This window comes from Bos javanicus, chromosome 2 (assembly GCF_032452875.1).
Source record: "Bos javanicus breed banteng chromosome 2, ARS-OSU_banteng_1.0, whole genome shotgun sequence".
Classification (NCBI taxonomy): domain Eukaryota; kingdom Metazoa; phylum Chordata; class Mammalia; order Artiodactyla; family Bovidae; genus Bos; species Bos javanicus.
Genome location: NC_083869.1, coordinates 92216086 through 92288174, shown reverse-complemented (window position 1 = coordinate 92288174; position 72089 = coordinate 92216086). Strand labels below are relative to the sequence as shown.

The window sequence follows — 72089 nt, the reverse complement described above, 5'->3', positions numbered from 1 at the left end:
TTGCCATCCTTTTCAGGTTAGAGCTTTTTGGTTCCTTTTTGATTCAGAGCTTTTTGAGAGCTCTTTCCCAGGGAATTGACCAAAACTCATTGGTTTCCATTGCCTCCTCTACTTCCACACAAGGTCACTTGGCTGCCTAGGGTTACAGCTCCCTTCCACGTGCTGTTACCTGAGTGTCAGTTATTACAAAGCCAGACCGTGCCTTGCTGGGCTTTAGTCCCGAAGCCAGCTGTCATGTCAATCTGTTATGGTTGTCCCGCCCTAAGAAGCTCTGGGAGGCCCCAGGAAAGTATTTTGGATGGAAAGTAAAAGTTTATTTTTCCTGCTTTGTAGTTCCCAAGGGTGAGAATGAACCCAGAATGTAGTCTGAACTCCCTTTTTGGCCCTAAACACCTTACATTCTCAAATGCAAACTGCTGCATGTAATTGAATCCTATTGTAGTCACAGTTTTCCCACTATAAAATATTGTCTTAATTTTAACTAGCATGCTTACTCCTCAAAATCTAACTGAGAACTTCCCATGATACCCAAATGTCTTAGTTAAACAAACGTGTAAGCTTGCAGTAATAGTTGTTTCAAACATTTTCCTTTTCCACAGGTTATCGACCAGGGTATTTTCACATTTTGTTACTTTCCCAGATACTGGTCTAACTGGTTTCTGAAACATGTTTTCCTCACCTTACAATCTTTTACAGGCCTGGCCCTGGCAGGCTTACTGTTCGATTACAAACTTCCCCTAAATTTCCTCAAGGCTGTTTCAGAGCCCACTCCAAAACTCTGCCTTCTCATCACTTCTGCTTCAGCCACTTGGAGGAAAGACAGAAAACAAATGTTGAATTAATTAACTTTTGGAGGAGCCCACTATATAAAAGCTGAGCAAAGTTCCGTCATTTTAGGGCTGACCTAATGTGAACTACTTAACATTTCAAAGCTTCAGTTTCCCCTTCTGATGAATAGCATCCATCATATAGGTGGTTTTGAGTAATAAGACAGAAAATTAATATAAAGCATTTGATGTAGTGTCTAGCACACATAGGGAGAAGGCAATGGCACCCCACTCCAGTACTCTTGCCTGGAAAATCCCATGGACAGGGCAGCCTGGTAGGCTGTAGTCCATGGGGTCACGAAGAGTTGGACATGACTGAGCGACTTCACTTTCACTTTTCACTTTCATGCATTGGAGAAGGAAATGGCAACCCACTCCAGTGTTCTTGCCTGGAGAATCCCAGGGACAGGGGAGCCTGGTGGGCTGCTGTCTATGGGGTCGCACAGAGTCGGACACGACTGAAGCAACTTAGCAGCAGCAGCAGCTAGCACACATAAGCAAACAACTAATAAAGAAGGCTGAGCGCTGAAGAATTGATGCTTTTGAACTGTGGTGTTGGAGAAGACTTTTGAGAGTCCCTTGGACTGCAAGGAGATCCAACCAGTCCATTCTGAAGGAGATCAGTCCTAGGTGTTCATTGGAGGGACTGATGCTGAAGCTGAAACTCCAGTACTTTGGCCACCTGATGCGAAGAGCTGACTCATTTGAAAAGACCCTGCTTCTGGGAAAGATTGAGAGCAGGAGGAGAAGGGGACAACAGAGGATGAGATGGTTGGATGGCACCACCAACTCAATGGACATTGGTTTGGGTAGAATCCAGGGGTTGGTGATGGACAGGGAGGCCCGGCATGCTGCGGTTCATGGGGTCACAAAGAGTTGGACATGACTGAGCGACTGAACCGAGCTGAATATTGGCTCTTAATATTGTTGTTCAGGTTATCAGACAACAGAGAATATGATGATATATGAAACCTATCCTCTACTCTTAAAGAGCTCACAGGATACTTGAGATGACAAGACATGATCATGTGACAAGACTTGATCACATGACAAGACAAAAGCATTGATGCTGCTAAGTCGCTTCAGTCGTGTCCGACTCTGTGCGACCCCATAGATGGAAGCCCACCAGGCTCCCCCATCCCTGGGAGTCTCCAGGCAAGAACACTGGAGTGAGTTGCCATTTCCTTCTCCAATACATGAAAGTGAAAAGTGAAAATGAAGTCACTCAGTCCTGTCCAACTCTAGTGACCCCATGGACTGCAGCCTACCAGGCTCCTCTATCCATGGGATTTTCTAGGCAAAAGTACTGGAGTGGGGTGCCATTGCCTTCTCTGACAAAAGCATTAGCAAAATCCTAATAACAAATGTGATGCTATTATTTGTCAGGTGAGTGAGGGACAGAGCACTACTGTGAGCTAGAATATAACCTGGAAAGACTTCAGGTTGATAGAGGAGTAACAAGCTAGGTGTTGATGGATGAGGTGCACTCAGATAATGAGTGGGGAGAGTATCAGAATAGGACAAACAGTAATAAGCAACCTTCTGAAACAGGACATGTTTAGAAGATTATGAATAACAGGTTAGTAGAGCATTCGTGCCAATGTGGGTTGGAATCAGACTCAAACAAGCATTGTTAAATGTCCATTGTAGACATCTGAAGTTTCAAGCCAAAAACCATGGAAGCTTAATGTGGCGGTGGTAGGTGTGGTGGGTTTGGGAGGGAGAGATGAGAGCAGAATGAGTATAATGTTAAGGTCATCTAAATTTAAGGTGACGTGCAGAGATTTGGGTGGCTGTCCAGCACCCCATGGAAAGGGAAGCCAGATCTGAAAGACAGACACCCAAGGGGAAGAATTGTGTCCTAATTGAACAGCCAAGGGCAACATGGAGTAGAGGGGTTATGAAGGACAAGGGAATCACAGAGTCCTTGGAGGTTTTCATTCCAGGAGGCAGGCAGGAGAACGGCGCATAGTATCATTAGCAAAAGATGAAGGTCACACATTCAGTCATTTTTTTCAATAATATTAATTCTGCACTCTCTGTGTCAGATCCTGTGCCAGGTCACTGGGATTCAGAGATGAACAGGGCAGTCGTTTGCCTTCCAGGAAATAACAGTCTAGTCAGAAAGGGAAACTAACTTGGGGAAGAAATATAAATGTTTACTCATAAGGTGACAGAGCTGAGAAAACATATATGTCACCTAGAGCACTCCTTACCTGAAGCAAACTGTAGAGAAGAACACTGAAGTCCAAACAGGTTAAAATTTACCATTCTAGCTACTGTCAGAGCCACGCCAGAATGTGAGCCCAGAATTCTGTTTTTTTGAAGGGAAAGTGGTTGGTGAACAAAAGTGGAAAAGTGGGGTTATAATCCAACAATTGACTTTCTTGCTCATTTGATTCCAAAGGACAGCTGGACCTTGATTTGGTCTTGAGCTTGACCTGTGGAAGTGTTAGATCTTGAATGAGGAAATCTCAAAGGATATGTTGAGAGGAAGGAGAGGAGCATGTGAGATCCTCTTTTCTAGCTCCACACTCCCAGTATAGAGAAGGCAAATGTTTGCAGGTCTGAGGCGATAGCTCATTGTGGCTTTGATTTGCAGTGCCATGGTGATTATTGATGTTCAGAAATGTTTTATGTACCTGTTGACTTTTGATATGTCTTCTCTGGTGAAATGTTTATTCAGGTTCCTTGCCCATTTTTTTAGGCAGGTTTCTTTGTTTCTCTATTGTGTTGCATGACTTCTTTATATTTTTTGAATATCAGCCCCTTACCAGACACATGATTTGCACATATTTTCCCCCATTCTGTTTGCTGCCTGTTCATTTTGCTGACAGTTTCCTTTGCCAGACAGATGGATGATTTTTAGCTTGATGTGGTTCCTTTTATTTGCCTTTGCTTTTGGTATCAAATCCAAAAAAATCATCACCAAGGTCTATGTTAAGGAGCTTACTCTGTTTTTTTTCTAAGAGTTTGGTAGCTTTGGGTTTTATGTTCAGGCCTTTAGGCCATTTTGAGTCAGTTTTTGTGTGTGGTATAGGATGGTGGCCCATTCTTTTGCATGTGGCTGTCCAGTTCTCCCAGCACCATTTACTGAAGAGCCTCCATTGTACATTCTTGGCTCTGCTGTCATAAATTAACTGCCCATATGTTCATGGGTTTATTTTGGGGCTCTACATTCTCTCCCTTTGATCTACATGTCTGTTTTTGCGTCAATACCACATGTTTTGGTTACCATAGCTTTTTAATATAGTTTTAAATCAGAAAGTGTGATGTTGTCCACTTTATTCTTCTCAAGACTGCTTTGACTATTCAGGGTCTTTTGTAGTTCATACAAATTTCAGATTGTTTGTTCTCCTTCTGTGAAAACCGCCTTTGGAATTTGGCCTTTGCTTTGGACAGTATAGACATTTTAATAATATTAACCCCTCTAATCCATAAGCATGGGATATCTTTCAATTTATTTGTAGCATCAGTTGTTTTCACCAATATCTCATAGTTTTCAGTGTACAGGTCTTTTACCTCATTGGTTAAATTTATTCCTAGGTATTTTAATCTTTTGCTGTTTTTTTGATACAACTGCAAATGGGATTGTTTTCTTAATTTCTTTCTGATAGGTCAATATTCATGTATATAAATGTAATTGATTGTTGTATATTGATTTTGTAGCCTGCAACTTTACTGAACTTGTTCATTGGTTCTAATAGGCTTTGTCAATGGAGTCTCTAGGATTTTCTAAATATAGCATCATGTCATCTGAAAATAAAGACAGTTTTACTTCTCTATTTCTGATTTGGATGCTTTTTATCTCTTTTTCTTGCCTACTTGCTGTAGCTAGAATTTTCATTACTATGTTGGATAAAAGTGGCAAAAGTAGGTATCCTTGTCTTGTTCCTGGTCTTAGGGCAAGAGCTTTCAGTTTTTCAGCATTGAGTATAATGTTTCCTGTGGGCTTGTCATATGCGTCCTTTAATATATTGAGTTATGTTCCTTCTATACCCACTTTTTTGAGAGTTTTTATCATGATGGATGTTGAACTTTGTCAAATGCTTTTTCTGTCTCTATTGAGATGACCATATGATTTGTATCTTTTATTTTGTTAATGTAGTGTCTCATATTGATTTTATGAATGTTGAATCATCTTTCCATTCATGGAATAAATTCCACTTGATCATGTTGTATGATCCTTTTAATGTATTGTTGAATTCGGTTTGCTAATATTTTGTTGAAGGTTTTTGCATCTATATTCATTAGGGACATGGTCCTGTAATTTTCTTTTCTTATAATGTCCTTATTCAATTTTGGTATCAGGATAATGCTGGCCTCATACAATGAGTTTGAAAGTGTCCCCTCCTCTACTATGCTTGGCAGAATTCACCAGTGAGGCCCTCTAGTCCTGGGCTTTTATTTGTTGTGGGGTTTTTGATAACTGACTCAATCTCCTTACCAGTAATCAGTTGGCTCAGATTTTTACATCTTAATAATTTATTCTTGGTAGGTTATATATTTCTATGAATTTATCCATTTCTTCTAAATTATCCAATTTGTTGGTACATGATTGTTCATAGCAGTCTCAAGATTCTTGGTATTTCTGTGGTATCAATTTAATATCTCCTCTTTCATTTCCAATTTTACATTTTTGAGTCCTCTCTTTTTTGGTAAGTCTAGGTGAAAGTTTGTCTATTTTTTAATCTTTTTTTAAAAAAAAACAGTCTTGGTTTTGCTGATCTTTTCTATTATCTTTTAGCCTCTGTTTTTATTCATTTCCACTCTTATCTTTGTTACTTCCTTCCTTCTACTACCTTTGGTCTTCGTATGTTCTTTTTCTAATTCCTTGAGGTAAAAAATTAAGTGTTTATTTTATATCTTTCTTGTTTCTTAATGTACATATTTATCACTGAACTTCCTTCTTAGAACTATTTTTCCTGTACCCCAAACACTTTGTTGTATTTCCATTTTTATTTGTCTTGAGATTTTTAAAATTTTCTCTTCTGATTTTTCTCTGACCCATTGATCTTTCATTGGTAGCATGCTGTTTAATCTCCACATATTTGTGAATTTTCAGTTTTCTTCTGGTAATTGATTTCTAGTTTTATACCATTCTGACAGGAAAAGATGCTTGGTATGATTTTTAATCTTAAATGTATTATGATTTGCTTTGTGGTCTAACATATCTGTCTAGAGAATGTTCCATGTACACTTGAGAATGGTGTATTCTGTTGCTTTTGGATGGAATGTCCTATAAATGTCCAAGTCCACCTGGTCTAATGTGTCACTTAAGTCCAATGTTTCCTTATAGATTTTCTGTCTGAATTATCTGTCCATTAGTAATCCCCTACTTTTATCATATGGCTGTTTATGTCTCCCTTAGGTCTGCCAATATTTGCTTTATATATTTAGGTTTTACTGTGTCAGATACATAAATAGCTACTAATGTTATATCTTCTTGTTGCTAGCCCAGAACCCTTTGTCATACTGTTCCACCGCAAAGTCCTCACCATCAAGACCACATCCTTGACATTCACTCCTGCATTGCCTTGTGACATCATTCACAAGGTTTCAAACAAGGGAATGTGATCCATGGCAATCTGTGAACTGTGAGGGGGAAGGTAAGCTATTGCTACCTCAATTCTCACGTGCTGGTGACTTTTTTGCTCCCCAAAGAGTCTAAACTTCCAACGACCATACATTCAACGTCTGCGAGAATGAGGACATCATCTACTATCCACATGAAAGCCTCCTGTCTCTTCTCTCTCCCTCACTGGCTATACAAAAACAGTTCTTGAAGTCGTGGCACTTTGATTCTTCAATGTTGCCCAAATTGCTTATTTCACTTACACCGCTGCCACTGTTGCCTCAGTCCAAGTCTCCACTGCAGCTGTCTCCGAATTTGCCGCCTCCCTCACTACAATCCCATCTTTTCCATTCTCCCATCACATGTCACTCCTCTCCTTAAAAACCACCAATGCTTCTTCACTGACTACAGAATAAAGTCCAGTCTCCTCAGTATGACCAGCAGTTCTTTTCCTTCCAGAAGTCCCTGGCCCCTCCTACCACACCAAGTGCTCTATGATCCCTTGGGGTGTTTTATCTGAACACCCCAAGAATTTCATCCCCTTATACATTTGCACATACCATATAGCGGTAGTGGTTTAGTGACTAAGTCGTATTCAACTCTTTGCATCTCCATGGACTGTAGCCCACCAGGCTCCTCTGTCCATAGGATTTCCCCGGCAAGAATACTGGAGTGGGTTGCCATTTCCTTCTGCAGGGGATCTTCCTGACCCAGGGATCAAACCTGTGTCTCCTGCATTGGCAGGTGGAGTCTATATTGCCGAATCACCAGGGAAGTCCCGCACATATTCTGCTGCTTTTTCTCCCTCTCAGTGTTAGGGAAATTGAATTCTATGTTTCAATTCCTAACTCAAAAATCACCTCCCTTAAATACACACTTCTTTTATTTTTTTTTAATTTATAACACTGTAACAAAACACCATAACGAAAAAAAAAGAGGATATAAATCTGATCTTAGCCTCCCTGGTGGCTCAGTGGTAAACAGTCTGCCTGCCTATGCAGAAAACACAGGTTTGATCCCTGGGTCAGAAAGATCCCCTGGAGAAGGGAAAGGCAACCCACTCCAGCATTCTTGCCTGGGAAATCCCATGGCCAAAGGCAACTGGTGTCCACAGTGTCACAAGGAGTCAGACACGACCTGACTGAACAACAATAAACGTCACATACAGAGATACACACTATATAGCAAAGTGAAATATAGTCTAAAATTTAGCAAATGATCTGGAAGTAACACAAAGACAGGAGTCATGTTAGGCCACAAGATGTTGTCAAACAATCCTGCATGTCTGATAGCCCCTCAGTCGTTCACTTTAGCCTCTGGGAGGTCTTTGGGGGTCTTTATGTGTCTTCCTTCTTTCCTAGACTGTGATTCCTTGAGGAAAAGAAATTTATCTTATTTCCCTATTTTCAGTTTCTCAATGTCTAGCACTTGTTAAGTACTCATTAAATGGTTATTGGAAAATGAGTAAATGAACATTTCAGTGGCTATCATACTCATCTTTATATTCCCTCCCAGGACTGAATAATTTGTACATAATGCATAAAATGGAGAGAATTCAAAAAGAGATTTCCAAGCACATGGAATATGGCCATCCTCTTCAGGGAAAATAGATTAATTTGGGGAAATGTATTGAATATCAAGAAAGAAAACTTGGAAAAAGAGCCAGTGAAGAAGAAAAACAGAGAGTCAAAAAGGAAGGAGCAGTAGGGCACAGGGAAGACAGGGCCAGTGATGGGTCAATAGCTATGAACTTTTAGGCTCAGCTAGCTCTTGTTGAGCCTGATACATTTTGCATTCACTCTGCCCACTATATGTGCTAAGTCACTTCAGCCCACCAGTCTTCTCTGTCCATGGGATTCTCCAGGCAACAATACTGGAGTGGGTTGCCGTTTCCTACTCCAGGGGCCCACTATAAGTTTGGTACTAAATAGACATAGTCATGTCAGAAGTTGGACAGTGGGAAACTTTCAAGTCCCAAGTCAGAAGCCCAGCAGGGTAAATGACTTCCTTGTCCTCAGATTTAGTTTGTGCTCCATGTGAACACACCATACTATTTGCTGTGTTTTTGTTTATATCAATTTTAACCACTTCTGGCTACCTTTCCCTCAAACTCTAGAGCTGTTGGACACACCACTTTTTATCTACATTTACCCACTCTGGTTGTTAACTCTGGAGAATAGGCATTCCTTCCAGATGTTAGTTGATCTCACATCTGTTTAGGTGTTCTAGACTTCCTCATGCCCTGGGATGTAGGTAACACATGGGGCTTCCTATGTAGTCCTGGCAAATCTCATCTAACTCTTCAAATGTGTATATGCCAACCTAGGCAGTTATCTGGCTCATCTCCTTCATTCTCATCTTCTTCCCCATTCCCACCCTTGGCCTCTTTTGGCCCTGACAGACTTCAGAGATTAAAATGCTCTTTGTCTCTTGGAGTAAGTTTTTAAAGGTACTAGAAAAGAAGACTATGTAGCTTTTTTATTTTCCAATATAGCTTTACTTAAAATCACTATAAATTGTTAAAAGACTGACAGCTTGTAACAAAAGACAGTGATTACAATGAAATACTCTTTATAAAAATCTCTGCCATGTTTTGTGGAAAATTTCATCCCAATTTTTCTGATTTTGAAATTGCTCGCTTATAATTGCTATTTAAGTCCAAGAAGCATTGAAACTGCCATCTATAACATTTTTAAAGGTTGTTTGTTTGTTTTACTTTGAAATCACTTAAAAGAAGTTTGTACCACATATATTCATATTCTGCAAACCTAAGAATTAAGTGGCCGCTGATTCAAACATATTACCCACGTAGAACTGCCATAAGTAAAACTGCTTGTTTTAGTTTGCAAAGTCATTCCTTTCAACTCATTCTAATTGGGTCAATCCCTTTCTTTTCATCTAACTTTCAAGATGGAAAAAAGTTACAATATAAAATACTAAAAAATGGGGAAATTGGCACTTTATGATTGAAGAAAACAGACTACCTTTTCCCTTAGAAAGCTGTCGAAGTGTAGAAGATGGAAGTAGAGAATCTCTTGTGACTTGGGTGATTTTTGAAAGCTTGGGAGCTTTCAGAGTTTCCCAGAAATTAGAGAAGTAAGCAACAGAGTGCCTGACGATGCAGTTTTAAGAAGTACAGACCTTACCAAAAAATAGAAATGTATCTAGCTGATGAAATTTATGAAATTTTACATACAACAATGGTCATCTCACCCACCTGGGAAAATGAAGAGCTGAAGTACATGTTTTCAACAGTGAACTGATAGGCTCTGATAATCTACAAAATGTTCACCATGTAAGGTCTTTAAAAAAACACTGAAATTCAAGTGCTGGGAATGGAGCTAAAGATTCTAAAATGCTAGAAGGGTAAAAATTATAGTACTAGAAGCGACTTTAGAAACTATTTTGTAAATGAGGAAAATGAGACCTTGAGTGTGTTTGACTGGCAGTGAAATGACTACTCAGTCACTGTGAAGATAAATGCACAGACAAAAGGCAACATGCTTTGAGAAATAAGAAAAATTACATGCAGAGGTTAAATGCGATTGGGTATAATTGAGATGGGATGCAGCAGTTCATCTGCAAAAACCGCCAAGCTTCAATCCACACTCCCGGCTTCCTCCCCCATGAGTACAAAGAAGTTGGCAACAATGAAAGTGGTAATATAAAGAAACTTAAAAATTCAAAGCTAGTGATAACTGTGAGAAAATGAAGAGGTGTGAGGTGTGAAAGCCAAAAAGCTCACAATAATTATGAGAATAGAAAATTGACTAATTTTAGACAAATTATTGGTGAAAATTGTATAATCACATTGTAAACTTTCTTTCAAGCATGTAATTAAAAAGTGTGTCCCAACGTATTTTTAAGTGTCAGTTTTGAATTCAGGTTTGTCTTTTTTAAAGATTCTTATGTTAATTTGTTCTACAGCAACACTAAGTACCACTTCTTTAGAAAAGCAAATTGTACCATGGGAAAAGTGCTTAGCAAGAGCTTATAGTTTGTTCTTTGTGGGGGTGGCAAAGTTTCTTGGGTGTAGGCACCAGAACTCAGTCTCATTTTCTCTCTAAGCATGGTGTCCTAAGTTTGTTATGCCTGTAAGTAAATAGGGGTCCCAGATGTCTCCCACAGCCAGCTGTGGCTCAAGGTGCTTTTCAAGTGAGTTGGGTGGGGTATTTGAAATTGTAATATTCAGTGCCTCCGGGCACCAGAGATTGCTGTTGATAATAAAGATAATGAAAGGAGGGGAAAACCCAGATGACTTCAAATAAGCCTAAACTTCAAAAGTTTCAAGACTTAGAAGCTGGTAATTTGAGGTAAAGATCTTTTGTGGGTTGAACTTGACTTAATTCCCTGCCCCTACCTTCACCAATAATGCATTAAAGAAAGGAAATTGAAATTGTCTCTTGGAAATTGGATAAAGGAAAAAATTAGGTCCATTTGGCCTAAAGAAGAGAAGGTAGAGACAAGGTTTACTAACCATCTTCAAGGATATAATCCTCATGAGAGGATTAGTGGACTTGTCCTAGAGGTGTTCAGTAATAGTTACTGAATGAGCCATTTTCGTTAATGGCAGGAAGAAGTTAGTTTAAATTTCAACAAATAAGAAAGACAGTCTAGTGAGAACTAATGAAAAATAACTATATAGGAAACATCCACCTCTGAATATTTTAGGAATAGATAAAGCAGGAAGATAGATTACACTTTTTCCCAAGATCATATCATATTTGAGTTCATCAAAGTTCATCTTAACATAATAAATGGCCTTGTAATATCTCTAGGATTATTTCAAGGGAAATTAATGTATTTGTCTATGTGCTCCCAAATTCCTACAATAAGTTTTACACATGGAAGAGAGAAAAGCTTTCTGTGGCTACAAACTTTCCTTCCTGAGCCTACAAACAGCAGAGAAGTTGAAATGAGAAGCCTGGGAGGAAAGGAGAGATGAGAGTGCTCAGAATCAAAGAGGGCCATCTCAAACCCAAGGAAGCACTTGACTGCCAAGTCAAAGAAGATATCAGTGACTCCACTTCCACCAGAGCCCAAACTGCTCCATAGGACTTCTGGGAACACCAATTACAAGGTGAATATATCAGCTGCCAACTCTGACTGTCCTACACCATATTATCTGATCCCAAGTTTCTGGAACCACTGTCACCCCTTAGGAGATCATCCTTCCTTGCAAAATCCCAAGTCAAGATAGGAAACAAACTTCTCAGAGTTGATTTCTTATTAAATTGGCCAAGATATATTTTCTAAGCTTTTCCTTTTCCTCTGAAGCTACCAGACTTTCTAACCTAGGGAAGAATAATGATATCTGATAAAAACTCTCAGCTATCAGTTCTCTAGAAGATCACCAGAAAAACTTATTAATCAAGCAAACTCAGACTACTAAATGCATTGAAGTAACAGAGGACACCACTTTGAGAGTCTCAAAATAGAAAATTGAGATAAATTATCCATAGTGTTTTAGGGCCTAGACAAGATGACTTTAAGGTAGGTCTTCCAAGGCAAGAAATTGGCTGGGGCTGGGCAAAGTTTATGACAAAATAAGTTGATTTAGTAGGCACAGTAGGCAAGGTTGTTAAAGTAGGTCTTGATGAGCAAGCTGTTAGAAGTAAGTTATAGAGCTGACATTACAGGTTGGGTTCTCCATAAAGCAGATCCTGGGGCAGTTTAGTATTTCAGATGGTCATTAGGGTGTGTCCTTGAGATCAACAGCTGTGCAATAGAGGTGGGGGAAGGGGCAAGCCAGAATGGCCAGGAGGGAAGTCAACCTGTGATACAGTCTCCATAATCTCAGAAAATCCCCCATAGTGAGTTCTACATATTTAAAATGACTCATCAGAAATGTCCTTTATTGGGCCATGTCACTGGATATAGGTTACCCCTGGAAGGAAGTTATGGTCAAGGCAGCTTTGATGAAGTAATTAGTGCTCAACTGCAGCTGAGGTGATCTTGGAAAGGAAAGACAGAAAAAGACATTCAGCCAATAGCATACCTAGCAGCTAGGGTAGAAGTCTTAAAGAGGGATCTAGACAGAGTGGTCCACAGTTTCATCATATTCCCTAATCACACTCCCTGAATAAGTATCTATTATTATTGCTTGGTCTGAATACTGTCTAGCATAGGAGTAGGAAAATATGTCTGATCTCATTATTGTGTAACATCAGATCAGATCAGATCAGTCGCTCAGTCGTTTCCGACTCTTTGCGACCCCGTGAATCACAGCACGCCAGGCCTCCCTGTCCATTACCAACTCCCGGAGTTCACTCAGACTCACGTCCATCGAGTCAGTGATGCCATCCAGCCATCTCATCCTCTGTCGTCCCCTTCTCCTCCTGCTCCCAATCCCCCCCAGCATCAGAGTCTTTTCCAATGAGTCAACTCTTCGCGTGAGGTGGCCAAAGTACTGGAGTTTCAGTTTCAGCATCATTCCCTCCAAAGAAATCCCAGGGCTGATCTCCTTCAGAATAGACTGGTTGGATCTCTTTGCAGTCCAAGGGACTCAAGAGTCTTCTCCAACACTACAGTTCAAAAGCATCAATTCTTCGGCGCTCAGCTTTCTTCACAGTCCAACTCTCACATCCATACATGACCACAGGAAAAACCATAGCCTTGACTAGATGAACCTTTGTTGGCAAAGTAATGTCTCTGCTTTTGAATATGCTATCTAGGTTGGTCATAGCTCTCCTTCCAAGGAGTAAGCATCTTTTAATTTCATGGCTGCAATCACCATCTGTAGTGATTTTGGAGCCCAGAAAAATAAAGTCTAGGAACAAGGAATTAGGACAGTTTCAGTTTTCAAAACAAGTTCAACTTCTGTCCTCCCCACATGAAATTTGTCTGGATCTCAGAGAAAGAGGTGCTTTTCCTCTATATATCAGTTGGATCCTCTATCCATCCATCCTCAACCCCTTTTCTCCACTCATGTATTACATGTGTTATCATTGTACCCTATGCGTGTCCCATTGCCCCTCACCTCTGATAACTTTTCTGCCAAAAGTTAATTAATTAATTTTGATTTATTTGGGCTTGTAGATCTGTATATAATCATCTGTCTTCCTTTCATCATCAAATGGCTTCACTTTAAAAAGAAATAAAAGATAGTTCTTACTGGCTTCATTTCTCTTACCAACCCTTCCAATTCTACTTTACTCTACTCTACTTTATGAAAACTACCCATTGGGAAGTCATTAGTAAGTCTCCCTTGATATTTACAAGATTTGCTCAGATTGACCACCTTCTTAAAACTCACTCTTGGCTTTTCGCTTCTGCAACTTTTCCTTCTGCCTCTGACATAATCATTTCTTTGTCTTGTTTTTTGTTTTTCTTTCTCTTCATTATCTGTCTCAAAAACAAAGATAGTTCCCATTTCTCTCTCTTTTCTGCTTTAGCCATACTTTCCTAGTTGTTGATCTCTACTCATATGAACAGCACCTCCATGTGAATAATATATTGTTTTCTTCAATATCCAGTTGCCAACTAGAAATCTAGAATTGATTCATTTGTCAGCACCCCAAACTCACCGTTTCTATTAGCAGACTTAATGTATACTCCTTCAAGCGTACAATTCTCATATTTCCTATCTATATCCTCCCATATATCCCTATTCTGTACAGAATACTGGAGGAGAAAGTGGCAACCCACTCCAGTATTCTTGCCTAGGAAATCCCATGGACAGAGTCGGAGCCTGGTGGGCTACAGTCCATGGGGTTGCAAAGAGTAGGACACGACTTAGTGACTGAGCACATACAAAATATAGTCCTGCGTGGATCAGCATTCAGTGAGGGAAACAGAACACCACGCCAATTATTCCAACAGAGAAAATTTAATACAGGAAATAATTTAAATAGACTTTGGAGGATTGAAAAGGCAGAGTAAGAGGGGATTCTGAGGTAACTCAAGATAGTAAGTCCAGAAAGCAGCTACCATTTGTAGGGCTGTTGGAACAGAGGGGAAAAGTTTGGGTTATTAGAACCTAGAATCTTGGGTCTGAGGAGAGGTATCTGACTGTCTGGCACTGATGGCTCAGGAAATCAGAGGAAGATCCTCAGGATGACAAGATTCAAACCCCAGTGGAGATGGTGCTACATGGGCTGGTGCTCACATCACTAAGGCAGCTCTATTAGAGGCTGATTCTAGAAGTATGGGAAGAAACTGGAAATCAGAACCCACTGCAGTTTCCAGGGTACAGAACCATCGTAATGACCCTGATGGGAACAGCGATCAAAACACGGAGGAGCATGTGCCTTCTCCCTGCTCCAGATCTCACAGGGAGCAGAGGGAAAGCAGAATTGTGATTTGCAGAGTCCCAGTCCCAGCATCCCAAGAGGACAAGTTTATAGCTCAGAGGTGACAGCTTAATTAATATCAGCTCTGGTGCCATAGTCTTCTAAGCCAGGGATCAGCAAACCACAGCCCACAGGCTGAAAGTCTTAGTAAATAAAGCTTTACTGGAATACAGCCTTGATTGTTCATTTATTAATATGTATTGTGTGTAGATGCTTTCATGCTAACTGTGGAGAGTTGAAAATGGCATGAAGTCTGTATGGCCCAAGCAGCCAAAAATATGATTTTGTCCTTTATAGAAAAAGCTTGCCAACCTCTGCTCTAAACTTCCAAAGCTGAACAACTGCATTTTTTTTTAAATTAACTGCACTTCTTTCACCCTCAATAGATCTATCAAGCTACATGTCTATGATATTATTTCTCCTTCTTGACTGTTTCCTCAGACATTATCTCTCTTCTTGGTTATCATCTTTCATCTGCCTTCAGTCTATTTACATACAGCTATAAGATTATTTCCTTGGGCTCTGCAGATGGTGACTGCAGCCATGAAATTAAAAGGTACTTGCTCCTTGGAAGACAAGTTATGACAAACCTAGACTGCATGTTGAAAAGCAGAGACATTACTTTGCTGACAAAGGTCTGTATAGCCAAGGCTATGGTTTTTCCTGTGGTCATATATGGATGTAAGAATTTGACCATAAAGAAGGCTGAGTGCTGAAGAATTGATGCTTTTGAAATGTGGTATTGGAGATGACTCTTGAGAGTTGCTTGGGCTGCAAGGAGATCAAACCAGTCAATCCTAAAGGAAATCAACCCTGAATATTCATTGAAGGGACTGATGCTGAAGTTGAAACTCCAATACTTTGGCCACCTGATGCAAAGAGCCGACTCATTGGAAAAGACCCTGATGCTGGGAAAGACTGAAGGCAGGAGGAAAAGGGGATGACAGAGGATGAGACGGTTTGATGGTATCACCAACTCAATGGACATGAGTTTTAGCAAACTCCTGGAGTTGATGATCGCCAGGGAAGCCTGGCGTGCTGCAGTTCATGAGGTCGCAAAGAGTAAGACACAACTGAACAAGTGAACAACAACAACTAGATTATTCTTCGTAAAATTTGCCTCTGGAAATGTTTCTTCCCTGGTCAAATACCTCCATTGCTTCCCCTTTTTGCTAAAAATAAAAAATCTAAAGTCATTCTCATGTTTGGCTCAAACTACATTTCCTGGCTTGTTTTCTACCACTTTCATGCACCCTCAGATCAATGAATTGTCTCTAACAAACTCTACTCTTAATATCTTTGTGATTTGCACTTACATCTCTGGTTTAACATAATTAAAAATAAAAAACACCTCTACTCCACACCTGAGTTAAAATCCAATTGAGAAAACCAACTCTCAACTGAGTACGGGAAAAAGATCAAAATGTTAGATTTATTACAATGAAAGCTAAGGTACAGTATGTGGTGTATGCAAGAAAAATGGATTACTGATACTCTTTACTATCTCTCATTCACATACCAATTAGACCTTTAGGAAAGCCCACTCAAGGAGAAAACTTTGATCTTCAAAATAAAACAATATCCAGGACCTCTGCCTCCCACTGATGTAGGACAGAGAGGACACGATAGAAATTAGCACCCAGGGCTTGGAACTTTGTGATAGATCAGCTCCACTAAATGGATCAGTGTGTACCAATGGATGTCTCCTACCATCAGAAAGGATGGAGTAGGAAAGAAGACAGGTAAATGATGAGGGTGTTAATTAAGGACTCCCATATAAAATTTAAAGCAAGAATAGGGGAAGGGTTAGTTCCTCCAAATAGTCCCCATTTTTTCTCTCTTCCTCTGGGATTCATCATGAATTATGTCAACGAAAACAGTGATCATTCTCTGAAAGGGAGGAGACCAGCTGTTGATCAAGGCAGTCTTATTTCCACCTTCATGGGTTGCTTCCTTAGTATCACCTATTGATCCTTTGGTAACCTTCTGGGGAAGCATAAAAATGCTCCAGACAGTATACTAATGAGATTAACTCCAAATCGACACTGTATCCAAGGCTGAGACTTTGCTTCTTCTTCTATTTCCCATCCCAAATGATGCCCAACTACACTGCCCACTGTAGCTTACCAGAGGTTAGGCAACACAATTAAAATGCTACACCAACATATTTCATGCAGAAATTTCCAACAAAATAAAGATGACAGAACTTTGCATAGAAACTCCCTCCCACTGTGAAATTCCCAGAAGAAATTGAAGTCCAAATATTAAATTCTCTTGCAAGTTAAGGTTCAAATAATTTAACATGCAAAGAATTAACATCCTTAATTCTTCTTCTCCATATTGCAAAATGGCTCTGTGAGAAGGCCTTACAAATAGCTGTGAAAAGAAGAGAAACGAAAAGCAAAAAAGGAAAGATATACCCATTTGAATACAGAGTTCCAAAGAATAGCAAGGAGAGATAAGAAAGTCTTCCTCAGTGATGAGTGCAACGAAATCAAGGAAAACAATAGAATGGGAAAGACTAGAGATCTCTTCAAGAAAATTAGAGATACCAAGGGAACATTTCATGCAAAGATGAACACAATAAAGGACAGAAATGGTATGGACTTAACAGAAGCAAAAGATATTAAGAAGATGTGGCAAGAATATACAGAACTGTACAAAAAAGATCTTCATGACCCAGATAATCACGATGATGTGATCACTCACCTAGAGCCAGACATCCTGGAATGTGAAGTCAAGTGGGCCTTAGGGAGCATCACTACGAACAAAGCTAGTGGAGGTGATGGAATTCCAGTTGAGCTATTTCAAATCCTGGAAGATGATGCTGTGAAAGTGCTGCCCTCAATATGCCAGCAAATTTGGAAAACTTAGCAGTGGCCACAGGACTGGAAAAGGTCAGTTTTCATTCCAATCGCAAAGAAAGGCAATGCCAAAGAATGCTCAAACTACCGCACAATTGCACTCATTTCACAGTCTAGCAAAGTAATGCTCAAAATTCTCGAAGCAAGCCATGCTTCAACAATACGAGAACAGTGAACTTCCAGATGTTCAAGCTGGTTTTAGAAAAGGCAGAGGAACCAGAGATCAAATTGCCAACATCTGCTGGATCATGGAAAATGCAAGAGAGTTCCAACAAAACATCTATTTCTGCTTTATTGACTATGCCAAAGCCTTTGACTACATGGATCACAATAAACTGTGGAAAATTCTGAAAGAGATGGGAATACCAGACCACCTGACCTGCCTCTTGAGAAACCTGTATGCAGGTCAGGAAGAAACAGTTAGAACTGGACATGGAACAGACTGGCTCCAAATAGGAAAAGGAGTACATCAAGGTTGTATATTTTCACCGTGCTTATTTAGCTTACATGCAGAGTATATCATGAGAAACGCTGGGCTGGAGGAAGCACAAGCTGGAATCAAGATTGCCGGGAGAAATATCAATAACCTCAGATATGCAGATGACACCACCCTTATGGCACAAAGCAAAGAAGAACTAAAGAGCCTCTTGATGAAAGTGAAAGAGGAGAGTGAAAAAGTTGGCTTAAAGCTCAACATTCAGAAAACTAAGATCATGGCATCTAGTCCCATCACTTCATGGGAAATAGATGGGGAAACAGTGAAAACAGTGACAGACTATTTTGGGGGCTCCTAAATCACTGCAGATGGTGATTGCAGCCATGAAATTAAAAGACACTTACTCCTTGGAAGGCAAGTTATGACCACCCTAAACACCATATTCAAAAGCAGAGACATTGCTTTGCTAACAAAGGTCCGTCTAGTCAAGGCTATGTTTTTTCCAATAGTCATGTACGGATGTGAGAGTTGAACTATAAAGAAAACTGAGCACTGAAGAACTGATGCTTTTGAACCATGGTGTTGGAGAAGACTCTTGAGAGTCCCTTGGACTTCAAGGAGATCCAACCAGTCCATCCTAAAGGATATCAGTCTTAAATGTTCATTGGAAGGACTGATGTTGAAACTGAAATGCCAATACTTTGGCCACCTGATGCGAAGAACTGACTCATTTGAATAGACCCTGATGCTGGGAAAGATTGAAGGCAGGAGGAGAAGGGGACAACAGAGGATGAGATGGTTGGATGGCATCACCAACTCAGTGGACATGAGTTTGAGTCAACTCTGGGAGTTGGTGATGGACAGGGAGGCCTGGCGTGATGCAGTCCATGGGGTCGCAAAGAGTTGGACACGATTGAGCAACTGAACTGAACCGAAAGGATTTAAGCTCAGATATCTGGTGGAGTCTATGTTCTTTTGACTACTACTGCCTGGGATTTTTATCACTGATATGGGCATCAATTTTGTTTTTCCCTCACATTTAAAGAAGTCTTACTTTGATTGTTACAGCAGCACTGCACATGAAATTTAAAACAGGACAAAACTCAGACCCTAGAAATTTCATCTCAGGCAAAACTGTGCCCTGAACACAATACTTAGTCTAGACTCATGTTCATTTGTCCAAAGATTATGGCAATGAATCTGTGGTAATGAAGGGCAGTCAGAGTGGAGAAGTTCTCAATTTTAGTCGTGCCAGGATGCCGATCAGCTGATGTCAGTTATCTATAGTTCATGACTATGAACTTAAGCCCACCTGGACAAATTCTCTTAAGAGATTAATACTACATCTGAGAAAAAATCCAAAAGCATACTCTCTTTTTTCTTGGAGAGAAGTGCTGAAGATGCAATAGCCGTCTTTAAAAGGGTAGAAATTTATAGTGGTTAGAGTATCAGTCACATGGTCTTATTTCCATTTCCCTTTTGAGTTTTGGGGTAGTAGAAGATAGGAGCTGAGTCCCAGAAGCCAGGGATCTGGCTTTCATTTCCACTGACCATTTCATTCAAAACCAGTTTTGGGCCAGACTTCTCATGTGTGGTTAGAAGGAAGAGAGATCTTGGATGAAGAAGAGGGTTACACCAGTGTTTCCTAGGTCAAGAGCAGAGAGGGGTGTTGAGAGAACACTGGCTCTGGAGGGCAGGTGGGGGTTTGGAGGTGGGGACAAGTCCTGGTGAAGAAGGAGAGGAAAGAAAAGGAAAGTGAAATTGACAAAAGGGCCCCAGTAGAGTCTCTCCACATGCTCCCCACCCTTCCTCTTTCTTTGTCTTCTTCAGTCTTCCTCCATGGGTGGAGAAGTTGGGAGATAAGAGGGGTGAGTTAATGTTTAGGGAGAGGATATAGGGTTTGTGAAATTGAGTTGTGTAAGATAAAGCAAGTGGGAAAACAGATAAGCAAAGGAAATAAAAGGTACAGTTTCTAGTCTCTTTATGATACTAGGAATGTTAACCATGAAAAATTATTTTACTTCTTTAGACCATCAACAAAGTTGGACTGTGGATCCTTGTAGATTCTGTGGTTGCAGAGCCTGTGGAGTTTCTGTGGTTATTCTGTTGAGCTTTATAAATATCTTTTCTTGTGATCAGATTTGATATCTCAGGCCTCACCTTCACACATGTAAAATTGAATATTCTAGACATTTTAAAATCTGGACAGTGGGATTTCTATAGTATTTTGCTTAAAATTCAGAAATTAACATAAAATTCCTTTAGGATAACAGAGTGGTATTAGACAGGGACGAGAAGGATGGAGAGGCATTTTGGTTATTTTAAATCACTCCTTTGGTCCTCACATACCAAGAGGGTTTAATCTCAAAGTACTGTTTGGGAAATGTTAGGCTGAATTCAAGCTTCAACTGGAAGGCAGTCAGTGGTTCCCATATTTCTCATGTTCATTCACTTGGGTTTCTTTACGTTAAAAGAAGAATGCTTCCCAGAAATCGCCATTTTTCTTGACTATTGCTAGGAAATAAATTCAAACCCCATGGCATTTAATATATATCATAGGATGGAGGAAAATAGAAGATCCCTACCTTGATTTCCATTAGAGTGGAAACTCTGACCCAAAATAATTTAATTAATTCTAGCCCACTTCCCACATTAATAAAGTGAACAGATATTAAAAATTAACATCAGCTTCTTTTAGGATGCTGGCAGGCACTTCCAAAGGATACAAGATAAAAACTTATTTCATAGTGGTGAGGACCAAATGACTCCTGGCTAAGTGAGGCAATTGAGTCTTTTCTTAATCTGAGCTTAAACTATACTGATTCCCAAGCATAGTTTGTTTTGGGGGGATTTGCTTACTTTAGTCGGAGAAGGCAATGGCACCCCACTCCAGTACTCTTGCCTGGAAAATCCCATGGACAGAGGAGCCTGGTAGGCTGCAGTCCATGGAGTCGCTAAGAGTCGGACACAACTGAGCAATTTCACTTTCACTTTTCACTTTCATGCATTGGAGAAGGAAATGGTAACCCACTCCAGTGTTCTTGCCTGGAGAATCCCAGGGACAGGGGAGCATGGTGGGCTACTGTCTATGGGGTCGCACAGAGTTGGACACAACTGAAGCGACTTAGCAGCAGCAGCAGCTTACTTTAGTGGACCAATTAGTAAACAAACCACTGGGTTTACAGCTCCTTTTGGTGGATGTAATGGAAAGGAAATTGGACTTGACAAAACTGTATTCACTATTGCCCACTGGACTGAAACCGATTCTAGCCCATCCTCCTTCCATCTCAGCACCTGCCCTGCAAAGAGTAATGAACTTCAGCCATCCAGTTAGCTGAAGCCTAAAACTAATCACAACACTAGGACCAAGAATTAGGAATATTGTCCACTGGATAGGGAAAGAATCTAAAGAGGCAATAACTGGAGCTTTGTCAAAGAAGGGTTTGAAATTTCAGAAAGAGAGAATTAAAGAAAGGGGTAGGGCATCCAAAGTATACAGACTCAAGTTGAGAGTGAAAGGAAAAGTTCATAAGGGATTCCCCACCCCCAACACCTTGATGGTTAGGGGACTATGGAAGACAGAATAATGGGCTAGGAAAGATATCCCAGTCTTAAGCCCTGAAATCTGTGGATAACCTTCCAAGGCAAAGGGGACTTTGCAGACATTTGCAGATGCCATTTGGTAAGGATCTTGAGATGAGAAATCATCCAGGTGGACCCTCAATGCAATCACAGGATCCTTATAAGAGAAAGGCAGAGGGAGACTCAACAATGGGACTACAGAAGCAGAGATTGGAGTGATGACAAACCAAAGACCACTGGAAGCACTGCAAAAGCAAGAAAATGGATTCTTCCCTGGAGCCTCCAGAAGGACCAGCCTTGGTCCATCCATTGACTGTAGGCCAACAAAGCTGATTTTGGACTTCTGACCTCCAAAATTCTGAGAGAATAAATTTATGTTGTTGTAAGCCACCAAGTTCATGATAATTTGTTACAGCAGCCTCAGGAAACCAATACAAGGACAATGTGAATTAGGAAGAAAGAGCTATTTTTCATGTGTTGTGAATGGGAAAGTGCAAAGGGGAAAAGGAAGTGATGGGCAGGCTGCTTGGAGAAGGCTCTAGGAGAAGAAAGGAGGGGGCTACTGCTTCCAGAGCTGCCCCCAGGCGTGCAAGAGGCACTGATGAGGAGGACAGGGTTTTTTTAATGACATTTTTTCTGTCCTTTGTGAATGAAACCCATCCCCATTTGGGCATGTTCTCAAAAGACTGGAAAGATATATTTTCAGTTAACGTTTATTTCTGATGCAATGTTATGTTTTTCAATGCAATTCTGAGTAAGCTCGGAGATATCTGGGTTTTATCCTGGGGGTTTTAGAGAATGTCTTTGATGTTTTGGACCTAAAATGGGGGGGGGAGGTATTCAACTATGTCTTCCTAGCTTAGCTCAAGAGAGCATTTCATTATGACTTCCAAAGTAAGGGAATAATAATGCAAGATAGTGTCATGTCCATTAGACAAGCTGCAGTCATTTTGGACCATGACCCATAATTAAAGCCAAAAGGACAGAGTAGAGAGAGACTGTATTGAGGAGAAGTCACAAATAGGGTTCAGTGTTTCTGGCAAAGAACCATACATAGATGCCATTATAATCTTCATGTACATGAAAACTAAAAACTCCCCCATACAAAATGAGATTTGTTTTTTTTTTTCCCAAAATGGCTAAATTTAATTTTTGTATGTTAAAGTTTACAGAGTCCTTTTGAAAGGACTTGCTAGAAAGGGAATGGGGGGCGGATAGTGTTATTACATACAGGAAAGAAAAGAGACTAGCTGGCCCAGGAGTGCTTGGCATGGAGAAGTACAAAGGTATCTAGATGTGTCATGGCAGAAGGAGAAGCTGTTGAAATGTTAGTCAATGGCTAAGTAATGTCTGATTCTTCAGTCCCCTGAAGGAGTCCCCAAGGAGGCAAGGCTTCCCTGTCCTTCACTATCTCCCAGAGTTTGCTCAAACTCATGCCCATGGAGTCACTGATGCCCTCCAACCATCTCATCCTCTGTCACTCCCTTCTCCTCTTGCAGGGCTGTGAATTCAGTTTCTGTTAGTTTACAATTGTATTTAGTTTTGTTTCATTAAAAAAAATATTCAGCCAGGCAGCTCCCTTTTCCACAAGCCTTTTTGAGACTTTAAAATTATTGTAGAGAAAAGATTCTTTTCTATATTATAAAAAACAATTATCCAACACAGTAATATTGGTATCTGTCATTTTTCCACTTTTGTTGAACCCAGCCTCAGTGGACACCCTTTCTTAAGGACAGAGGTCAGTAACAGACATCCATGGTTTGGTGAAGGCTTTTATCCGGCAGAGATCAGGAAATTGAAATTGAAAACTTTCATAAAAAGCTCTATGCTAAGGAGACTTGGAAAGAAAGGAAGATTTTTAGTCATGGTTAGAGCAGTCCCTGAAATGAGAAAAGAATGGATAGACTTGGAAGACAAAAAAGTAAGAATCCACAAGTGTTGGTTTTAGGGATAATTTTTAGGTTTGTTGATAGACACTCTTATTGCCTTTAGATGGATTATATGGCAAAGTGGAAAATAGCTTAGACTCATATTGAATCACAAACACTAATCAGCAAGAGAAAAATAAAAGGTGGCATAGAGTGAACGACATCCAAGGGTAGCTTCCCTTTAAATTCACCAGCGTCTTCTCACTGAAAATATAGACTGTGGGAGGGAATTAAATGTTGATATTGATGCAGTCACCCTCCTAGAAAATTTCAAATTTCCCTGTTTCTCATTTTCACAGAACAAAGGTTGACAAGCAGGTAGGATGAGCATAGCCTGTCTTCCATGGCACGAAGAGAAATCTTATGTACCTAATACAAGAGAAAAATTATAAAACAGAGTGGGAAATGGGAAGATGATTTAGAGCACCCAAAGAACAAGTGGTCCCCTCACATAAAGAATGTGAATGTTACAAGGTGGAGAAGTGTATTCACCAGAATTCAAGATGACACTTCTAAGCAAGGAGGTCAGATCCTAGGAGGACTCTGTGTCCCAGGGCGCTGGACACAGTGGAAGGGAGTAGAAGGGGCAACAGATGGCAACTTAGTGGTTAAGTTGCAGAGGGCAACAAAGAGATTTTTCCAAAGGTATACACAGAGTCAAGGAACAAATGGGAGAGGATGAAGCACCAGTTACAAGCAACAGTGGGAAAATAGGCTTTCCCTAGTCCTGGAGGATCAAAGGCTATCTAAGCTGGAGTTACCCCAGAAGCCAAAGCTGAGACAAGGATGCTAGGGCAGGAAGTTTATGTGAGAAGTGAAGGAGATGCCAGTAGGGATGTAAGCAGGTAGACAGGGAAGGAATGGCGGCCAATAAAGCGTATCGAATTGAACCAGTAGTCATTGTAGGCAATCAGAACTTAACACAAAGGGCAAGCTCTGGGAGCCAGTAAAAAGCACAAGCCATAGGTTAGACATCCCAGGCCAAGGGAGCCACTGTGGCCCCCAGTTGAGGATGGAGAAACCACCCAGACTGGGGTGTTAGAGCCCAAACAGAGTTAAGGGGGCATCCATGGGGTGGGGGCATCCATGGGTTAGGGGCATCCATGGGGTGGGAGCACCCAGCATAGGGAGTGAGAACCCAGACAGAAAGAGGAGGCTATCATGTGGTGGGGGGAGGAGGTACAACCAAGATGGGAGATTGGTTTCATTCTGGGGGACTGATCAAACAAGTGACATATTAAAGATAATAAGAGTCATATTTCTCAATGTCATAAGAGGAACAAATAATAGAAAGAAATGAATCTAGAATGAACTTTGTTGTGTTGCATTAGAATCAAAGGCATAGGTGTGAACTCATGAATTTCAAAACAGCAGATGTGGGTATAGAAATAAACACAATTGTAAATGTGTATATGTATGCATATAATGTATATATATATATATATATATATATATATATATACACACATATTTATATCCATACCTAGGTATACATGTTATATACGCATGTATATTTGCATCCAGGCTTCCTAGGTGGTGCTAGTTGTAAAGAATGCGCCTGCCCATGCAGGAGACGTAAGAGACATGGGTTCGATCCCTGGGTCAGGATGATCCCCTGGAGGAGGGCATGGCAACCTACTCCAGTATTCTTACCTGGAGAATCCCATGGTCAGAGGAGCCTGGTGGGCTACAGTCCATAGGGTTGCAAAGAGTCAGACATGACTGAAGCGACTTAGCATGTCCAATTTGTATCTACACACATACACACACACATATATATACACACACATATTTACATCTACATTTGTGTATATGTGGGTATGTGTGTCCCATTTCTGTCCAGTAAGGATCCTGAAGCAAGGAAATCCCAATAGGAATGAACACTCACTAATGCTTAAATCTTGGCTTCTAAAAACCATTGTCCACTTAAAGAGATCAGGGATCCGTGGGGAAACAACTGATTCCAGCACTGGGGAAAACATGAGCTCAGCCTGGGGGATCTTGTTCTGCCAGAAAGCAAGGAAGTGCTGAGAAGATGATGGAGACCTGGTTGAAAGACACCAGAGCCAGTTTGAGTAGGCGCCCACTGGCCAAGGATGGGACAATTCAAGCACCAAAACAGACTAAAGATAGTAATAGATGTTTGCCACTGAATAAAACAGGAAATCATACATATATATTAAATAGATGGACAAATGACTAAATTGACACTTCAATGAGGAACAGATGATTCACAAAACTTGAAAGTACCTCCCTATAAACTGTCACTATAAACAGGAAAAGAGTTAACTTTACAAAGGAGAAGCTTGACAGATAACAGCTTAGTCAAGGGATCAAAATGCCTATTGTCAGTAACATAACAAGTTGAGATTTCAAACCACCTGACAAAATGCAATTAAAAGAAAGTAGCATCACTTCCCAGAGAAGGCAATGGCAACTCATTCCAGTGTTCTTGCCTGGAGAATCCCAGGGACAGGGGAGCCTGGTGGGCTGCCATCTATGGGGTCGCACAGAGTCGGCCACGACTGAAGCAACTTAGCAGCAGCAGCAGCATCGCTTCCATGTTATTTTGGCTAAAGGTCAATAAAAGCTGATTTTAATTATGAAGGAACACCAGACTGAGCCAAATCAAAGGACCTTCTACAGAATATCTGCTTATAATCTTCGAAAGAGCCAAGGCCATAGAAATCAAGGCTGAGGAACTGTCCGGACCAGAGTTCGCAACAAAGGTGTGACGACTAAATGCAAAGGGAGATTCTGGATAGAATCTTTTGCATAGAATATATTATAAGGATATCTGGAAAAACTTGAATGTGGTCTGAGAATTAGGGGCAGCAATGTAACCATGCAAATTTTCTGATGTTGACGATAGTATTGTGTTTATGGAGAAAAGGGGCTTGTTTGTTACAGGAAATACATACCAGTTGGAGGTGATAGGCTATTAGGTCAAAAACTTAGAACTAATGCCCTATTAGGGCATTTTGGTGGCCTTCCAACTATATGTTTGTGATGGCCTCAATTAAAAAAAAATGAGAACAGAAAGAACAACTGTTCCAAGCTGTACGACAATCTTTAAGAACAAGGTCAGATTTGCACATGCTGGCTACAGGAATCATTTTCCTCCTCCAAGAAAACAGATATTTTCAGTTGCTGAGTATCAAATGTTTATTCTTCAGCTTCCTAATACTACTAAAATCTATTTCATAATTAGCTCCTCTTAAAACCAGCTTTTATTTCACAGAAATTGTATCCTTTAATAATTCCCTTTGAAACATACAAGGCTAAGGATGCAGGTGTTTCAGAGTACAACTCAGACAACCAGGAGAAGTGGACCACCTGAGGGCTGTCCTCCTCATTTGACACCCCACGCAGAAAGCCACAAACAATTCTGGGAACACCTCTGCAAAGCCAGCCAGGTTGTCCAACTCAGTAGAACATCGTACTTGATTCAAATTACACATTCAGTACTGTACTGTACATATCCAGCATCACACATGCTTAAAATAATATAAGTATGCATAATGACATCTCAGGTCTCGTTTTTAAAGTAATGATAAGCAGGCAACTACACATTCTAAAACTACTAAATAATCCCTTTTTACCTAAATTGAAAATGTCACATACACATTGGCTGCTTCAGAAGCCTTGGGCATGCAGACAGGAAGTGAAGAAAATATTTCAGCTAAGAATAATCACATGTTACATGTACTTAAGAATCTCTACAGCCAAACTGAAGGCAAAGGAAGACTGTCTTGAAGAGCCAGAGCCAGTTTCCAGGCTGAATGGTTACTAGGAGGGGGGATCATACAGATGTTTTCCTGACACATGTGTGTTTCATCACAGATCCTGGAGGAAAAGTCAAGCAGACCCACTCTGGTTCCCAGGGTGGCTTCAGCCCCAGGGGGAAGACCACCTGGTTGTCCTGGCTCAGTAGAGTCTCCCAATTCTGGGAATTCCATCCAGGTCTGGATAGCTGCTCCAGGCTGATGGGGGCCACTTCAACCTGTAAAGAACAGCGGCATCATGGCTGAAGCTTGGCAGTGACCTCTAAGAACTGTAGCCTTCTGCTGAATGGATCATGGGCTTTACCTTCCAGGACAATGCTTGACAAAGAAAGATGGTTTTCTTAGTTTGTTCAAAATTTTAGCATGATATCCAAAAACAGGCTGGTTTGTAATTAATAGCACCGTGAAAATATAAAAATAGTAGAAAAAAGTGTCAAAAAATGAAGTCACTTTTGATTCTGAGCAGTGCTTCCTACCACTGATGTCAACATGTCAGCAAAGTAAACCATTTGGAAAGTAAACTGAAGGCAAAGTAAATCTTTTTCATAGAATACATTATAAGGACATCTGGAAAATTTTGGGAAATTTGGGAAAATAAGATATCTCTCTGGAGCAAAAATTATGCTTATTTAGGGAGAATACAGGCAAGTTATATTCACTAGACTGCAACTACATATATGTAACTGAGCAGCAGAAGGAAAAAATGTAGACAGTAGCTCCCAACTCTGTATGCCTGTCAAGTAGTTAGGTAGAAGCATTTTTAAAAGGAAAATTGAGGGCAGAAGAAAGCATCTAAATTGTTGGGGCAGTGGTCAACTGGGGTTAAGAAGTTGGAAAAGAGTGCTGTGTACAAACGTATCAGTATGTTATTGTTACACATCCACACCTCAAAAATAAAATAACTACAGTTTTCAAGCATCTTCCTCTACTGCCTGATTATGAAAGGAATGGTCATTCCTACAGAAAGAAAAGGTAGTCTGTAGTGAAATGCAGATAGACTCTGGCTCTCAGCTGCCCATTTGCTTTGCAGATTTGGTACCCCTGACATCTTTAAAACATTTTTGTAGATGTGTTTGTTCTCCTGGCTGGTGCTTTGCTGTAAGCAGATGTGAAAACAGGGATTCCATCCCAGTGAGGTCTGTTTGTCGAGCACACATGAGCTGGGCTTTCTATAAAGCTAGTTGCAAGAGGGTATTTGTTTTAAGAGAACTCAACAGTACTAAGGCAGTCTGTTGAAATCCCTATTGACTGACGTAGTCAGTGGTCCAGACTGAACAAAACTCTAGCAGAAGATGTATGTAGTCAAATCAAGTCAGACTCTCTGTGGTCCAGGAAATAGAGAATCTTGCCCTTCAAGTTGTAGAGAACTGGCCAAGGTGGTTCATGCCTGGGTGCCAGGGAGTTCCAAATTACGGGTCACATCTGTAACAGAAATATAGCATAAATTCTTTAAAAGTTCTTTATGTGCCAAGCCCATTCAACAAAACTTCTCCTTTCCTCTGGCTCTTATAAACACACACATATACACACACACACATACACACACACAGGGAAACATATACCCCTTCTAAACTCTTCTTTATGTTTCAAGATTGAGCACCAATTCTACATTTTCCATGGAGTTTGACCCAACCTCTATTGTAAACTTGGCTCCTACTGCAAACTTTGAGCTCTACCATATTGTTTATTTTCAATGAATGAGACAAAGCATCAATTCAGTGAAAATGAAACTTTGGCATTTTACAGAAAATACTAAAATTCTGTCTTAAAGACATCTTCCCTTCTTTTCAAATAAAAAATTAAAATTATAGGCTTCATGTAAAGAACACTCTTCCCTTCCCAAATCCCCGTGTGTCACTGTACCTGTGGGTGCAGGCTTTTTAGCAGTGTTCACCGCTGCCATGAACATATATTCACTGTTAGGGTCATGCACGCTGGTGGGATACTTCTGCAAGAAAAGTCAGAAACGTGGTTTGTCTTCTCCTCATCCCCATCTCCATTCTTGTGTGTGTGTGTGTGTTACTGATTTCTATTCTTTGTTGAAGCAGTATGTGACAAAGTATTAAATGAGACTTAGGCTCTTGACTTTGGGATTCCCTGATAGCTCAGTTGGTAAAAAATCTGCCTGCAATGCAGGAGACCCCAGTTTGATTTCTGGGTCAGGAAGATTCACTGGAGAAGGGATAGGCTACCCACTCCAGTATTCCTGGGCTTCCCTTGTAGCTCAGCCGGTAAAGAATCCGCTTGCAATTTGGAAGACCTGGATTCAATCCCTGGGTTGGGAAGATCCCCTGGAGAAGGGAAAGGCTACCCACTCCAGTATTCTGGCCTGGAGAATTCCATGGACTGTGTAGTCCATGGGGTCGCAAAGAGTTGGACACAACTGAGTGACCTTCACTTTCAAGGGGAACCATATGTGTAAAGGACTTTAAATAAAAGGCTTTCTGCTCGGTATCTTTTCTCATTTATGCCTTTACTTTTCCTTCCGCCATAGACTTAAGACCACAGGACTCATCTTACTCTCTTCCTTCTTTGTCTCTCTTTCCAAATTCCTTTCTGGAAACAAATACACATACTGTATGGCCAATGATCACACTGTGGATGTGCTTGAAGGTGCTAACATCCTTGCATAATACTCAGAATGGTATAATTTCTTTGAGAACCCATTTTGTGATAGATTAAAAAGAATATTCGCCAGCACAGAGAGACTTTCGTTATCGTTCTTTTATCTTTCTGCATAGCTTTTCAGTGATTTTCTTTAAAAGCAAAGAGTCCTAATAACTTACCATGTAAAAAAACTGGCAGTTTCTTTCTCAACTGCTGATAGCATCTTCCAAGACTTTCTCACTGATTATTTCTTAATTGACAAGTTGAGGAAAGCTTATAACTGTTTCATCTGCCCTGACTTTGGAAACTTAGAATCAAATTTGCAGTCCACATGGAATAATATTTTTTAAAGTCGGAAGCATCTTTTAAAAAAACCTTTTAAACTTCCTTTTCCCTTTTGGTCTTTCCATGGCCCCTTTCCCTTAGCATTTTGGAATAATAATAATGACATATCTCTCTGGAAGCCACTGAACTCTTCTTGGAATGAAGTGGCTATAAAGTAAATAAGCTTCTGTTCCAAGTTAGTAGTTTAATTAATAGGCACATCTTAAAGAAAAGACATTATCTGTCTGTCAATCAAATTATTCTGGAAAAAGCAATACATACTCTGATGAGTAAAGAACTACTGATATCCCCCAGTAAAGCTAGTGCAAGAAAAGATCGACGTTGCTCACCTTTTTTGTAAGCCAATACATAAGGACACATCCAAAAACGCAGACTGTAACAAAAGCTGCACATCCTATGGGTAACCAGAACTTCAGCTGGCAACAAAGCTCTGATTCTGGGTTGAAAAAAAAGATTAGTTAGACAAGGAAAAAGTCTCAGAATCAAATCTCCCCTTTCACTGCTGAATTATAAGTTCATTTACTAAATTTAAAAGAGCTATTTAATCAAATAAAGTTTCTATTCAGTACAACCATGAAATGCAGTAAATAGTAAATAAATAACATCATCTCAGTATGATAGCAAGGATCCAAAAATAAAACCAAAAAGACCCCATGTACATATATGTCTACAAATGTGGTTAATGGAAAAGACTTTGCTGTCTGTGTTCTTGCAAAACAGTAAGAAAAGTACTGTAGAAAACTGTTGTTTTCAATCATCTCAGTTAATTCCACACACCCCAACAAAAAACCCAAACCTTAAACTTTAGGTGAATAGAGGTAATAGCTCTTAAGCCATGGGTTTTGACATTTGTTCTAATTTTTTTCCTGATTTTCAACAGCATGTCTGTTTTAAAGACAATATGACCTATTTCTAACTCAGCAGTTTATATGATACTTGTTTGTTTAACTGTTTTCACAAGTGAGAAAAATGTTAAAATGCATATATACTCTTAAGTCTAGAAGATGAAAGCAATATCTTACCATAAATATTCAAATATTCTCTGCTTAGAATATCTACTTGAAAAGGAGGAGGATCAAAAATTGACAGTTTGCAGATGTAATAGCTGGCATAAGAACTGTCCAAATTATATAGAAAAAAAGAGACACTATTATTGGATAACTGAAATTTACAGACATTCAGATTCCCGATGGATACTGTGTCTTCATTTCCCTTAGTCTTAGTGAGATCACAGAGTACATTATCCCCTTTCAGCAACTGCATTTTAAATTGTCGAACAGTATCAGGGTATTTGCATAAAATTTGTACACCTCCATTGTGAAATATGAACATCTCAGATGCAGCAGAATCATTGAATTCTCCTGGGCAAAAAAAAGAAAGCAAAATTTTATGATTTTGTTCCTCTAATCATTATATTTGAACACAAAAGTCATCTCTTCTCTTCATAAAGTCACCATCATTGCAACAAGATGAAAGAACTTCACAACCAAAATATAGAATATTAAGGTAGAACTGTGAATTAGGAAAAAACCTAAACAGAGACTTGTTTATCATACGTAAGTACATAATATTTAATATATTAAATAATACATTTACATAGTATAAATCAAGCAGAAGTGGTTCCTTCCTTTTGGCAGATTTGATATTGGAGACAGATGACAAATAAATATGTAGTCATGCACCATAATTTATGCTAGAAATGGAGTACTATTCAAATATAGGTACATGGGTCCTAATTTTTATTGAAGAATTCAGATAATGCCACTTGGAGAAAGTGACTTTGAAAATTAAAATTGAAGGAGGATTAGCACTTTAGTCAAACAATGAGAAATTCGGGGAAAAACATAGTTTAGGGAAAAAAACTTTTTAAAGCACAAAACAGCTTAAACTAAAAATGAATGATTATGTATAACTATATATTTACACTATATGCTCTAAGAGAGTGAAAGAACAAATGAAAATTATTTTCAAATGATAGAAACATGTCTTCTCTGAACCTCATCCATTGAGAACTGAATCAAAGTCTGATGATAAAGATAAAGATCCAAATTTTCTATTTACTGTCTCATTTTAATAAACAAATTTGAAGCTTATAGGAAGCCAAAGTTGTTTTTGTGAGCTACATAGGGGATCACAGAAGAAAGAGGCTGAAATGGTTTTGGACCGGTTGCAGATTCTGAGTTATAAGTTCAAACAGCTCTCTGCCTTCCTTTTTCCTTTTTTATTTTTAATATGATTAAATTTCATACTGAAATTGTTTGGAAAAAATTATTACCATGACAGTTGCTAGTTTAAATTTTGAAATCCCTGGTTTTACTCTTGAGAAAACTATGTAACAAGTACAAAGAATTTTTAAGGAAAAAAATTACCTTTTGCTCCTATTCCAGTGAAATAGATATTATCTGTGAATTTTTTGCTCTTTACCTTCCAGATATATACTTATTTTATATAGCAAACGTATTACTTAATGTTCTTCTATTGGCATTTAATATTATATTATAAATGTTCTATTTTTTACATAGTCATAATAATTATCCTTTTTAATGCCTATACAAAAGGCTGAATGTCAATCTAGAATAACTTGTTAAAGCATTCCACTCATGTTGACTGGTTGGGGTTATTTCCAGCATTTTTATTTCATGTAAATATTTCAACATGTGGGAAAAATCTTTTAAAGACTCTAATGACACTCTGCATGGCCATGTTGCTTTTGGGAAGAACTGTTCCACTTTTTAACAGGACTAGCATTATGCAGGAGAATTCACTTGCCACAACTCTGCTTACACCACTGTGTCAATTTTATTTAAGATTTACCATAGTTACTTACTTTTTTTAAATATCTCTAGGCTTTCTATCTCTCATATTGTTAGGGAATAGATTTTCAACTTGAGAATTTGATTGTGAAAATATATACGAGTGTTCTATTTTTCAGTTATGGCAGTCCAGATTTTTCAAACTAACTCCCACACCGAAATAACCAAAAATGCTTAATGAAATGCCTAAAATTATTAATTTAAAAGATTAAATGGTGAAAATAAAGAAGAAATTACTAGATTAAATTTAAAGAACCAGAATCAAAGGAGAAAAGCAAAGGTTAGAACTTGCTTTTACTTTGAGAGTGTATGCTGTTCTCTCAGATTTATATTTTCGTTTTCATGTCTCAACTTCCAGAGTCTGAAAGTGAGAAATCTGGTAAAAGACATTTTATCAGATTTCTCCTTAGTAAGGTGAAATCCCCAAGGTTTGCATTCTTGGAATACAGGTAAAGCAGAAGTAAACCAGCTTTCACCCAGATTATGCCCCCCCTTCAAATCACTCCAATGGTCCAGAAAAACCTCAATAACTGAACTTTGTTTAAGGTGATTGGGATTACTATTCAGTTCAGTTCAGTTCAGTTCAGTTCAGCCGCTCAGTCGTGTCCAACTCTTTGCAACCCCATGAAACGCAGCATGCCAGGCCTCCCTATCCATCACCAACTCCTGGAGTCCACCCAAACCCATGTCCATCAAGTTGGTGATACCATCCAACCATCTCATCCTCTGTCATCCCCTTCTCCTCCTGCCCTCAATCTTTCCCAGCATCACTGTCTTTTCAAATGAGTCAGCTCTTCGCATCAGGTGGCCAAGGTATTGGAGTTTCAGCTTCAATATCAGTCCCTCCAATGAACACCTAGGACTGATCTCCTTAAGGATGGACTGGTTGGATCTCCTTCCTGTCCAAGGGACTCTCAAGAGTCTTTTCCAATACCACAGTTCAAAAGCATCAATTCTTCGGCATTCAGCTTTCTTTATAGCCCAACTCTCACATCTGTACATGACTACTGGGAAAACCATAGCTTTGACTAGACGGACCTCTGTTGGCAAAATAATGTCTCTTCTTTTAATATGCTGTCTAGGTTGGTCATAACTTCTCTCCCAAGGAGCAAGCATCTTTTAATTTCATGGCTGCAATCACCAACTGCAGTAATTTTGGAGCCCAAAAAAATAAAGTTTGTCACTGTTTCCACTGTTTCCCCATCTATTTGCCATGAAGTGATGGGACTAGATGCCATGATCTTAGTTTTTCAATGTTGAGTTTTAAGCCAACCTTTTCACTCTCCTATTTCACTTTCATCAAGAGGCTCTTTAGTTGACATATTATAATAAAAATCTTGAAAACAACCAGGGGAAAGAGACTGACTTTTTTTCTAAAAAGCAACTGTTAGACTGACAGGTGGTGTCTCAAGATCCACAATAAAAGTTATGATACAGTGGGATTACATCTTATATCTTTAGAGTACTGAATGAAACTGTCAACCTAAAACAGATTGTCTAGGCAGACAGAAAATGTATATGTAACGTGAAACTTTGATAAATGAAGTACACATGTTGTGATTTCTTAATAATGACCAAAAGAATAGAAACAGACCATAAAACCCAAATGAATGTCACAAAATTTAGTACGATGCTTCTGTACAAAGGGGAAGAAGAGTTGGAATCAGGAAAGAAATACAGAGCGGAAAGCTGTCTGTGTGCTGACAGTGTTTGACTTCTGGACCTGTGGTAATTGTGGGAGTAAGGTAGTATGCTAAGTCACTTCAGTCGTGTCTGACTCTGTGCGACCCCATAGACGGTAGCCCACCAGGCTCCCCCGTTCCTGGGATTCTCCAGGCAAGAACACTGGAGTGGATTGCCATTTCCTTCTCCAATGCATGAAAGTGAAAAGTGAAAGTCAAGTCGCTCAGTCGTGTTCGACTCTTAGCGACCCCATGGATTGCAGCCTAACAGGCTCCTCTGTCTATGGGATTTTCCAAGCAAGAGTACTGGAGTGGGGTGCCATTGCCTTCTCCGAAGGTAGTATGCTTAGTAGTTATTCACTAAATTGCACATTTTATTTTTTCACTTTTCTGAATAGATGCTTTGTTCTAGAAAAAAAATGGTTTCAAAGTACAAAAAAGAAAACTAATGCTTGTTTCATTTAAAAAATTGAGGGTAAATATAAGCAACAGGCAAAGGGGGAAAATTGATCACATGAGAATAGGTGCAATCTACATTAGACTAAAATAAAAGATGATTTGCATGGGGACTTATTTGTCTGAAAGTAAATTATGTTGCACTACTCTTGCTTTGATGCAGAAGATAAAATCAGTGAGCTGGTTCACAGTTTCTTTAGAAATGTTCACAGCAAATTTCCCAAGGACTTTAGAATGGCAGTGTGTAAACCACAAAGGAATCTTGGAACAAAAGTGTCTGCAGCCACCCTTGTGCTCACCCAGACACAGATGCACTTCTATTTCTGAAGATGATTCTGTCCGCACCTTTTCCTCCTTTTATACCCACACTATGACCTATAACCCAACACAACATGAAATATAATGGTTGGTGGTGCAGAGTGAGAGAAGTACAATGCAGTGGTTCCCAAGGAAACCAGAGGAAAATTCTGGCTTTGCCATTCGCAAGTCTCTGTAACAAGGATCCCTCTCTAGACTGTAGTTTCTTCATCTGTGAAATAAGGAACTGGGACCAAGACATCTTAAAGTCCTTTCCAACACTTACTGTCTGTGGATTCAGGATGAGAACATAACCAGATGAGACCATGAACAACCAAGAGAGATTACTTTGCTATTGAATTCTTCAGAGGAGAAACCATGTTTCCATAATCCTCTCTCTGTTCCAGCATCTTACTGGGCTATTCCAGGAAGTCAGGAGAAATGAAAATTAATGAGACTATCTTCCTGACCTATAAAGCATTTAGGTATGGCTAGGAAGACTCTTGAGAGTCCCTTGGACTGCAAGGAGATCCAACCAGTCCATTCTGAAGGAGATCAGTCCTGGGTTTTCTTTGGAAGGAATGATGCTAAAGCTGAAACTCCAGTACTTTGGCCACCTCATGTGAAGAGTTGACTTATTGGAAAAGACTCTGATGCTGGGAGGGATTGGGGGCGGGAGGAGAAGGGGACGACAGAGGATGAGATGGCTGGATGGCATCACCGACTCGATGGGCACAAGTTTGAGTGAACTCCGGGAGTTGGTGATAGGGAGGCCTGGCGTGCTGCGATTCATGGGGTCGCAAAGAGTTGGACACGACTGAGCGACTGAACTGAACTGAACTGAACTGAGGAAGACTACTCAAGTTTTTCTTGAGTGACAGTGCTGAGGGTGTGAGCTCGGGGAGTAACTGCTGCTGCTGCTGCTGCTGGTAGGTTGCTTCAGTCATGTCCGACTCTGTGCGACCCCAGAGATGGCAGCCCACCAGGCTCCCCCATCCCTGGGATTCTCCAGGCAAGAACACTGGAGTGGGTTGCCGTTTACTTCTCCAATGCATGAAAGTGAAAAGTGAAAGTGAAGTCGTTCAGTTGTGTCCGACTCCTAGCGTCCCCATGGACTGCAGCCTACCGGGCTCCTCCGTCCATGGAATTTTCCAGGCAAGAGTACTGGAGTGGGGTGCCATTGCCTTCTCTTCGAGGAGTAACTGGAGATCCCAAATTCTCATATCTAGAGACACTTTTTTTATTGGAGTATAATTGCTTTAGAATGTTGTGTTAGTTTCTGCTGTGCAACAAAGTGAATCAGCTATATGTATGTATATATGTATATGTATCTATATATCCTTTCCTTCTTGAACCTCTTGCCCACTCACCCGCCCCCCTCGGCACCCACCATCTCACCCATCTAGGTTATCACAGAGGGGAAAAAACCATCACCAAAAAAATCTACAAACAATAAATGGAGACAGTGTAAAGACAAGGGAACCTTCTGCTAGACACTCTTAATTATTCATTTTATCAATTTTAATATATAAATTGCCTGTCACCTTTTTATTATTAAATGTGGTGGTAAGAAGCCTGACTTAAATGTCCACATACCCAATGCTTGGAGGAGGAAATTGCAACCTACTCCAGTATTCTTGCCTGGGAAATTCCATAAATGGGGGAGCGTGGTGGGCTACAGTCCATGCGAGCTCAAAGAGTTGGACATGATTGAGTGACTAAGTGTGCAGACACACCCAACACTTAAACCTTCCATCTGGAAAACCATTTAGTAACTCTTAATCTGCTATTTGAACTTTTTCAACTACAGGAATCAGATAGGGCATGTAATCAATTGCTTCACAATTGCTCTGGATCCTGTAGAACCTCAAATCTCTCATCACAAAATCTCCTCATTCTTTGATGGCATTTGAAAAACAGTATCAAAAGGAGGTCATCCCTATAATCATGACTAAAGCATTTAATGGATATACAGACAATTTAAGGAAAATCTGAATATTTTAGTTCCTTATAACTATAGAAGCAGCTAGAATCTTTTCTCCACGTTTCCCAGATGTTATCTTCAAGTCTGATATTCAACCAGGAGTACTGGTACAATAGCACCAACTTTTATAGTCAGTGTCTGCTTTGATTGGGCATCACATCTCTTCGGTCAGTTCTCCTGCCATGCCAGTGGTGGAAAATTGTGACCGTCTTCCTCATCAATGTCTTTCTTCTCACATACCACATTTTAATATAAAATCATCCTCTAAAATAGTCTCTTACACTCTCTTTGATATGTTCCTCACTCTCGCTAAATCACCATCTCCATTCCTCAGTATGCATAAGTTTTCATATTCACTGTCTGCGCATGTTTCAGGCATCCTGTAAACAGCTCCACCTTCACACTTGTGTTTCCTGTAACATGATTCAACGTCTGCCCAGTATCAGACACAGTCAAACCTAGCAAACATACAAATCATACAGCAAGTCCAATTTTTCCGTTTACAGTCAACTGATGACCCAGACAGATTAGATTGTCTGTCTAAGGTCACACAACCTCTTGGGCACATGAAAGATTTGGGGTACAATCTGAGGTTGAAGTGCCACTAGCAACAACCAGAGAAAGTATAATGGAAGCAGGCAACCACAAGAAGCTTTACAGTGATCACTTCATATTGAGTCTTAGAGGATCACTGTTGAAATCTGTCTACAGGAAGAAAGTCTAATTTCCTCTGTTTTAAATCCAATAGAATCTACCCATTTCTCCATCTAAACTGCTATTGGTCCAAATTAGCAACATCTCTCTCTGGCATGACGAGTGCTTCCAAACTTTCTGTTCTCACTCGTGCACATTCACCATCCATGCTCCTCAGGGAAACCAGAATAATCTTCTTATGTACATAATCCGATAGAGCACTTGCACTGCTAACAAAGCATCCAGGGCCTCCCATCTCAGTTAGAAGAAAATCTAACTCCTTACACTGGTTTCCATGACTTGCATGATCTACCCTGTCTTGCTAACACTATTTAATACCAGTCACTCACTACACTGCAATCACACTGCTCTTCTTTCTATTCCTCAAACATGAGAAGTTGGACTCCAGGGCTTTAAATTTCTTGTTTCTTTGTCTGAAATGTTATCTCTTATTTTCATATGGCTGCTTCTTACTTCTCCAGCAACCACTGACCACTCAATCCAAGTGAAAGTGTTAGTTGCTCAATCATATCTGACTCTTTTTGACCCCATGAACTGTAGCCCTCCAGGTTCCACTGTCCATGGAATTTTCCAGGCAAGAATACTGAAGTAGATGGTCATTCCCTTCTCCAGGGGATCTTCTCAACCCAGGGACTGAACCCAGGTCTCCCACATTGCAGGCAAATTCTTTGCCATCTGAGCTACCAGGGAAGCCCCATTCCAAGTCATGTTCTAGCATATTACCTGAGATAAAGTATCATTATCTGATTTGTTTGTTTACTTGTTTATTACCCAATAATGTAAGCTTTAAAACCAGAGACCTTGTTGATTTTATCCAGTGATCCATCACAAGTATCTACAATAGCACCTGGTATGTAGTAAGTCACAATAAATATTGGATGGATGGATGGATGGATGAATATGTAGAGCTCAGTGATATAATAAATCTAGGGAGATAAAGCATAGAATATTAAAGAACCAAAAAGGCTCTTAGAAATGATCCAGTTAACCCTTTCATTTTAAATTTAAATTTATCAAGCCAAACTGGGGTCAGAAAAGTGAGTATATTACCCAGGATTACACAGCTCATAGTTGGGACATGATCCTAGGGTTGCCTTTCCTCTGCAGACAAGTACATGCAAATACACAATCAAGTACAGAAGATACCTCCTCAACTGGGATGTCAGATTCTAATGAATATTACCTGAGTATTAAAGAAGCATGTTCTTTAAGTACTATAAATATCTACCAGGTTCATAAAGACTTATTTGTAGGTGTGCATCTAAGTTGCTTCAGTCATGTCCAACTCAGTGCAACCCTATGGACCGAGCCTGCAAGGCTTCTCTGTCCATTGGATTCTCCAGGCAAGAATTCTGGAGTGGGTTGCAATGCCCTCCTCTAGGGGATCTTCCCAACCCAGTGATCAAACCCAAGTCTCTTAAGACTCCTGCATTGGCAGGTGGATTCTTTACCACTAGTGCCACTTGGGAAGCCCAGAGATTTGTTTAGATGGTTGACTATTCTCTTGGTTCTTTTGTATCTACAGAGAGGAAGACAGATTTAAACCTGGTTATTTTTGTATCCTCCAGAGGGCAGAATCATTAAATTTGCCCAATGGATGTCTATGATAGGTGCCTCTGAACCAATAACTGTTCTAATACACCCAGATGTTTCATAACCAGAGCCTGTTAGTGATTTGTAATAGAAAGTGAAGTCACTCAGTCCTGTCCGACTCTTTGCTACCCCATGGACTGTAGCCTACCACGCTCCTCTGTCCGTGAGATTTTCCAGGCGAGAGTGGGTTTCCATTTCCTTCTCCAGAGGATTTCCCAACCCAGGGATAGAACCTGGGTCTCCTGTATTATAGGCAGATGCTTTACCATTTGAACCACCAGGGAAGATATTTGTAATAGAAACACAATGCTATCACATTTAGCACTTAATGCATTGTTAAAAACACAAATAGGATAATGCTCTCTTGAACTCTGGTGATGAGTTTTAAAATCTGGATAATAAGACTTTGTTTTTGTTTTGCTACCATATCTGTTCACTTCTTGTTGCTACTCCTAGATTATCAGTACTCTAAAATATAGATACTATACTTAATCACATTGACCACCATGTCTAAAGGGTTCAGTCTTTCCAACAGAGGTTCAAACCTGTTCACTGCTGCTAACTATGATTTTTATAACATTATCATTGATATTAGTAGACTAAGGTTTTAACAGTAAAATCAAAATCTTTGTATTAGATGATTTCTTTAGATCTTCAAACATTTCAAAAGATAAAATCATTTGCATCTTCTTTTAGGGGCAGCTATTAAGAAAAAGCTCTGAAAAAAAGTTCACCTGAGAATTGCACTATGGTTCAGAAGTTTATTTGCAAACTGATTCTTTTAATATCTGAACTATTTCATTTCTTCAGTGTCAGATTGTCTTGTTAGAACCCGTTCTGCCAGGACTCTTTATGAGCAGTCATATTATGCTTGTTTGAAAGTCTTTTGGCAAAAACACTTTAAAAACCCACACAGTGCAGAGGGTGCAAGACAGATCAGCAATTTGACTTAACTCTCCTTAACTCAGACTTTTAACCACAAACCTCCACAAAGATCTGAGTGATAGAAAGATAAGAACTCCTGAGTATGCAATTATTGATAGGCTTATTAAAAATATTTTCTGTAATCCAATAACGATAATCTTTAGCTTAGCATAGCACACAAATGTGACATAAGATGCAAAGTGCTAAAAATGGCAATGTTTATGTTAAGGTTTTGTTACGTTTGGGCTTTTACTAAGAAATTCTAGCATTTATAAAATATGCTTTCTACCACTTTTTTTAAACTACCACTTTTTTTAAACCACTCATAAGAACACTGTCATTTCTTATACACCTACCAGCTAAAACTTTTAGAATCCTGATTAGCAGATTTTTATATATGCATTATTTCTGCTGCTGCTGCTGCTGCTAAGTCGCTTCAGTAGTGTCCAACTCTGTGCGACCCCGTAGACGGCAGCCCAACAGACTCCTCCGTCCCTGGGATTCTCCAGGCAAGAGTACTGGAGTGGGTTGCCATTTCCTTCTCCAATGCATGAAAATGAAAAGTGAAAGTGAAGTCGCTTAGTCGTGTCTGACTCTTAGCGACCCCATGGACTTCAGCCCACCAGGCTCCTCCGTCCTTGGGATTCTCCAGGCAAGAGTACTGGAGTGGGTGCCATTGCCTTCTCCAGAAAAACAGCTGCTGCTGCTGCTGCTGCTGCTAAGTCGCTTCAGTCGTGTCCGACTCTGTGTGACCCCATAGACAGCAGCCCACCGGGCTCTCCCATCCCTGGGATTCTCCAGGCAAGAACACCGGAGTGGGTTGCCATTTCCTTCTCCCATGCATGAAAGTGAAAATTGAAAGTGAAGTCGCTCAGTCATGTCCGACCCTCAGCAACCCCGTGGACTGCAGCCTTCCAGGCTCCTCCGTCCTTGGGATTCTCCAGGCAAGAGTACTGGAGTGGGTGCCATTGCCTTCTCCAATATTTACCTTATTATTCAAAGGCATCCATAATCTAAAGTAGAGATTTAAATCAGTAGCAAGGGTAGGCAAAATAAGCCCAATCCAAAGTCTTAACATTTGAAGAAAAGGAAGTAAAAAAATTTAAGAAAAAAAGGAGAAAGTTAAAAAGCCAAAAGTGTGTGTATATGTGTGTGCGCGCGCGCGTGCATACTGACACAAGCATAGATTGTGTGAATTGCTTTTTTCTCCAAGGAACTCTGTAGAGGAGGTAAAATAACCTTTGGTGTTCCAAAATGTGTAATGCTTTTAAATGAAAGATTGGTTTTCTTCTAGTAAAAACTGATAGGAAAATCCCAGAGATGTTATAAACTTTGTCGTGATATTTACAAGTAATTAAAATAAACTCTACTCTCTACTCAGTAACCTTTATCTCCAGCCCACCGTTCCCTTGGCTTAGTTCCTTCTTTCCGGCTTCCTTTCAACATCTTTCTCAGGATGTGCCTGACACATCAAGAGTAACATTTCCAGACTGAACTCAGCATTCACTCACCAAACCCAAACAAGTCCTGTCCTTTAAGGAGTTAGGACCTCAGTCTTCTCAGGTCTCCCTCTCTCTGATCTGCCTCTCTGACTGTCCTGATCCTATTAGTCACCAAGTCCAGTTGCTCTCAAATTCAGTTGCTCTTCTGTATTCCTATCACCAATCCAGAACTATTTCACAACTTCCCTCATGTGTAGAAGCATCTTCTTGACTGGCATTCTCAACAGCCTCACTCGCTCCAAATCTAGCCTCTATGCCTGCTTCCAAAATTGTGTTACTAAAAAGCATGCTACTCCCCAGGTTAAAAATATCCATTACCTTGTTGCTTATGAGGTTAAAAAAACCAATTTTCTTGGCATGATACAAAACCCTTTCATGATATTAAGGACCATATAGCTTCAAGCTGCACTGTACATTTTGGCCATTCCTTTAACTTGGTTACCTCTATCCCCATAGACTAGAATAGCCTATTACCACTTTATTTGCTTAGAAATCCTTGTTCATCCTTTAAGAACAAGTTTAAACTGGTCTCAGAGACCCCTAGACAAAGATTCCCATCTCTATGCTCTCAATTAATCTTTGTTTACATTGATATGTTTATAATATGTATAAGCTTAGATCATAATTATTTTTGTCTATCTTCCTCATTTAACCAATAGCTTTACAAGTATAAAGATTGTATCATGGTCACTTAAATAATCCCAGGACCTGGAGTATATTAGATACTCAATAATAATGAATGAATGAGCAGATGGATATGAAAAATGAGCATGATTGGTAAGTGTCCTTCATTAGGGTGAGGAGGTGATCAAGGAAAAGAGAGCAAAAGATCCTATTTACTAGATAATGGAAAACACTTATTTCCAAGTCCAAAGGCAAAGGCTCAGACTGAATGACTCCCAACCAGTTCTCTGAAGCCCAGTGGTTCTGGAGTTATACAAATATCTAAGCCTTCCAAAGCTTCCAAATGACAATAATAATAATTGCAACTTATAAGCATTGCATGTTTCTCATGTATTAAGGTTTTAGATACATTACATTCAATATATCATTTGATGTTTATAACAGTATTTGACATCAGATTTTCTATATTTATCCCTATTTTACAGATGAGGAAACTGAGGCTTGAATAATGGGCCCAAAATGAGGTAGAGCCATGATTTGAACCTAGACAATCTGAAACCAGAGTCACCCTTCCTAAAGAGCCCCTTAGTCCAATAATCTAGCCCAACTCCCTAATTTTATAGAAATTGAAGCACAGAAGCTAAAGAGACTTGCTGAGAAAAAGGAAGAAAAAGAAGTTCTTAACATTAACCTAGATTTAGAAGTTATTTTCAAGTATTTCTTTTTCTTCAAGATGTATTAGGTATATAATTGTTCCAAATACTTAAAGTGGTGTTTATGTTGGTGCCAAGGGGACATTTCATGCACAGATGGGCTCGATAAAGGACAGAAATGGTATGGACTTAACAGAGGCAGAAGATATTAAGAACAGATAGCAAGAATACACAGAAGAACTGTACAAAAAAGATCTTCATGACCAAGATAATCACGATGGTGTGATCACTGATCTAGAGCCGCACATCCTAGAATGTGAAGTCAAGTGGGCCTTAGGAAGCATGACTGAACAAAGCTAGTGGAGGTGATGGAATTTCAGTTCAGCTATTTCAAATCGTGGAAGATGATGCTGGGAAAGTGCTGCACTCAATATGCCAGCAAATTTGGAAAACTCAGCAGTGGCCACAGGACTGGAAAAGGTCAGTTTTCATTCCAGTCCCAAAGAAAGGCAATGCCAAAGAATGCTCAAACTACTGCACAATTGCACTCATCTCACACGCTAGTAAAGTAATGCTCAATATTCTCCAAGCCAGGCTTCAGCAATACGTGAACCATGAACTTCCAGATGTTCAAGCTGGTTTTAGGAAAGGCAGAGGAACCAGAGATCAAATTGCCAACATCTGCTGAATCTTTGAAAAAGCAAGAGAGTTCCAGCAAAACATCTATTTCTGCTTTATTGACTATGCCAAAGCCTTTGACTGTGTGGATCACAAGAAACTGTGGAAAATTCTGAAAGAGATGGGAATACCAGACCACCTGACCTGCCTCTTGAGAAATCTGTATGCAGGTCCGGAAGCAACAGTTAGAACTGGACATGGAACAACAGACTGGTTCCAAATAGAAAAAGGAGTACGTCAAGGCTGTATATTGTCACCCTGCTTATTTAACTGCTATGCAGAATATATCATGAGAAACGCTGGGCTGGAAGAAGCACAAGCTGGAATCAGGATTGCCAGGAGAAATATCAATAACCTCAGATATGCAGATGACACCACCCTTATGGCAGAAAGTGAAGAGGAACTAAAAAGCCTCTTGATGAAAGTGAAAGAGGAGAGTGAAAACGTTGGCTTAAAGCTCAACATTCAGAAAAGTAACATTCATGGCATCTGGTCCCATCACTTCATGGGAAATAGATGGGGAAACAGTGGAAACAGTGTCAGACTTTATTTTTGGGGCTCCAAAATCACCACAGATGGTGATTGCAGCCATGAAATTAAAAGATGCTTACTCCTTGGAAGGAAAGTTATGACCAACCTAGATAGCATATTCAAAAGCAGAGACATTACTTTGCCAACAAAGGTCCGTCTATGGTTTTTCCAGTGGTCATGTATGGATGTGAGAGTTGGACTGTGAAGAAAGCTGAGTGCCAAAGAATTGATGCTTTTGAACTGTGGTGTTGGAGAAAACTCTTGAGAGTCCCTTGGACAGCAAGGAGATCCAACCAGTCCATCCTAAAGGAGATCAGTCCTGGGTGTTCATTGGATGGACTGATGCTAAAGCTGAAACCTCCAGTACTTTGGCCACCTCATGCAAAGAGTTGACTCATTGGAAAAGACTCTGATGCTGGGAGGGATCGGGGGCAGGAGGAGAAGGGAACGACAGAGGATGAGATGGCTGGATGGCATCACCAACTCGATGCACATGAGTTTGGGTGAACTCTGGGAGTTGGTGATGGACAGGGAGGCCTGTCGTGCTGTGATTCATGGGGTCGCAAAGAATCGGACACGACCGAGCGACTGAACTGAACTGATGTTGGTGCCACGTATGTTTTATATGATTGAAAAGGTTATTATACACCAAAAAATACATAAAATTATTTATTGTATATGAAATTACATTGTGTTTAATACACTCATTTCCCTAGACAGCCTTAAACCATTGTGTGTTGAGCTGCCTTGTGTACTTGAACCTGCAACAAAGTCTGGGTCCTTGCTCTAATGAGGTCTAAATTCTTGATAAGTATTGTAAATAACTTGCCTGTAGAAAAGTAAACAGATATATTCACATCTATAAGAAACTCTCATAGTTAAATAAGTGCAAACAGGAACTCCAAGAAGATTTTGCTTCAGTCCTAAATAGTACAAAATGAACAAAGCTTGAATTTGAGAATGGTAGGCTGCAGTCCATGGGGTCACGAAGAGTCGAAGAGTCGGACACGACTGAGCAACTTCACTTTCACTTTTCACTTTCATGCATTGGAGAAGGAAATGGCAACCCACTCCAGTGTTCTTGCCTGGAGAATCCCAGGGATGGTGGAGCCTGGTGGGCTGCTGTCTATGGGGTCGCACAGAGTCCGACACAACTGAAGCGACTTAGCAGCAGCGGAGGTTTATTTCTGTTTCTTGTTGTTTTTTATGAATGAATTTTTTTGGCTCTAAGTCATAGGAGAGTATAATTGCTGGCTGTAAAAACTTGGATGTCTTACACTTGAAGAGGTTCCTTCTAAGTGATCGTCTGTTGCTTGTTGGAAGTGCCATGTCTATGGCAGTACACTCAGACAAACAAAAGACACTATCAGAACTAGTGGCTGACTGACTCAAAATTCTTGAGTCCATTACTTTCCTTAAAGACAACCTGATTCTTCTTGGCTTTTCTTCATGCAAAGTAGATCCAGACATCAGTATGTCTGCAAGAGTCAGAGGAGGTTCATATCCCGATTTCTGCCTCTCTCTAAACTTGCCTGTCTGTTTCAATCAACCATACAGGCCAGACTAATGGGAAAAATCACTTGTTGACTAACAGCTCTCATTTGTGTTACATATTTTTTGCATACTTAAGTTACAAACTCCAAAGTGTAATTTTGAATTTTCCTTAAACGGTGTTGAATGCCATATTCTTATTTTACTTAAAATGACCAAAATGTGTCATTTAATAGACTCAATTTATTAGAATAGAAGTAGCACAGAGATGCCATTTATGGAGTAAACGTGGCTTTTTATTCAGGCATTGAAGACAGCAAATGATGTGTGCTGCTGCTGCTGCTAAGTCGCTTCAGTCGTGTCCAACTCTGTGTGACCCCATAGACGGCAGCCCACCAGGCTCCCCCGTCCCTGGGATTTTCCAGGCAAGAGTACTGGAGTGGGGTGCCATTGCCTTCTCCGAAATGATGTGTAAGTGTATGTGTATATACATGTGTGTATATGTATATGTACGTGTATACATATGTTTATATATATACTGAGCTTTGAAATTTTATCTTTTGCATCTTTTATGTATAAAAGTCACGCTGTTAGGATAGGGAGTCAGCATAAGCTATGGGTTTTGTTCAGTTTACAACTGTGAATACTGAGGCCAATTTTTTTGTCAAGCAAGTCTATGGATACTACAGTGAGCAAAGCTTAGATGAGAACTGAAATCCTCCCTACACACTCGCATTTTGTTTCTACTAAGAAATTGGAATATTCTGCAAGCAATTTAAAAACCAAAATATTCCATTTCATCTGAGGAAGTTGTTAATACCAATTGCAAGTTATGAAAGTCATTTTGTTCACTAATTATGAAACAACAAGGATCTCAAGACCTTCATGAAAATAATAAGCATTTCTAGAAAGAAGGAAAAAAAGACAAAGATATGACTAAACAACCACGGGAAGAAAAAAATATCCCAAAAGTTTAAAATAAAGAACTGAAATCTTCAGTTTGAAAAGACTCACTCAGTCTCAAACAATGTTAATGAAAACACTCACAGAATTAGGCATATCCTAGTGGAATTCCTGATTCCAATAAGTCGCTCAGTCGTGTTCAACTCTTTGTGACCCCATGGACTGTAGCCTATCAGGCTCCTCCGTCCATGGGATTTTCCAGGCAAGAGTGCTGGAGTGGATTGCCATTTCCTTCTCCAGGGGACCTTCCCAACCCAGGAATCGAACCCGGGTCTCCCGCATTGCAGGCAGACACTTTACCGTCTGAGCCATCGGGGAAGCAACGAGACTCCAGAGAAATTTTTTTAAGCTACTTGCAAAGTAATGAGAGTCATAGTAGCATGGAACTATTTACCCACAACCCTAGAAGCCAGCAGACAGTGAATGAATATCCACAGATTTTAAGAGAAAAGAGGACAGATCAGGAATCTTATTCCCAGGAAAGATATTAGTTATTCATCAGAGTAAAAGGAAGACATCTTTACCCATGCTGGAATTCAGAGACTTCAAGGTATCTGAAGAAAATAATAGAAGTCTTCTGAACATTGGATAAGAACAGGGATGACAAGGCAGGAGCAGATGGCAAGACTGATGCTGCCATTGAAAAGAGGTGATGTGAGTATAAGGAGAGAATCCTTCAATCAGAGGAGAATTTCTGTTAGAGAAAACTTAGCAATGATCTGCAACTACAAGTTTTCATTTATTTCAACAAAACCCACGTATGGGGTGTGCATGCTAAATCACTTAAGTCATGTCTGACTCTTTGTGAGCCTATGGACTGTAGCCTGCCAGGCTTCTCTGTCCATGGGATTCTCCAGGCAAGAATATTGGAGTGGGTTGCCATGTCCTCCTCCAGGGGAACCTTACTGGTCCAGGGATCGAACTCAAGTCTCCTGTGTCTCCTGCACTTTCAGGCGGATTCTTTACCACTAATGCCACCTGGGAAGCCCCATGTAAGGGGCAAGGGTGCACTAAACAGAAAATATAAGAGTGAAAAGAGAACATCGTGAAGTTCCCATGTCACTGCAGGGGGTGGGGGATAAACATGTCAAGCAAGCCTATTGTCATTATTGATTTTATTATGATTTTATCATTTCATTATTAAATTATGATTTATTATTTACAATAATAAATAGATATTCAATTAAGATGCTCTGAATATGACAGTGACTTAGTCAACCAAGAAGTGTAGCAGACCTTTCAAATTACAGAGGGAAGATTTCCTCTGTAGTCTGTAAAAGAAACTTCCTCATTTCAACAAAAATAAAAGAAAATACCACAACCAAGGAAAATCAAAATAAACATAATGTTGAAGGAGTAAAATCAATATAGGGCTTGCTTGGTGGCTCAGCAGTAAAGAATCTGCCTGCAATGCAGGAGACACAGTAGACTCAGGTTTGATCCCTGGGTTGGAATGATCCCCTGGAGAAGGAGATGGTAACCCACTCCAGTATCTTGCCTGGCAAATCCCATGGACCGAGGAGCCTGGCAGGCTACAGTCCATGGGATCGGAGAGAGTTGGACACAACTGAACAACTGAGCACAAACACACTAAATCAACATAGAGTTATTGTACTGAGTGAGAAAATGGCGTGAATTCAACTACTGAAAGAAAAATGGACAATTTGGATTTTTTAAATGTAGCACAAACACTGGAAGGAGGAGGCTCAAAGGTTGCCTCAACTCCTCCCCTGAACACTGGGGAGGAGCAGATGCTGGAGACACCAAAGAGATGGTTTTTCTCTCAGATGATGGAGTTGAGGAACCACTGCTTCAATGCCTAGGTGACAAAATCAAGGCTCAAAATGAGCCTGAGGGTTCCCCTTCCAGCTTCCACCCAGAACACACCATGAGACATGCACATTTATTAAACACCACCTGATCTTGCCCATTCACACTTCACTGCTTTCAAAGTGGTCTTTCCAAAACCAGAATTCATCAGATCACCCACATGGTCTCCATTGCCCATAAGTTCTGGAAAGAACGTCTTCCAAATGTAGACAGAAGGTCCCACTTTTCCCAAATGCTTCTACAACAAAGAACCTCCTATTGTTCCAGAATCATTAAAAGAAGATGATTTTGTTAAATTTTACATTGAGATCAATAGAAGACTGAGAATCACCAAGATTTCTTTCCCTCTTAACTCACCAACCAAATAACAAAACTGGTAATTTCTCTTATTTGAGATTCATGTTATTTCTCCACTACTTCAACATGGTACAGAAAGATAGTGGATATTGGAATCAGATGTATTTGAATTCTAATCTTGGTTCTGCCACTAAATACTAGGTAACCAAACACTTAGCCTTTCCTGAGATTCTTCAAACATTATCTAAGAATGCCTACCTCTTCGTGGGATGAGAAAGCCTACCTAGTTGGGAGGATTAAAAATATGCCAAAGGAAGGGAGCTGCAAGAACTTAGTTGACTGCAGTTTTGGTCTTTATTTTGCATTTAGAGTCTTTAAAACAGTAGTTGCTGAATAAATGGATTGTGATGATACTTTGGATATGATGACCTAAATGGGAAGGAAATCCAAAAAAAAAAAAAGAGAGAGAGAGGATATATGCATACATGTAGCTGATTCATTTTGCTGTGCAGCAGAAACTAACACAACATTGTAAAGCGACTATACTCCAACAAGAATTAACTGCAAGAAAGGCATAGTGATTGCCTTAAATTAGGAGCATAGATGCTCAAGTTCATTTAATAAGGAATGCCTTACCAATGATAAATCCCTGAACCAGCTGAATCAATTATATAAATTAAAGGAGCAAAACACAGCTAGAAAAAAAAATTGTTAAGCAGTTTACTATCTCCATCTAGCCATTCATGCTCCAATTTTGCCACCAAATAGGAAAACAGCTTGTCGTGTGGCATGGTTTTCTGTGTGATGAGAGGGAATGTTGATTTTATTCCATCAAAATTTAAGATATATATCATTCCAGAAGTACAATGTATTAATCAGCTTAGTCTGACAACTGGAAATAATTCCACCTAGGCTGGATTGATCCTTCCACAGTGGTAACACCACTGTTAATTTGAATCTCCTGAGCATAATATCACCACAAGTACCCAGTCGGGTTTGGCGTACTGGGACACTTTCTAACAGTACAGACAACCCCTTCAATGACTTGAACCAAAGTTCTTGGGAGAAAATCCACAATCCTTCATGTGGCACATAAGGTCTGAATAGTCTAGCTTCTGCTTTCCCTTCCAGCCTCATCTTGCACCATTGCCAACTCTTTCCCTCTCTGTCCTCAGGCACATCCATCTTCTTCCTGCTTTCTGACTTACTTCATTCCTTCCTGACACAGGACCTTTGCACTTACTCTTCTCATGATATGAAATGTCCATGATATGAACGTCCCACCATTCTCCCCATTTATTCTTATTTATCCTGCAAATCTCAGCTCAAGGACCACTTAAAAGACTTGAATGAACCCCACCCCCCACCTGCACCTCCATATCCACCCAGTCTACACAAGTTTTTTTTTGTTACATCCCCTGATGGAACTGAGTTCTGTCTGTTATTGTCATTTCATTCACAAAATTATCTGATTTGCCTCTCTCCAGCCTTTCAGTTAGTTTCATGAGAGCAGGGACTAACCTGGTTTTGCTCATCATTACACACACAGAGGCCAGCACACTACTGCCTACATGGCAAGTTCTTGGTGCTGAATGAATGAACGGCTGAGTGAATGAATGAATGAATATCGATCCCCGTGCTATTCCCTGTTGCTTGTGCAGCTAAAGGATTTCACTGGCTGTAGAAAAGGTATTGTGGTCCCAAACTACCCTTGGGACCTATAAATAATTCCTCATTCCTCTTAAGAGCTTTGGAGCCACCTTGAGCCACCACAAGCTCAAATATTTGATCAATACACTTTTTTTTTTCTTTGAAGATAAAAATAAAGTCTGCTTTTGGTACCACTGCAAAACATTTCTAAATAAAAGTATACCAACCAAAATTCTGCCTGCACTTTTAGTGTTAGTAAAACTTCCCAAAGTAATATAATTTCACTTTGTTTTTTCCCAACCTTGGGAACATGGCCCAGACTTAAAGATAAAAAGAAAATAATTGAAAACATACCCAATAAGAAGTAGAAGAAACACATATTAATTTCATCGTTGGTAGCATTATTTAAAATATTCAAATAGAGTCTGATATACACCATATAAGAGAAAGAATTGAGGACTTCAGAATGTTTTTTTTTTTTTTAGTGTCTTCAGAGGCTAAGGACTGTTACATTGTCCACTGATCCTTGGCCTTTCACAAGGACCTTGACGTTAGTGCTAAAAAATCCCTGTGGCAGCCAGGGCATTTCTGACAAGACCACCCAGATAAGATTAAAATAAAACTCCTTCTTTTCAAAGCCCTTCCATTTTATTTTCTCCCAGCCAAATGCCAGGCCTACTTAATTTTCATTCTGTTGACACAAGTCATTTTGCCTTTCATCTTCCTCTGAGAACAGTAAGCCACTCTTCTATTTTATCCACTAAAAGTTAACTTCAAGCAGGTAATTTAAAATTTTAATGATCTGATGAGACATTTTTCATCTTAAAACAGTGACATAAATGCTGTTAGCCATGGGCTTGGGCTTTTCTGTAATTGTTCTTACTTTCTAAAAAACAAACAAAAACTTTCTATTTGGTGCCTAACTTCTCCACCTTTGATTTTTCTTAATGTTCACTTGAATTATAACTTAATAATGCATATTCAATAAGTCACTTACCTGCTAGAATTTCAACTTGGATGCAGAAGAGAAAGAAATACCAGAGGTCTGACTTCATGTTTGCCAGAAGCAAATGCAGTTTTCTCCTTCAGTGTTTAAGCCTGACAGTGAATTCACGTCCTTAACTGTTTTCTATTTGCTGGAAAGGAAGTGGGTTTGGTGGGGGTTGATGTCGTGTCACACTTACCATCAAGGCAAGGAGGTGTCTCTGAAGTGATGTCAATGTCAGTGGCATTATTGCTCATGGAGGTTAAGTTTAATTCATGGATTATTATAATTTGTTATATTTATGTATTTGGCTGCACAGGATCTTAGTTGCAGCACATAGGATCTGATTCCCTGACCAGGGATTGAACCTGGGTACCTCCTATATTAGCAGCATGGCTTCTTAGCCACTGGACTACCAGAGAAGCCCCTTACTCCATGGATTATTGATGATTTGGAAGACAAAGGAAAACTTTGCCCTCATTTCAATTCCAAGAAAACAAATGAAAGAGACAACGCCTGCTATTTTCAGAACCACCCTATTCCCTCTGAATGAATAGTTGTTGGGTATAGCATGACCTAAAATTAACCATATGATAAATAGCATGTATTTTGATGCATTTCTATCTTATGCTATTTGCTCCAGAGATAGAAAACCTTTGAAGTAGGACAAGAAATACATAAAATTACTACAAAACTTCGGGCTTCCTTGGTTGCTCAATGGTAAAGAATCCTCCTGCAATGCAGGAGACATGGGTTCAGTCTCTGGGTCAAGAAGATTCCCTGGAGGAGGGCATGGCAACCCACTCCAGTATTCTTGCCTGGAGAATCCCATGGACAAAGGAGCCTGGTGGGTTACAGTCCACAGGGTCACAAGGAGTCAGACATGACTGAGCAACTAAGCACACATGCATGCACTACAGAACTTTAAATAATGATATCTGAAGGAGCAGCAACACAGAAATCTAAGAAAGAATATTTTTTATGGCATTCATTGTAGATGGTAATTTTCCAAGTGATAGAGTCAGTTTTAATCTAACTTAAACCTTGCCTCTTGATGAAAGTGAAAGAGGAGAGTGAATAAGTTAGCTTAAAGCTCAACATTCCGAAAACTAAGATCATGGCATCTGCTTCCATCACTTCATGGGAAATAGATGGGGAAACAGTGGAAACAGTGTCAGACTTTATTTTGGGGGGCTCCAAAATCACCGCAGATGGTGATTGAAGCCATGAAATTAAAAGACGCTTACTCCTTGGAAGGAAAGTTATGACCAACCTAGATAGCATATTCAAAAGCAGAGACATTACTTTGCCAACAAAGGTCCGTCTGTCTAGTCAAGGCTATGGTTTTTCCAGTGGTCATGTATGGATGTGAGAGTTGGACTGTGAAGAAAGCTGAGCACCAAAGAACTGATGCTTTTGAACTGTGGTGTTGGAGAAGACTCTTGAGAGTCCCTTGGACAGCAAGGAGATCCAACCAGTCCATCCTAAAGGAGATCAGTCCTGGGTGTTCATTGGATGGACTGATGCTAAAGCTGAAACCTCCAGTACTTTGGCCACCTCATGCAAAGAGTTGACTCATTGGAAAAGACTCTGATGCTGGGAGGGATTGGGGGCAGGAAGAGAAGGGGATGACAGAGGATGAGATGGCTGGATGGCATCACCGACTCGATGGACGTGAGTTTGGATGAACTCTGGGAGCTGGTGATGGACAGGGAGGCCTGGCGTACTGTGATTCATGGGGTCGCAAAGAGTCGTACACGACTGAGCGACTGAACTGAACTGAACTGAAACCTTGTTTTGCAGAATATAGCAGAGTCTGTGCTAAGCTGCTTCAGTTGTGTCCGACTCTTTGTGTCCCTATGGACTGTAACCTGTCAGGATCCCCGGTCCATGGGATTCTCCAGGCAAGATTACTGGAGTGGGTTGCCATGCTCTTCTCCAGGGGATCTTCCCAACCCAGGGATCAAACTCGCATCTTTTATGTCTCCTGCATTGGCAGGTGGGTTCTTTATCACTAGTGCCACCTGGGAAGCCCCAGCAGAGTCTGTAGAGAAAAGGGATTCTGAATCTATGGCCTCAGATGAAGACAAGAAAGCTGAAGAGCCTTCCCATAGTGTCTGTCTGTGCAAGGAGATAGAGTAGACAACAGTAATAATAATATAAAGAGTCATGTTTATATGTATATAAATGTTTATATGAAATGTGACATGTGCTCTGTCATGTTCAGCTCTTTGTGACCCAAGGACTATAGCCTGCCAGGCTCCTCTGTCCATGGGATTTTCCAGGCAAGAATTCTGTAACGGATTGCCTTTACCTCCTCCAGAGGCCTCTCCGACCCACGGATCAAACCTGCATCTCTCTAGTCTCCTGCATTGTAGGTAGACTCTTTACCTGCTGAGTCATCCAGGAAGCCCCTTTGTATGAAACAATGCATGTTAATGCAAAACATATAAAATTAAATGTAAAATATGTATTTAATATGTATAAAATATGTAAATACAGCTAATATTATGTTTTTTCACATTGATTTATGTGGATTATTTGCTATATATTTATATTATGTTTTACACATGTATTAATTCATTTAATCCTCTTAACCATCCGATTAGATGGGGACTACTATTTGGAGAAGGAAATGGCAATCCACTCCAGTACTATTGCCTGGAAAATCCCATGGACAGAGGACCCTGGTAGGCTACAGTCCATGGGGTCACAAACAGTCGGACACGACTGAGCGACTTCACATTCACATTCACATTCACACTAATCCTCCCATTGTACAGATGAAGAAAACTGAGGCACAGAGTGGTAAAATACGTGGCCCAAGTCATTTAGTTAGTAAGTGGCAGTGCTAGGATTTGGAGCTTGTGGCTCCAGAATTCTCACTCTTAACCAAGCAGGTGAACCCAGTCATGCCAAGGCCTGCCAAGCTTAACACTCAGAGGTCTGAACCAGCTTCCAGAATGCTGGATTCAGGCTGGGTTTCTAGGGAGTAACAGGGCAGGATCAACCCTCAGTCTACAGAGTTGACACCCAAGTGAGGTGCTGGAATCCGCTGGGCAGGGCAACAAAGGGGTCAATCCAAATGTCCAGGCTCTGAAGCAGAATCCAGGATAGACTATAAGAAAGCAATTAAGGATACTGGACCAGAGTCAAGGGGTTCTAAAGGTAAGGTAGGAGGCTGTTCCTATAGTGATTTCCAAGCTGCTGAGGCTTCCCAGATACCTTTTTCAGGGCCCCTGAGCCTCCATGGTGGGTATGAAAGATGCTATTCGAAGCTGATTAGCACCAACAGGGCCACAGGTATCTTGGGAATCTGCTACCCCTGTTTCCTTCCTTTCCCTTCTCTCTATCCCAGACAACATTGTGGGCAGATTCTTCACTGTCTGAGCCACAGAGCAAGACCACAACTAAGTTAGAAAAAGTCAGTTATTCTTCCCTGCTGTCTCTGAGGGCAAGGACTCCAGTACAATGTCAGTGGGACTCTTGATGCTGTCAAGGACAGAGAGAAAGGAAAGGAAGGAGATACAGTTTACTGGGACTTCGAAGGTAGCACAGTGGTAAAGAATCCTCCTGTCAACGCAGAGGACACAAAAGACACAGGTTTGATTCCTGGGTTGGGACGATCCCCTGGGAAACGGAATGGCAACCCACTCCAGTAATCTTCCCTGGAGGATTCCATGGACGGAGAAGCTTGGCAGGCTATAGTCCATGGGGTCGCACAGAGTTGGATTGCTGCTGCTACTGCTGCTAAGTCGCTTCAGTCGTGTCCGACTCTGTGCAACCCCATAGACGGCAGCCCACCAGGCTCCGCCATCCCTGGGATTCTCCAAGCAAGAACACTGGAGTGGGCTGCCATTTCCTTCTCCAATACATGAAAGTGAAAAGTGAAGTCGCTCAGTCGTGTCCGACTCTTAGCGACCCCGTGGACTGCAGCCCAACAGGCTCCTCTGTCCATGGGATTTTCCAGGCAAGAGTACTGGAGTGGGGTGCCATTATCTTCTCCGACAGAGTTGGATAGGACTGAGCAACTAACACTTTCACTTTCTTTTCCAACCTAGTTGTGGCCTTGCTCTGGAACTAAGAATGGAGAGACTTTACTTCATTTGATAAAAGCTGCTACAAATTCGAGAGTTCAGATGCAGTTGCACAGAGGAAAATGGGGGTGGGGGATCTAATAATGAACATTTATTGAGTAGCTGGGGATTCCCAGGTGGCTCAATTCCCAGGTGGTAAAGAATCTGTCTGCCAATACAGGAGATGTAGGAGACATGAGTTCGATCCCTAGGTTGGGAAGATCCCCTGGAGAAGCAAATGGCAACCCATTCCGGTATTCTTGCCTGGAGAATCTCCTGGACAGAGGAGGCTGGCAGGCTACAGTCCATGGGGTCACAAAGAGTCGGACATGATTGAACATGTGCACAAACAGTAAGTATTCAGTTCATTGGGTTCAAAAGGTTCATTGGGTTTTTGCATAAAATCTTATGGGAAACCCCCAAATGAATCTTTTAGCCAATCCAATGCTATGTACCAGACACTGTGTGCCACATGAATTATCTCACAACTATTCTCTAAAGTATATCTCATTATTATGCCCATTTCCCAGATGAAGAAACTGAGATTTAGAAAGATTAAATAAGTAGTCCAGGATCACACAGCTGATAAGTAATAGAGTCAGGTCAAACACAGACAACAAAATCCTGAATTCTATACTCTTAATTACCACAATAGGCTCACATGCTGGTCTTCATTTATCTGGCCAGAAATTACTGGTAACATGAATTTTTGGCTTCAGATTTTGGTGGAAGACACACACTTAGGTCCTTGATGAAGTTCCCAAATATCTGAATGCAAAAGAGATTTCCTATAAAAATTGAGATGCAATGTTTCTATCTCAAGGGGAGAAAAGTTACCCAAACTATGGTTGGGTTCTGCTTTAGTTCAACTGAATATGCATATTTTCATTTGATAGGAATCTGTTTGCTTTTTCCCAACCAAATGACTTCTCTGTTTTAAGATTCTTGATTGAAACTGAGCTTGAAGCAAAGCAGGCGCAGCATCAACGATGTAGACGGTACTCATATCAAAGGCCCCTCTGAGGGATCTTTCCCTCACCTCCTCATCTCAAAAATCTCAGTTCAGAAAATAATTACTTGTGGTTTTAATTATTCAGAACTACTTTTCAAGTGCCTGGAAAACAAACTGGGCAGAAATTTCCATTCACCCCACAGGAAGAACTCTTTGTTTGCTTTTACTTTTTTCACTTTTTCATTCCATGACTTAAGAGGGTTTTGATTTGTGTGTGCAGATGCCTAGCATGCGGGTGGGAATGGAAAGTCTGTTACATTAAAGGTGCCGTGTTTATTATTACTTGCTTTGCGAGCACTGGGGTTGGGGAGACTATGTGCTTGCTTGTTTGAAGTTCTGCAGGTGAATACCTTTCTTTTGCTTTGCTTGAAACTTATTGAAAGCAACAATCACAGGTGTAAGACAGCCCACACACCAAGGCCAGTGAATCTGAACAGTGGGGCTGAAAAGGACCCCCAAAATATCTCTGCTTCATTTGAACTTGGCTTGCTCATCTGAAACAGAAAAGCACTGGAAGAGAAGCATTCTTCCTAATCGAAATTATTTCTCCTCCTGTGTCTTCAGTTGTTGGGCAACGCCGTCGTTCAGTCAGCTGGGAACCTGCATGTCAGCCCTCTCTGCTCCACTATTTCACCAACAAGCCCAGTTATTCTACTTTCTTGCTCTCTTCCACATTGTTTTTCTTCCTCGCTTGTCTCCAGCATCTCTCTCTGGATCTTTCTGTCCCACTCTTGCCTGGTTTCAATCTGTCTCCACACTATACCCAGAGTAAGCCATCTTTGTAAAATGTAAATCTGATACAGCTGCTTCCCTGATTCTCACTCCCCCCTAGCCTCCTGCCAGCCTTAGATAAGGCCCAGGCTCCTTACAATACCCTTTACAACAGGGTTCCAGTGCAGCCTTGCCACGTGTCTTCTTTCTTCCTCCTGCACTCAGTGCTTCAGCCACACTGAATGACATATCATTCTCCAAGTTCCCCAGCAAACTCTTCCTCCAACCACCAGGAGCCTCTTCTTGTCCCCACTTCCTTCGTTCCCACCCCAGCCTCCCTTCTTCTGCCAAAATCCTACCAAACTTCAAGTCTTTGCTTACATGTCCATCAATTTATCAAAGAAGCCTTTCCTGACCCATTTACTCCATAGTTAGAGTCCATTGGGTGGCTTTTCTGCATCTGCCTAAATTCCCTCTGTATCCCTCATCCCAAGACTCATTACACTAGTGCAGTGGCCTGTTTGCTTCCCTGCTGGACTGTGAGCAGCATCAGAGCAAGGACTGAGATATATTGTCTTCAGCCATATCCTCATGGTCTCACACAGTGCCTGGAGCTGACTAGATGCTCCATAACTATTTATTGAATGAGTGAGAGTTTGAAGAATCCTCGACTTTTGAAGAAACTATATTACCTCAGGAACCATCAGCAATATTGCTCTTAGAATGATTATCTGAGAGCAGAAAGTTAGCAAGATGTGTTTGTATTTCACATTGAAATTAACTCAGTAATATAATAATCATCTTGATTTATCTCTTTTAACTGATCATTTGTCCATCCCTAATCATTAAACAAATAAACATTCCATTTTAATAGCAAAATAATAGCTTCTCATTTAAAAGTTACTAATTCATCCCTAAAGCCCTGAAAACTAAAAGTATATTTCAGTTAATGGCGAAAAAAATCAGTGTAAGATGTGACTGTGAAAGTGAAAGTCACTCAGCCATATCCAACTCTTTGCACCCCATGGATTATACAGTCCATGGAATTCTCCAGGCCAGAATACTGGATTGGGTAGCCTTTCCCTTCTCCAGGGTATTTTCCCAACCCAGGGATTGAACCCAGGTCTCCCCCATTGCAGGCGGATTCTTTACCAGCTGAGCCTCAAGGCAAGCCCAAGATGTGACTATAATGTGATATAATCAATATTTTTGACAACAAAAAAAAACCCCACTTAGTCACTTTGGCCTCCATTCTGATAATGGTGCCATTGTCCCAAACATCACAAAGCACTTCTCTAGATCCCAATTCCTCCAGAATCTCCAGCTTATATTTCTCTCAGTCCCACCTTTCACTCTTGGGTGGCCTTCTATAGCTCCTTCCCTTCTGTTTATAAGTGTGCTAGAATCGCTTCAACCATTAACATATATGTGCACATTTCTTCTGACCATACAGCCCCAGCCATTGACTTCTCTCTCTTCTTTCTTAGTAAAAAGACCTCACTCAGACTCACTCAGTCCCTGTCCTTCACTAATTCCTAGATGTTCCTCAATCCACTGTTTGTTGGTTTCTGTCTCTATCATGTCATTGGAACTGCTCTCCCTAAGCCTACCCATGACCTCCACATTGCCAGCTCCAAAGAGCACTCTCCCTCCTTCCTTTCCTTGACCTCTCTGAATCATTTGATGCCATGCTTACTTTGTGTTGATGTTACACTTACTTTATGTTGAAAACGGTACCATCTGGTCCTGATGGAATTATCAGAACTAAAAATATTCTGATATATTCTGTGTTGAATAAGGTCTAACTCTCAGAAGGAAACTTTAACCTTCCTAATTTCAAACAGGTCATCACAGCCTACCTGTGGTCTGCCTCAAAGTGATTGGTCAGATCATTGCTCCTTACTTTTTAACTTCCATCTCTCAGACCCTTTTTTCCTGTGCCAGTCCTTCTAATTCCTCTCTCCTCCTCAATGTTGATGTTGATGTTGACAGTCCCCAGAATTTGAGCTTCATCCTCTGCTGTCTTCATTCGAAATACTCCACCTAAGTGACCAAGCAGATAATGTCACTGTTATTTTAAAAGTTAAATGGGCTAACATACCAGCACCATTTTTCTTGTGTGACTTTTTTTCTTTGAGTGGCTTGACACAATAGAAACTTATTGGCTCCCAGTTACAGAGGCTAAGAGTCTAAAATCATGGTGTCAGCAAGGCCATGCTCCCTCTGAGGCTCTGAGTAGAACCTTTCTTTGCCTCTTCCTGGCTTCTGGCAGTTGCCTGTATCCTTGGTGTTCTTGACTCACAGTTCCATCACTCCTGTCTCTGCCCCTTGTCCTCACATGGCTAGCATTGTTGAAAGGAGTACATAGTCTTTCCTGAAAGACTGAAATTCAAAAGATTTGCAAGCTCATGTGTATACAAGGAGGCCGGCAGATAAAAGAAATGAATGAAGTGGGCCTGGTAGAAGGCAATAGGGAGTGATGGAAACTGGGCCACACAGGAGAGGACGTGGGAGAAGCAGCCAATCAGATCCATTGCTACAAGGAAATACAACTCCAGTAGCCATAGCTCCTGCTTTTTTCCAAATATATGTATGAAACTCCAGTCTTTGTAGGAAACGTCCCAGTTTTAAAATTTTGCAACTTATTCAAAAAATTTAAAATCCATTGTGAGTGAGCACTCTGGGGGCGGGGTGAGGGGGCAAACAATACGTATCTGAAGATCCACTTTGGTTTAACTCCTCCTCTAAAGGATAACACTCAGTTCGCACTATAAACCCAGGCATACCAAGTCAGAAGACTTGTTCTAGACCTGGATGTGTCACTCAATAACTGTGTGGTCCTGAGCAACAGGCCTAATCTTTTTGAACACAAGTTTACTAATTTATAACCTCAGAGGATTCTTGTGAGAAAAAGATAATGGATATAAACGCTCTTAAGAACTGTTACATGATCCCAAAAAATCTAGTTATTACAATTTTTAAATTGCATAACTTTTTCATAAGTGTTAGATATTTTTAAAATATATCATATTTTGACTCATCTTGAATTCTTATACATAGGATCTGGATTGTTGACCCTCTTTCAAAAAAATAAGACCTTCTTTGAATGGCTAACTCAGAGTAAGATTTTAATAACCTCTTCCCAGTAATTGATATATTTTTAGAATATTAAAAGCTTATGAAATTCATTCCATTTCAAAACTGTTCTTTTTTCTTTGTAAGCACCTTGAGAGCTTTCTTTGTAAGCACCAGGTCTTCCCTGGAGGCTCACCTGGTAAAGAATCCACCTGCAATGCAGGAGACCTGACTCCGATCCCTGGGTTGAGAAAATAACCTGGAGAAGGGAAAGGCTACAATTCCAGTATTCTGGCCTGGAGAATTTCATGGACTGTATAGTCCATGGGGTCACAAGGAGTCCGACTCAACTGAGTGACTTTCACTTTCACTTAAGGGCAAAGGTCACCTCTTCTCCAGTTTCTATTTAAAACCTAAATACCCTTCACCCAAGGGGCTCAGCTAAGCCAGAATACAACAATGGAGCTTGATATTAATGGACACTACAAAGAAGTCAAATTACATTAGTTTTCCTTGGTTGGGCTTTGTGTGAATGGATGACACCTACTGGTATAAACTGAAAATTTGCTTTTTCTTTTTAAGAACTAAAATAAATGTTCACCATTTAAGCCAAAATGAAGAAAAGAAATGAAAAGAAAACTATATCCATTAGAGTTCAACACTTTCAAAATGTAATTACCAGAAGTACAAGTCAAGGATTCCATAGAATCATGAGAAAATGTTTTTAGAGTAAGTGAAAAAAGCAAGATATATGTATTACAGGAGTACAAAGTTAATGTTTATTTTTATATAAAAATTTACAAAGAAAAAAATAGAAAGTATACATTAAAAGTTGAAAGGATAGGCGCTAGAATGTTAATTTGCTTGTATTACAAATGATTAGTTTTCCTTTGTGTTTTCCTGCACTTTTGCAAATTTCTCCTATGACCATATATCATTCACATAACAGAAATAAACAAGCACAGTGTGTGTGTATATATGTGTGTGTGTGTATGTGTATAATTGTTTCTTTCCTAAAAGTTTTATGAAATTGCTTCATGTATGAGAAAACAAAATGCCTAAGACAAAAAGGATGAAAGTGATTAAAAAGCTTAATAAAAAGCTGTAAATTTTGGCCAGGCAAGGCCTCTGATTTGTTTCTTTTTTTAAAATATCCCAAGTGATTTTCCAAGTGAAGCTGAGGGTCATTGTCAAATTTTTACAAGTTCTCCCTGTCTAACCTCCCCACCTCTCAAATTCCTTTGGAATTTTGACTTCATACAGGATTGGGTATTCAGACTTCTGTGTTCCTCATTCTGAGCTTGGGAGCATCCTATAGCCTAGCAACTCAAAGCTTTCATAAACCATTTTATTTTAAAAGTCAAAAGAAAGTTTGACAGATATAAAACTAATCCCAAATTTCTTATCAATATTCATCTTTATTTCTTAATTTACTGTTTCATGTTTTGAGTTAACCTCGGTGAGTATAAGAAATTAATTTGTGACAAGAGTTTTCCCCATTCTTAAGAGCTGAACTACTTGAGAAGGGGGCAAAGATATTGCAAAGGCTAATTGGGTCAACAGAAAATTAAAAGAGCAACAATAACTAAGATAGGCAAATGAGTAGCTGTTTTGGACTCAGGATAAATCAAGAAAAATCAGAGATGGCAAAAAACATTTGATGGATAAGATGAAGTGAATACCTTGATGATTAAAGTAGGTAAAGGAGATAAGAGACAGAAAATATGTTAATTCACATTTGTATGGTACAGTTTGCATGCAAGGTAAGTCACTTCACTTGTATCTGACTCTCTGCGACCCTATGGACTGCAGCCCGCCAGCCTCCTCTGTCCATGAGATTCTCCAGGCAAGAATACTAGAGTGGGTTGCCATGACCTCATCCAGGGGATCTTACCAACCCAGGGATTGAACCTGTGTCTCTTATGTCTACTGCATTGGCAGGCGAGTTCTTTACCACTAGTGCCACCTGGGAAGCCCAATATTGATACCTACACACACTTTATATGTTAAAAACCAACGACTTGCTGAGAATAGTTGTTATCATTCCCGTGTTGTAGGGATGGAAACCTGAGTCTCAGAAAAGTTAAATGCTTTGTCCAAATTCTCTAAGCCAGAGTCAAAACCCAACTCATATAATTAATCATATAATTAGATTAGTGTTCTTGTGTTTAGAAAGAAAGAGAGAAACAAAAGTATAGGCCTTACAGAAGATAATTCTGGAATCTTCATTCTATTTCAGTCTCTCAGACTTTATGTTTTCTGATGCCTAAGGAATGCAGTTATAAATAATCTTGGTCTCAGCCTCATCTCACAAGAGTTAGTCACTCAGTCGTGTCCGACTCTTTGTGACCCCAGGGCTTAGCCTGCCAGACTCCTCTGTCCATGGAATTCTCCAGGCCAGAATACTGGAGTGGGGAGTCATTCCCTTCTCAGAGGATCTTCCTGACCCAGGGATCAAATCCAGGTCTCCTGCATTGCAGGAAGATTCTTTACTGTCTGAGCCACCAGACCCCCACAAAACCACTGGTTATTTGCCAGGTTATAGATTCACTGGCACGTCCAGACGTATTTGATGTTAGCTTCTCATAAGCAATTTGATGTAAAAATAAAAGCAAAGTTTTGATGGGTGGTTGTAAAACCATAAAAATTAATTTTACATTTTATTATCAAAACTCCCAACTTAAATGATTAGAATTGTGTCATGACAGTTACACTAGGTTTATTATCCAGACACTGTGAACCTAGCCTGAACCCTCCCTCAGCCGGAAGATGAGCAGTTTCCTCAAATGGCACACTGAATCAAAATCTTCAGGAAGCAGGGGTGAGGACTATGAGGAAGTTGTCAGAGTGATACTAAAGTTCATCCAAAAGAAGAAATGTTTTTAGACTAGACCTGCCATATATTAAAACATACTATTAAGTTATAACAATTAGATCATTTTATACTGGCACAGGTACAAAGGTAGACAATTCAATGGAAAAGAGTACATATCCAGAACTAGGCACTTGTGAATATAAAAATTTAATACATATTTTAAAGCAGAAAAAAGTGCTGAATGAAGAGACAAACAAATTGTAAATAATTCATAAAAGTTCTATTTTTATTCTTTAAAAAACATTCACTTGAGCAAGACTATCTTAGCATGAGGAAAAGAAAACATATGTACACAATGTTAGAAGAAAAGACAGATACAGATGAGATTTTTTTTTTAATTTTAAAGAAAATTCATCTAAGACATGTACCTTTTTAAAATATGGTTCAAATGGCCAGTTTTCTGGGATTCAGGAAATTGGAACAAATAGAAAACTGAATAGACTTATAACCTTGGAAGAAAATGAAAATGCAACCAGGGGACTAGCCTGTACAAAAGGGCTGAACCCCATCTGTTGTACAAGCAAGCTGTTCAATGACTTTAAAAAGTAGATAACGCTCAAGCTCTGGACCACTTGAGATACAGACTGAAGATTTTCAGTTTATTTTGTGAAACTGAGAGAATGCTGGTAACAAAATCAACTCAAGCAAGGTCCACGGACCAAATCTCATTTATGAGTATCGATACAAATGCTCCAAGCTAAGTACTAAAAAAATCTAACCCAGTGGTTTATTAAAGGAATAACTCACCAATTGGGATTTACTCCCCAAATGCAAGAATTTCTTAATATTAAGAAATCTAAATCTCATTAACTAAAAGGGGGGACATATACAATCATCCCAATAGACGCTGAAAAGAACTTCAATGGATTCATGTTTTTAAAAAGAAAAATTTGAGGAAAAAAAAAAAGAAAAATCTGTTACTAAAGCAAAACTAGAAGGATGCGTCTTAGCCAGATGAAAAGTTTCTGCCTCATATCACTAGACATTATCATCTTAGTTACAAAAAAGCTGAAGGAATCCCCTAAAGTTTGGAGGAAAACAATATGCCCATGGGTTTTCAATATTCAGTAAGACATTTGAAAGAAACAAGTGCTATATATTTTTTAAAAGAGGAGAAACAATCATCAGATATATGTTCCAATATAACTGATTACTAAGAAAATCCAAGAGAATAAACTATAAAGGTGTTTTGATTAATAAGAAAGTTTAGTAAGGCAGCCAAGAACAAAATGAACATAAGAAAAACATATAGCTTTCTATATGTTATGAGAAAAAAATGAATGTTTGAAAACTTCAAGGGAAAAATAACAATAAATACATACAGTCTATATCAAGAAAGCTATGAAACTTACTAAAACATAACAAAACATTTTAATAAATGGAACAGCACACAATCCTTCTGACTGGGAAGACTCAATGTGATAAAAATAGGAATTCCCTCCGAATTAATTTATTGTTGTTGTTCAGTCACTAAGTTGTGTCCAGCTCTTTGTGACCCCATGGACTACAGCACACCAGGCTTCCCTGTCCTTTGCTATCTCCCAGAGTTTGCTCAAACTCATGTCCACTCAGTTGGTGATGCCATCCAACCATCTCATCCTCTGTCATCCCCTTCTCCTCCTGCCTTCAATCTTTCCCAGCATCAGGGTCTTTTCCAATTTGTCGGTTCTTTTACTAGTAAGCAAAGAAAAACAAGATACGTGAAACCATGACATACTCTTTTGTTCTACCCAGTAGTACAAAATACTTTCAAAAAGTATTTAAATAATTTTTAAAAGATATTAATAATATGTTGAAGGTATTAAATAAAATCTAATGTTCAGTTTTGGTAAGAAAATGGGCACTTTTTCCACAGCTGGTGGAAGTGAGCATTGACACAACCTTCTGAAGGGCAATTTGATCATAAAAATCAGGTCTTAAAGTGCATCACACAATCCCATGCTCAACCAGCATCTTTCCAGGAAGCCTCCTCTTCCATTGTATGGGACCTTTCCCAACAGGTCAGGACCCTCAGTGAAGCTACAGTGGACTCCAGATCAAAATACAGATGTGCATCTACATTATAAATTATGTCTTCATAGCCATGTATCAATATAGTCAGCCAAATGATTGGATGAATTTTATTCTTTAATTATTTAGTGTTGGGTGGAAAAATCCTGAACAATAATGTGGCACAATATATACCTACTTCATCTTTGAAAATCTGCTCTGGAAATAGCCTTGGAAACACATTTATGGCCTGAAAGAAAATAATAGCAAAACGAATAGAAAATGTAACAGGAACTATTCTGTGTATCCTTCCCAGACTGAGTGAATGAGGCTCTGGAATACAGTTAATGTAGCTTAAAGATTTATAGGAAACAAGAGCAATTTCTAAGCACACTGTATCTTTCATCACTCCAGTAGCCTTGTTGATATTCTTTAAAAAAAAAACCTAAAAATTATTTGTTACATATTTCTCTGGATGGCCCATAACTGAATTTTGCATTATTTTAGCAAATAAGTGATATTCTTTATAACTGATAGGTGACATCTATTCTCAAGAAAAAAGTGCCAGCTCGCAGCCTGTAAAGTATCTTATTTTTCTGCTAACAAACGTATTTTCAATGATGCTAATCTACCCACGCCTGCAGTGCAACGTGGAATTGAATCCATGCCACTTGATGATAAACAAGATGTGTAGAACTCAACATAAACAAATATGTTTGCCAGAAATTTCCATTATAAGTGACAGAAACTCAAACTGACTTAAGAAAAGGAATTGTGGCTTATGTGAAAATTATAAGCCATAATGAAACTAAAACTAAGTTCAAGGGAACTTTACAGCTAGATCCAAGAATCTATCTTTATTTGTATCCCCTTTCTGCTGTTTCCTGTGTTGGCTTCACTATGAAGCAGTTATTCCAAGGAACACTGAGCTTACAAACCTGTGTTTGTAAACCTTGCAAACCTGACAGCTTATATAGGCTATACTGTACTAGCAGAAGCCCTACATCTTATGCATGAGGCTGTTATGGAACACAAGAATGTTTTTGACATAATCCCTTTAGCAAAGGAGATGCAGAGCTCTGTTTGGCTAAGCTTAGTCATGTGCCTATTCCTGGAGCCCAGGGACAAGGTCAGCCCCATCCCCACCACTTAAACCAAGAGTTAGGGAAAAATAGCCCCTGGAGAAGGCAATGGCACCCCACTCCAGTACTCTTGCCAGGAAAAATCCATGGACGGAGGAGCCTGGTAGGCTGCACAGTCCATGGGGTCGCGAAGAGTCAGGCACGACTGAGCGACTTCACTTTCACTTTTCACTTTCATGCATTGGAGAAGGAAATGGCAACCCACTCCAGTGTTCTTGCCTGGAGAATCCCAGGGACAGAGAAGCCTAGTGGGCTGCTGTCTATGGGGCCGCACAGAGTCGGACACGACTGAAGTGACTTTAGCAGCAGCAGCAGCCCCTAAAGGCTCATCACAAGCGCTTCCCTTGTGGCTCAGCTGGTATAGAATCCGCCTGCAGTGCAGGAGACCTGGGTTTGATCCCTGGGTTGGGAAGATGCCCTGGAGAAGGGATAGGCTACCCACTCTAGTATTCTGGCCTGGAGAATTCCATGGACTCTATAGTCCATGGGGTTGCAGAGTTAGACACGACTGACTTTCACTTTCACTTTCACTTTCAAAGGCAAATCAAGGTACTGTTAGCAGGAAAGAGGAAAAGGAATGTAGGTCAGACAAAAACAGCTGAAGTCTGCACAGACACAAACAGGAACATTCTTCCTACGTCTTGATGCTGGAAATAAAGTAAATGCCCAAGACACAGTATGAAAACTCACTGTGGTAGGATATATGACAAAACTTTTAGACTAAATAATTGACAGTGATTAAGAGAAGCTTTTTCTTAAGTCATTTCATCAGTCAAAATAGAGAAGGAGAAAAATGGGGGTGTAGGATTAGCACTCATCCTTTGACTGTTCCGAGGCCTTGAATAGTTTGCCTCATGTGTGTGTGTACTCAACCACTTCAGTCATGTCCGACTCTTTGCAACTCTATGGACTATAGCCCATCAGGCTCTTTGTCCATGGGATTCTCCAGGCAAGAACACTGGAGTGGGTTGCCGTGCCCTCCTCCGGGGATCTTCCCAACCTAGGGATTGAACCCATGTCTCCTGCATTGCAGGTGGATTCTTTACCACTGAACCACCAGGAGAGTCCCAGTTACCTCATATGCAATAAGAAATGAAACATGTGGAGTGAGAATGACTTTTTCACCCTGCTCTGAGCTTTGGGAGGCTGACCCTACAGACCACATCAACTTCCTCAACTTCTGGCTTCCAATTGCTTGCAGCTGGGGGAAACAGGAGGGTGGGAGGAAAGTGAAGCTTAGTACTTATTCCCTAGACTACCTCCCTTCAAACCCATAGCTTCTGTCTGGGAGCCCTCCCACAGCTACCCCCGGCTACCCTAGCTCTGCTGGGTTCTGGTGAGCACTCCTTCCCCTTGACCTTCAGATCTAGAGGTGGTAATGGCTTCCTGCTGTTGCTTGCCCTGGGATATTTCTCCATCTCTAATGGTTTTCTTTAACCCTGCTTACACCTTCGCAAATAGTCTCTTTATTAAACTTTCCTCTATTACTCTTGCTTGAGTTCATTGCCTATTTCCCTTGTGTGTCTGTTGGGGGATTTGTGGGGGGTGGGGTGATGCCCCCATTGATCTGAAAACCAATCTTGTAAAGAGATGAATTTAGTAGGTGCCTTGCTACCTATTGTTATTTCAGGGGTGAGACAAGGAAAAAAAAATCTCACACACTCACCACACACACAGCTGTTGATGTACTCATTGAAGGGTGAATTTCCTTTAAGTGGAGACAAAGCCTTTCATTACACTATCTGGAGATGACATACCATGCAAATTGCTCTGAGTTAAAATTGCTTCATTATATCAGATTCTTTCTCCAGAGATAGCATAGCATTAAATGAAGAGAGATAGAACAGTGAGGCAGAAAGTCTGATTAGTATAAACAAGATGATGACAACATAGTGGAGAAAGGACTCAGAAATAAAAAGACTGTGGGTATACCAAAGACAGACGTTTTCAACTTGTAATTTAGAAAGCTAGCTCTAAAGCTAAGCATCTCTTCTCTACTACCTCCCAACACCTCGGAACATGACTGTATTTGGAGACAGGGCTTTTAAAGAGGTAGTTAAGGTAAACTGAGGTCAAATGGGTGGGCCTTAATCCAGTATAACCAGCATCCTTATAAGAAGAGGAAATTAGAGCACAGAGTAAAGAACCTGTGGAGACACAGAGGAAAAAACAGCCATCTATAAGACAAGGAGAGAAACCTGGAGCAGATTCCTCCTTCATAGCCTTCAGATCAATCCAATTCTGCCAACACCTTAATCTTACACTTCTAGCCTCCAGAATTGTGAGAAATTTCTATTGCTTAAGCCACTCAATCTATGGCACTTTGTTATGGCAGCCCTAGCAAACTAACATACTCACCTCCAAGACTCCTAAAATAAAGATTTCTAGGGAAAAAAGTCTCCTCCATCAGATCAAGAAAACCAAATCAATCCATTATGTTAATATCATGAAGCTACAACTTATATATATATAAATCCTCAGGTGACTTAGCCATTTTCTTGCCTATCTAACCATCAATATATGCCACCAGATCCATCATCTGGGGCAACAGAATTGTCAGTGCATTTGTTTGTCAGATGTTTTGGGGAATTAGACGATGATTGGACTACTGCCCATCCTACCAAATGTTGGGATAAACCTCCACTTCTAAGCGAGGACTTGGCATGCTAGGACTTAATGTGTTATCTCTTCTCCCACAATGATATTAGACAAAAATATTTCGGATAAAGATGTGTGGAAATTCGACTGATATGAAGAGTAAGAAATAAAAGATTAAAATAAGGTAAGAGCATTGTATTGCAGAGATCAGTTCCCTACCCAATCACTAGGTGTTGCTCCCCCAACAAAGTATATTTGTAATGCTTTTTCTAAGACTGCTGGGTCTCCTTGAGGCCATACCTTGACCTATCCCTACCCCGTTACTTTACAGGATATGCTTGCTAAGGATTAGTAATCTATTTATCAGGGCGTCCCTGGTGGCTCAGCTGGTAAAGAATTTATCTGCAATGCTGGAGACCTGGGTTCAACCCCTGGGCTGGGAAGATATCCTGGAGAAGAGAAGGGCTACCCACTTCGGTATTCTGGACTGGAGAATTCCATGGACTGTATAGTCCATGGGGTCACAAAGAATTGGACATGACTGAGAGACTTTCACTTATTTACTTAGTTGGGTTTGGGCCACTGCCCCACATGAACAACAAAAAAGTCTAAACAGCAATGGAGAGCAAAGCCGATAAAGAGCCCCAGGCAATCACATTTTTTTTCTCTCTCTCCATAGGAATAAATACTGCCAGGATGCCCCCTGCTTCTATTGCAATTATTAAGAAGTAATAGAATTCTCTTTTGAAACGTGTGCTCAGAAACCCATCTCATTAGAAATGAATGTAAAAACATTAAGTAGGTTTGGGCTGAGGAAAAACAAACTCAAAGAAAATCAAAACCAAATTGCTGAAATGTTAGAGATCTCAGCATCAAAAATGGAATGTCATTTGTGACGGAAGCCTTAATAATGGAGTCATTTGTCCTATACCGTCTATTTAGTTTCAAGCTCCAGAGCTGTTCATTTTTATTTAATTTAGTAAGGCTTCCTCTTCTTAACAATAGTTTATATGAGTGAGTTTTTTTATTCCTTCCAAATATATAAAATTCAAATTTCTGTTGAATTCTTAAATGTGATGTTTATTATACCCCCGTGCCCAGGAGTTTTTCCAGTGGAATACAACTTGATTTCAAAACAGAAAAACTGGATTTCCTTCTCAGATTCTTACTGGCTCCAAACTCTGGAGAAACAGTGCTTCATCCAGAGGGCCTAGGGCCTGGTACAGGGATGAAGAGCTGAGCTTCTGAAGCTAGGCCTTCTGCCTTTGAACTCAAGCTTCCCACCTTAGATGGGCTTCCCTGATGGCTCAGATGGTAAAAAATCTTCTTGCAGTACAGGAGACTTCAGTTTGATCCCTGGGTCAGGAAGATCCCTGGAACAGAGAATGGCTACTCACTCCAGGTTTGCCATTCCCTTCTCCAGTGGACCACATTGAATGGACCATCAGAATGTGCTTCACTGGGAAAGGGAATGGCAAACCACTTCAATATTCTTGCCTTGAAAACCTCATGAACAGTATGAAAAGGCAAAATGATAGGATACTGAAAGAGGAACTCCCCAGGTCAGTAGGTGCCCAATATGCTACTAGAGATCAGTGAAGAAATAACTCCAGAAAGAATGAAGGGATGGAGCCAAAGCAAAAACAATACCCAGTTGTGGATGTGACTGGTGATAGAAGTAAGGTCCGATGCTTTAAAGAGCAATATTGCATAGGAACATGGAATGTCAGGTCCATGAATCAAGGCAAATTGGAAGTGGTCAAACAAGAGATGGCAAAAGTGAATGTTGACATTCTAGGAATCAGTGAACTAAAATGGACTGGAATGGGTGGATTTAACTCAGATGACCATTATATCTACTACTGCGGGCAGGAATCCCTCAGAAGAAATGGAATAACCATCATGGTCAACAACAGAGTCCGAAATGCAGTACTTGGATGCAATCTCAAAAATGACAGAATGATCTCTGTTCATTTCCAAGGCAAACCATTCAATATCACAGTAATCCAAGTCTACGCCCCAACCAGTAACGCTGAAGAAGCTGAAGTTGAACAGTTCTATGAAGACCTACAAGGCCTTTTAGAACTAACACCCAAAAAAGATGTCCTTTTCATTATAGGGGACTGGAATGCAAAAGTAGGAAGTCAAGAAACACCTGGAGTAACAGGCAAATTTGGCCTTGGAATATGGAATGAAGCAGGGCAAAGGCTAATAGAGCTTTGCCAAGAGAACACACTGGTCATAGCAAACACCCTCTTCCAACAACACAAGAGAAGACTCTACACATGGACATCACCAAATGGTCAAGACCAAAATCAAATTGATTAGATTTTCTGCAGTAAAAGATGGAGAAGCTCTATACAGTCAGCAAAAACAAGACCAGGAGCTGACTGTGGCTCAGATCGTGAACTCCTTATTGCCAAATACAGACTTAAATTGAAGAAAGTAGGGAAAACCACTAGACCATGCAGGTATGACCTAAATCAAATTCCTTATGATTATACAGTGGAAGTGAGAAATAGATTTAAGGGACTAGATCTGATAGATAGAGTGCCTGATAAACTATGGATGGAGGTTCATGACACTGTAGAGGAGACAGGGATCAAGACCATCCCCATGGAAAAGAAATGCAAAAAAGCAAAATGGCTGTCTGGGGAGGCCTTATAAATAGCTGTGAAAGAAGAGAAGCGAAAAGCAAAGGAGA

The 72089-nt window shown here is 40.2% G+C and overlaps 1 protein-coding gene across 1 annotated transcript; it reads right to left on the bottom strand.

The window, feature by feature from the left end:
* Positions 1-22693: 22693 nt before the first annotated feature.
* Positions 22694-52108, bottom strand: ICOS (inducible T cell costimulator). Its single transcript, XM_061382228.1, has 5 exons — positions 51920-52108; positions 31263-31601; positions 30570-30676; positions 29152-29236; positions 22694-28710 (listed from the first exon to the last, which is right to left on the bottom strand). The coding sequence occupies exons 1-5, from the start codon at positions 51975-51977 to the stop codon at positions 28670-28672; spliced, it is 630 nt and encodes a 209-aa protein (XP_061238212.1). The 5' UTR covers positions 51978-52108; the 3' UTR covers positions 22694-28669.
* Between the last annotated feature and the right edge of the window lie 19981 nt (positions 52109-72089).

Coding starts and splice junctions, on each gene's coding strand:
- ICOS (XM_061382228.1), bottom strand. CDS start 51,977: ATGAAGTCAGACCTCTGGTATTTCTTTCTCTTCTGCATCCAAGTTGAA. Junction 29,237..30,569: donor TGTATTGGCTTACAAAAAAG/GTGAGCAACGTC, acceptor CTTTTCTTGCAG/AAGTATCCCACCAGCGTGCA. Junction 28,711..29,151: donor TAAAAAGCCTGCACCCACAG/GTACAGTGACAC, acceptor TTTCTGTTACAG/ATGTGACCCGTAATTTGGAA.